The sequence below is a fragment of the Equus asinus genome, chromosome 10 (assembly GCF_041296235.1).
Source record: "Equus asinus isolate D_3611 breed Donkey chromosome 10, EquAss-T2T_v2, whole genome shotgun sequence".
NCBI classification, from domain to species: domain Eukaryota; kingdom Metazoa; phylum Chordata; class Mammalia; order Perissodactyla; family Equidae; genus Equus; species Equus asinus.
Window position 1 is genome coordinate 76,880,990 of NC_091799.1, and position 72,089 is coordinate 76,953,078.

The window sequence follows — 72,089 nt, forward strand, 5'->3', positions numbered from 1 at the left end:
ATTCTTCACAACCACAAAAAATTGAGAAAGGTCTACCTGGACAAGGCAAATATGCAAAACCAGGTCAGAACAGATTACAAAGTACATAGTTTTAACTGCACTTTTCTCTGAACACTGCAGCCTCTTATATCACGGCCAAAAAGATGACAAGAATTGTAATAAATATTCCAGCTTCCCTGCTTTACTTTTGAAAAGATGCATTTTTAAATGTTTGAAAAATAGATGAAACATGTAAAACTCCCTCAATTTCGACTTTTAAGCAGAGAATGGCCATTAGTGAGCTTGTGGTTATGCTGCTTGAATGTTTTCCCCCTCTTGCTAAGAAGCTTCTCGTTCCCACGAGAACCCAGAGGTACCCAAGTCACACAGCGTTCTTCCTGTAATATTTTGCCCTGTACAAACAATAGGATGCCAATTATCCAGCCTTAACATGACACACAATAAGAAACTATGACAATTTTATTTTTGGTGAACTGATCCTATGAAATTAGAAGTTTGGAAAGAACCACATGCATAAAAATCATCCTGTTTATCCTCTCTTTTTAAGATGGTTCTTCTCCACACTGTCATAGGCACCCCAGAAATAATTTGTTTTTTTTAAAAGGAAATGCTATAATCTCCTTTAGAAAATTCTGTTTTCCCTCCACTCACTCTGTCTTCCTATACTCACGTGAATTATTTTTTACATAGACCAAAGCTAGCTTGTATGATGTAAGGGCTTAAACATAGTTGTTTTACCATGTCTTAAGACAGTTACCCTCTTTTCAGTCCTCAAAGAGGGAAGAACATTAGCATCTTTTCACCTTGTTCTATTGTAGATACACATACCGTGTTATAAAATATATGGTAGTTAGGGGGAATGGCAGGTAGTTGATAGAAGTGTTTGCTGCACTGCCTGGTGCATATGTAGAGCAATTCAATCTGTGTTTTAATTTTATGGTTTCTTTTCATTTGTTTTGAGTCGGTAATTGTGACTCACCTGATGTTTCCACTATATATATATACACACATATATATGTATACACAAATATATATGGGATATGTATATGAACATATATGTATGTGTTCTAATAATGCTTCTATCTATTCCCTTCAAATTGATTCAGGCTAAAAATTTGTGAGCTGTGAAGCTATCAGTGACAACAAAGATTATGTCAAAGGGCTTGGGAGCCAATTGAATAGGCTCTCATTAATAGGAGCATCAAAATGGGTTATAAATCAAATGGATTAGACACATCAAATGCTTTTAAATCCATTAATTCATAGTGATACTTAAAATATAGATGGTCACTGTTGAAGGATGTTAGCAAACCAACTTCGTATTTTGAAAACTTGTAAATAAATGAAAGCAATCACTCATTTATCCTCTCTTTTCTATATGAACTATACCTCAGGGTAGCCAAATAGTGGTGACAGGAATCTTCTCTTTATAGAAGTATTCCAATTAGCAAATGATGAAGAGATGACAAAATTAGACTGTCACCATTTTGCAGCCCCTAATGAGATCTAGGCAATAGCCACTGACGGCTGCTAACATGGTAAAGCAAAAGATAACTCAACATTATATACCTCCTGATGGAAGTACATATCACCACCTATGAAATAGCGCTGCCAAAGAAATTGAACCTGAATCTCATGAAACATCCAGATCTGACTGCCAATACACAGCCCTACAGAGGACAGAGGGACCTACTAAATATACCGTGGGAAAATGAACAGCAAAATCCGAACTGTAGAAACTACAGGACAAAGAAGTTGGCTTTATAAAGAAAATCTGTAAAGAAAAGAAAAAGAGATGAAAAGAAAACCCATAGTTTGAACCTATTGTTTAAAGACATTTAAGAGATATATTAACAAAGCAAAATATATAGACTTTATTTAAATTCCATTTAAAACAAATTACTTTTTAAAAAGGCCCACAAAACAATTATAAGACAAAGAAATCTGGATACAACTGGCTATTAATTTTAGTTATTGAATTTTTCAGTTCTAGAATATGCAATTCTTTTTCTAAGGAAACAGATTCTAGTTCTCTGATTAAGTTTCCATTTTGTCATATATTTTTGTGAACCTGTTAATCAGGGTCATTTCTAAAAACTGTTTCTGGTAATTCCAATATCTGACACTTCTGTGAGCATTTTTTATTTTTTCTCTTCTTTAGTTTTGGTAATGTTTCTTGGTTTACATAGTAATTCTGATTGTCCAACATTGTGAATGAAAACTTGCTGCTTCCCTTCCTTTAACGAGGAGACACTCTATCCTCCAGCTAAATACGGACAGATCACGTCATATGGATCAGCTTACCTCTAGTTTGCCCCCTGTTAGGAGCTATCCCTCTAGGGTTCTAATTGAGAGCCTGGGGAGTTTTTCAGGGGCTAGTGAGGCCCTGGACTCCATTATTTTTTTTGTCTCCAAAGCATTGTAAGAATACTGAAAGCTTCACTCAGCTTTTCAGCTGCTTTTCACTTGGGTTCTTGGCTTCTTGCCCTGCTCATCTAAAGATGTGGCAACTGCCTAAAGGGGAAAATCAATGAGAGTTGGGCTCATTTTCCTGTGACTCGCCTTACTCAACGTCTTATCTTCTCAAGTCCTGGCTATCTTAGTGGATCTGACCTCCAGCTTTTCTCTTTCCAGTCCTGTGGGATGACAATCTCTGCTGTCTTCCCTGCGTCTCAGCAAGGGCCCTCCACCTAGTTTCTCAGCCTCTCCCTTTAGAATCTGAAGAACTGCCACATGCTGCAAAAGAGCAGGATGAAGAATGTCGGGTTTCCTTCAATGAGCTTCCTTCCTCTGAGCTCTTGACCTGTCAAGTCCTGCCTGCCTCAAGAGCTTTCTGATAACGTCAAGCCTCAGAAATATATTTCATCCATGATACATATCCTCAGAGATATATCTCATCCATCTTTTCTAGTCCTTGGAGAGTTGCATTGCACTCTTCTGCTACTGGCTACTCTGTCGTAGCCACAAGCAAAGTTTCTCACTGACTGGATGTTTGACGGTACTAGGGAACTATTCTTGATCGTTTGAAGTCTACAATGGTATTGTGATTATGTATGTTTAAAAAAATGGCCCAGGGCCAGCCCTGTGGCCGAGTGGTTAAGTTCGCACGCTCTGCTTCTGTGGCCCAGGGTTTCACTGGTTTGGATCCTGGGCGCGGACATGGCACCGCTCATCAGGTCACATTGAGGCCGTGTTCCACATGTCTCAACTAGAAGGATCCACAACTAAAATATACCACTATGTACTGGAGGGAATTGGGAGAGAAAAAGCAGGAAAATAAAAAAGATTGGTAACACTTGTTAGCTCAGGTGCCAATCTTTAAAAATAAATAAATAAAAATTAAAAAGTGTCCCTATCTTTTAAAGAAAAAAATTGAAATACTTAAATAATGTTTTCTTCAAAATAATGAGGAGGAGAGGGAGAAGGTAAGGGATATGGATGAAACAAGATTTGCCTTGAGTTCAGAATTGTTGAGGCTGTGCAGTGGGCAAATGGGAATGAGTTATAGTATTCTTTCTACTTTTGTTTATGCTTAAAATTTCCTATGATACAAAGTATAGTAAATAAATAAGAAGTGGCCTTTGTACACTTGGTTTCCTTTCAACAAATGTGAGATGATCCTTTGAAAAATAGACTAAGTGAAGCAACTTCTGTAAAAACCAGTCACCTATCGAAAACAAAGAAATATACCTTCTTAATATAGAGGCACAATCACTTATAGACTGACTCTGTTGCCCGTTAGCTGAACTCACAGGAAATTTATCACAAAAAGAATCATATGTTGAAAACATGAAGAACAGCGTGCACTACGGCTTAGGCGAGAGCACGCATGGCTGAATTCAGGGGGCAGCCTGGGCCGAGGAGAAAAAGCACTGGGATGAGTTTTAGTTCTAGTTTACTGAGGTCCTTATAGACACCACAATGAGTCAGGAAAGAAGAAAGAAAGGAGTGCACTTCCTACCCCAAATTAGCTGAAAAGTTGGTCACAGTTCGAGATTATACTTAATTTATGAAATTAAGATTAGAAAACTTATGACATTGCTTTCATTTCTTATCAGTGAACCCTCTACTTTTCAGTACTTTCCTATGGGATTTCAAAGATTAAAAAATGCCAAGAGGAGATATGGAACTCAATGCATATCATGTTGTTTCTCCTCCTCCAAGTCTCTATCACATGGCATCCAAATAAATTTGGATTAAAACAAGCATCAAGGGACTTCCATGAGGGCAGAAGGAGCTGGTTGAGGTATTGTTGTCCTCATTGCTTGCTTCCTTCAGTCTCCACTCATCCATTTTGCAGTAGGAGCAAGCATGAGGCCCCCAGAGCACTGAGCTAGGGAATTGTCCTGGTTCACTGTATGCTAAGGATGGATATACCTGTCTTCCTATCTAACAGGAAAACATGATTTGGGCAGAAATGGTTTTGTTTTGTTTTGTTTTTTGCTGAGGAAGTTTCTCCCTGAGCTAACATCTATTGCCAATCTTCCTCTTTGTGCTGCGGAAGAGTCACCCTGAGCTAACATCTGTGCCCGTCTTCCTCTTCTTGTCTGAGAGCCACCGTGACAGCATGGCCACTGACAGAAGAGCAGTATAGGTCCACGCCCGGGAATGGAACCTGGACTGCCAAAGCAGAGTGTGCCGAACTTAACCACTAGGCCACCAGGGCTGGCCCTAGGCAGAAATGTTTTGAGGTTGTATAGATTCTTTTGGCCAGAAAGAGATTACACAAGCTTGGGAAACTATTGAGGCTATTTACAGGTTACTGTTTTTCACTTGCCTCTGTTTTGTTTTTTGTTCTATTTAATTTTATTATTTTTGTATAAGAGTGCACAAAAAATACTACATTGAACAAAACAGTAGATTGTAGGGTAAGGGCAAAGCCAGCTATTTTTGTAGTCACATTTAAGATGGGGATTATCATAATTCAAAACGGAAATGAGTCTAAGTGGATTTAGCTAGTATTCTAAGCTTCAAAATGAAAAGAAGTTACATTAGCTAATTGAAAATACATAATGTGTTGCTGTTTGAATTTCTCAAGGCAGCTCTCCTTCCAGTAAGTGGCAGCAGATAATTGTAGTAAAATATGTTTCTATCTTCCCATATGTGGGTATAGAATACATATGCATACATACATCTAATACGTAGCAGTTTGAACATTCTTCTATATTCTAGTCACGTGCACTAAAGGTCCACCTACTGCTAAGGAAGGATATGTACTAGTAATTTTTAGGACTTAGAAGATCATGTTTTTGGCGCATCTTTGGAGATAACTGAAGGTATCCAGAAGGCAGCAGTCTGTGGTACTTCAATGTCAAGGCCCTGGATTCTGCCGTAAACTCTGCCACTAACCAGTGGTATGATCTTACTCAAGCGGATGACTCACTGTGTTTCAATTTTCTTATCTGCAAAACAAGCTAGTTAGATTAAATCTCTTCTAAAGGTTTTTTTGGCTTAAAATTGTATGATTTTACAGTGGGTCATCAATGAATTTTTTTCTTTTCCTGAGGAAGATTTGTCCTGAGCTAACATCTGTGCTAATCTTCCTCTATTTCGTTTGTGGCTTGACACCACAGCATGGCCGCCAACAAGTGGTGTAAGTCCATGCCTGGGAACTGAACCCAGGCAGCTGAAGCCGGCCCAATGTCATCAGTGATTTTAATGGAAGAACTGTATGTTTTCCTATAACTATAAGATAGTCCCACAGAACAGTGTAGATTTTGGCAGAAGAATTAAGGTAAATTGAACTCTATTACCAGTTATTGTTAGTGTTCAGTAATAACAATGGGAAACATCTTATCTTTACTGTATGATTACCGTGTACTAGGCACTGGGCTACATGCTTTATACATTCATTTTATTTATACCCTCATAGGGTGGACACTATTATTAATATTCCCATTTTACGGATACGAATACTGAGGAAAGAGAGGACATGTAATTTATCTATACTCACTATAGATAGCCAGTATGGGGTAGAGCTGGGATTTGAACCAGAGGAGATTGTCCCCAAATCCCATGCTCATTGACCATGACCCTTCCCTGCCACCCTACAGTATTTTGCTATATGTGGCATTTTATTATTTTCTCATGCATTTTCAACAAAATCTTTCACCCATGGTTCAATCTAAAATATCAAATAAAAGGGTATTCTATATTTTCAATGTGCCTTAAGATTTATAAAATGTCATTGTACTCCTTGTCTTGCCATATAGTCAAAGAAATCCTGGAAGTGAGAATGGGTATTATTAACATTATTTTTTATGTGATAACACAGAGTTAGAGAGAACAGGCATTTATCAAGCTTTCATGAGCAGATTTTAGAGCTGGGGCTCCACCTTTAGGATTCTATTTGCTCATTGCTTTTTCTATTCCTCTACTTTTATTATAAACACAATGTTTCCTACAAGGAAGATGAAAAATACATAAACATAAAATCCATAGAAGAATCATATAATTGCATTTCTCAAATATTAGTACATTGGAGCTGTGGGGTTGTTCCCAATCAAGTTGAAAGAAATGACCTTCTCTCTTGATTTCAGGAGTTCAAATGACCTGCATCGATTATCTTCAGGGACATTGAAGTGTGCTCCGCAGACAGTGATAACGTAACGTGTTTTGTTTTTTCATTATCTATTTATACATAATGGAAGACTCATAAACCAAGAAGGATGTTGAATCATCTTCCAGTTGTCAGTTCAAACAGGTTTGTCACGGGCGGCAGCTCTACGATACTTAAATGACAAACGAGTGGAGTTGCCAGTTGTTGGACTGAACTGACAGATGAGCCAAAGATCCCCATCTGGGAACCCTTGTTGAAGCAGCCCTGTCTCCTATAGACTGGGGATAGTAAAAGCTCTCTTTGTGGTCAGTCGACTAGAATATTCTAGAGTAAGTAGCTTATTCACACAGCCTCTTCCCACTTGCTTTCCTCTTGCACTACGGTCATCATTTATTTAGTAATTTACTGAAGGCTCACGATATGCAAGTCACTACGCTGGCGCAAGGGCTTCAAAGACATAAAAAGATCAATCTTTTACCTAGAGGATCGTTGACTCACCAGGGAAGGCATTCAGCCAAGATAGAAGTCATGAGAGTTCAGAAGAGATTTCTTCAAAATTACAAAATCGATAGCATAACTAATGTGCTTAAATGGATGGAGAGGGTATGTAAATACTTTGGGGAGACCTTGGGTCTGAATTATAAAAACATACAAAGCATTTTCAACAAAATTAAGACAGCTATTCTGCTCAATTTTGCTGTGAACCTACAACTGCTCTAAAAAATAAAGTCTGTTAAAAAATTTTAATAATTAAGACAATTATAATCTCCACAGAAAAAGAAAATATGCAAGAAAAGAAAGGTAATCATAGTACTATATGGCACAGCTGTGATTAGCATTTCTATGTCCACGAAAATGTAGAAAGTGATACTTGTCTATCCAAAATTACAAAATAAACATATTGGGAAGATAGAGAGACAGGTAGCGTGTGTCTGTGTAAAAGGGAAAATTGCAATCCTATTAAACACATGTTGAACCTTATATAATGAGATTTGAAAGCGTCTTTAGCAGGAACTCGCCTTCTAGTTGTGTTCCACTGCTGACTTTATTTGCATTCGCTATTGATGTGGTGCTATTAACTAGCATTGTAATATGTTTTATTTAAATGTGAATATATACTGGAGGGCATTAGTAAAACATTGGTCTCCCACCAATCAATTCTTTTAAGGTTTTCGAGTAGGTTAATATTGTTGAAATATATGAAAAGAAATAATATTTTGATAAGACTGACTAGCCGAAATAACAAATAGCTAGCCAAATACAAAGTGTTAATAGTACTCTTATTTTCCAAGATCCTTTTGAATTCAAAGGGTAATTTCCCATATTAAAAAAAAGGTTTGGGCCTGTGCACAAATAATGATCATACTAAGAACGATGAGAAACATGTCATATAAGCGGTTCTCACAGAGTGTGCTGAAAAACCAGAAGATAAAACCTTTCCAGGGTTACAATTGGGAAGATTAAATCAAATAGATGGGATTTGCATCAATTTGGCACCCCTACAGTGACTACAGAAAGCTTCATATCATCTGTCATACCTCTGTGAAAGTGCCTGCTTTTAGTAATCTTTCTTCTCTTTCTAGCTGCTTTAAATAGAGTTTATTTTTGATGTTTTACTATTTCACTGTAATGTATCTAGATATGGAGTCCTTTTATTTTGCTGCTTAAGATTTACTGTCCTTCCTGAATCTACCATCCAAGTTGTTCACCAATTCTAAAAAATTTAGTCATCATCATTTCAAATATAGTTTCTCTACTGCTGCTATGTGGAACTCCAATAGCTGTATTTAAAACTTTTCATTCTTATTATCCACACTTTTGGTTTCAACATTTTACATTGTCTCTCTTGGTTTCATTCTAGAAATTTTCTTTCAGTTCACTAATTGTATTGCTTCACTACTGCTACATAACAAACTGCCCCAAAGCTCAGTGACTTCAAACAATAAGCATGTATTGTTGCTCATGAACCGGGTCAGCAGAGTAATCCTTCTGGTCTTGATTGGGTTCACTTCTGTGTCTATAGGCGGATGTGTGTTGGCTATGTGGCTTTGCTGATTTGGGATGGTTTCAGCCAAAATGTCTTGGGCCTTAGCTAGGATGACTCAACTCTGTTCCAGGTAGCCTTTCATCCCCCAGCTATCTAGCTTATGAATATTCTTATGGGAGTGACAGGGTTACAATAGAACAAGCCCAAGCACAGACAGCTTATTGAGGCTGAGGCTAAAACTGACACACTATCAGCTTTCATTGTTACTTTTGAAAATCCTAGGCACTTTTGCCTTTGTGGACCTTGCTCCATAAAAAAGTATTAAAAATTATATTTTTAATTATCTTGGCATAAAGATGAATATAATCCAGACTGGATTCGTTACTGTATGTTCATTATTATACTTATCTTTATTCTGCTTTTAAAAGAAATTGATTACAACATTTTTGTGGGCTCCTAAAATTGTCGTGGGCCCTAGGCTTTGTCACCACTGTGCCTAATGGATAAGTTGGCCCTGAACACCGTGACGTCTACCAAATTCTATTGACCAAAGCAAATGAAAAAGCAAACCCAGACTGGGGAAATAGCCTCCATCATTTGACGGGAAGGTCTGCACGGTCACATTGCAAAGGGTGTGATCATAGGAAGGCATGAAAAATTGAGTCCATTTTGTAAACTATTTACCACATCAAGAGTCTCTTCCTGTCAATTTTATCTATTTAGTTCATCTGCTGTTTTTGTTTCCCGCTAGATTCTTCTCAAGCCTTTATTTCCTTCTTTGGTTTCTCCAAACATTTAAAACATACTTATTTTGCATTTTGAGTCTAGTGATTCTAATACTTCAAGTGCTTCCAAATCTAATCATGCTATTTTTCTTTCTGCTAGCTCTTGCTCTTGGGGACATGTTGTTGCATGATTTGGCAACTTTGGTTTGATGGTATGTTCTCTTTGCCTTTGCTTTTGCCAGATGCCCAGGATATTACACTCAGAACCATGTGAAGTTTATGTCTTGGTTTGGAATTTTGGGTCACACATTGACCAAGTAGGTAGTGTGCATCCAACTGCCAATCTGCAAGGACGCAGCTCCGCCTGAGGGAGATGCTTTCCTTCGCCTGGAGCTGAGCTGCGGACAGTTCAGTTTATTTGCCATCTCCCTTTTTTCAGAAACAGGTAATTTTTCTTTGGCTTACCCAAAGGGCCCAAGGTCTTTGTCTTTTGTTTTTTCTGAATGATCCTATAAAACAAAGCACTAAGTTTTTGTTATTGACAAATGCCCCTAGGAAAACCTATCTCGCGTGAGCTTGTTCACCACTATAATTCCAATATTTTTCTTGTTATTGTTCATAGTGTAGTCTTTTAGTTTCCTGTGAGCTTGGCTTTTCATTAAAAAACAAGTTTATTAGGTTGTATGTATCATTTTTGGGTATTCTATAGTTGGATGGCTTGAAAATATATAGTCTACCACAATGCTACAAATGAAAGTCAGCTTTACCTACTTTGAAACACACAAACAAATAAAAATCAGTGAGCAAATAAATTCCACAGCTGCAAGATGGACTTGAAGAATAGGAAATGTGCTGGAGACCCGAACTAGCCCTTGCCAGGAACTCAACTTAAAACTCTCCTTGGGGCCAGCTCCGTAGCCAAGTGGTTAAGTTCACGTGCTCTGCTGCGGGGGCCCAGGGTTCGGATCCTGGGCGCGGACATGGCACCGCTTGTCAGGCCACGTTGAGATGGCGTCCCACATCCCACAACTAGAAGGACCTGCAACTAAGATGTACAATTATGCACCGGCAGGGTTTGGGAAATAAAGCAGAAAAAAAAAAGTTATAAAAAAAAAACTCTCCTTGACTCCTTTGCACATTTTGATATCTCTCTTCTCCTGCTCTGTTTTAATTTGTCCACACATATTGGGATAGTCAGCATCCCCATTTCTTCCCTATACCTGCCTCTGTTCTAGCTAGGTCTGCTTCCCCTGTGCATGGTATTTGTGGAAACATTATGCCCATCAAATCTTATTTGACCATCTTATTCTTCCAGGATTTTCTTTTACCCATCTAGATAAGAAATTAAAAATAAAAATTGATAAGAAAATTTCTGTTTATCACTTGTGGTTGAAGATGGATTAATGTGTACCTAGAGAAAAAAGATGTGGGTTTCGGTCCTTTTTCTGACGTTTAATTATGTGTAACTCCAAGGTTATCATTTGTATTCTCTAAGTTTTAGTTTTCCTATTTACACTGTAAAATCTTTCCCATCTGTTACAAAGGTCATGTTAAATAATGTATATAAAACTACTTTGTGAATTCTGATGTGCCAAGTAAAAAGAAGATAATATTACTATTTACTACCACCCGTTTCAATTCAATAGAGATAAAGATATAAAAACAATGACAAAAACAACACAAGCTAACAGGACTTACTTTCAAGATATTCACTTTGCAGTGGAGAAGATAAAATTTAAACCCACAGATGGTCAGTAATGGGGTAGATGTATACTAGAGGTAGAGAAGGATGTCTGGTGCTGGCACAGAGTGGGGAATAGTCACGTTGCCCCAGGTGGGAGGTGAGGGAAGCTTTCACTATGTAGTAACACAAGAGCAAAGCCCTTTCAGGGAAGGAGGGATTTCCTAAGCAGACATGATCTGAGAAAGGCACAATAGATTTAACAAAGATTTTATGGAAAAACAATGTCTTAAAACTAGTGTCAAAGAATAATACAAAGACCTCCAGAGGAAAACCAATAACAAACCAAGTCGAAACCACTAACTTGCCAGGAAAGAGAACACGTGACAGTGAAGAAATGCAATTCACTGAGTCATTTGTGTGGGAGAAAATCGGGGTGTTTATATGCTAGAGAGGAGGAGTTTGTAATGAGACTAAGCATAGAAAACCGCGTTCTGAGAGGGCAACATGAGTCCATAGGTCTGTGCGTATTTGGTTAAAATTGTCCCATTTTTCATTTCTCAGCAAAGTATCTTCAATTAGGTTCAGTAAAGATCTGGTGTCCAGGTCACTCAAAGTTCAGGGCAACTTCAGCGGTTTAGAGTCAGCTGTGATAAAACACAACAGTTAGTTCTGATATCTCCTGGGTGAGCGCTGCTGGAAGTGGAAAATTTTTATTCACATTGACTTGAGACAGATATTCCACATAAAGGGGTGTAAACCATCCCCCTGGGCTCTGCCTTACAGCTCAGAATGGAGTCTGTCCACCAGAGCGTGGGCATTCCTTGGGTACTTGATGGAGGTACGGATTCTTACAGCCTACTCCAGTTCCACTGAATCAGAATCTGCATTTTAGTAGGAGCTTCAGCTTTTTCATGCACATATAAAAGAAAAAAAAATTTTAAAACAAAATTTTACAATAGTGGTTCTCCAACTCTGGTGTGTAAGAGAATCAGCTGGAGGGATGGAGTCCCAGATTCATTGCGATGGATAGGGCCTGGACCGTTGTATTTTTACCAAGTTCCCCAGGAGATTCTAATACCGACCAAAGCTACAGAACCACTGTTTTAGAACGTACTTCTCCTATTCAGTATCCATAAACTCAAAATCTCCTTATATTCTCCTTAAAGCTCCGGTTGTATTACAGAACCAAACCACATGTGCTGTTTTAAGTGGAATTCACTCATCACAATTACAGTCACTGGGATTTGTGACACCTAGACTTTTGGTCACCTGGAAACACGTCTAGCATACGTAAGATTATTTTTTTCCCACAAGAAAACTATAAGAAAAAAAATACTGCATCGGTGAGAACATTCCAATGCGGATAACATACCAAGAAACAAAGAAATTCCCAACCCTTTGGAAATGGTGGGAACAGCTACGATCACAGTTTACCGGAGCAGAGAAAAGACTGAAGTTCAGCTCATGTTTAGGAAATTTCTCCATGTGTTACATATCAAGTCATTGTATTTCTTTGTGTTTAGCAAATTAGGAGCTTCCTCTTTCAGTTAATAAGAGCTGACTTTTGTTCTCAAAGTTTCTTTTACAGAAAGGTAAATTTTGGTGTGTCATACTTAAAATCCTAACCAAAAAATGACAAGCTTTCTTCCCACCACTTCTCTCTAGGGCACCCTGATGTCGGCATCAGGAAGAATGAGGTCATGTGCTTTTAATAAAACCAAATGCTATCAAATATAGGAAATTATTTGGTTATTTCCTTTACTGGATACAAAACCTTATATTTATTAGTCATTTAATTATGAGTTCAGAAATGAATTTGTGATGTGGAAGAACAATATTCATTAATAATTAGGGAAATGAGCAATGCACAAAATTTTCTAATAGGGCCAACCCTTCTATTTCCTGCATGGTAAACATTTGTGAAGGAAATATGCTTTAATGAGATAAGAGGTTTCAGTAGAGGCGTATTTGTAACTTCTCCATGAATAGATTCAACATGAGACTGGCAACTGTTTTAAGAAATATGTCTAATCCTAGCTCATAATTATAATATGCTGCTTAGAACATGAAATCCTCAGCTTGCTTTTCAAAGCATTACCTAATGGGACCCTCTATAACCAAGACCCTCACTTTACACTTGAGGAAAAGATGAAGCCAGAAAAACTCAGCTGTTTGCGGACTTGAGAGTGAAAAATAGCTTCCTTAACTTTTAATGCAAAGATCTTTCCAATAACCCTTTTAGCATTTGATTTGTATCTAAATAATACTTTTGTAAAAAGAAACTGGGGTATTGTGAAGAAGACTAAAAAGTTTTAAACATGTGCATGCTTTTGGGTTCAGTAATTCCAGATCAAGGCCTTTATCCTCAGGAAACATGCAGCCATATGTACAAAGAAGCATGCTTAAGAGTATTTATTGCAATGCTGTGAAATGCGAAAAAATTTAATCTATAACTCTGACTTCAGCTTAAGAAAAGTAGATCATGTTAACTGGTGAAAAATTTAGAAGGAAGCTGAGCTCATTGTCTATATAAGTTCACCTACAAAAATTTCAATAAAGTCTAAATTAGTCATTAATAATTTAGGATCAGAATACTCATTCTGGAGAACTTGAAAAGGTAAGGCTTACATCTGAGGAAAAGTTGCCTAGCCTGGAGATAGCATGGGAAAACAGATTCCACCTTAAATCTCAACTCCCTGGTCATTTCATGAAATGCTGGCTTTTTCAGGCTATGGAAATAGTGTCTTCAAGAAAACGAGTCTAAATCTCAGAAGATAAGAGGTCCCATTAAGTATCTGGTTTGTGTGATTAGTAAAATATTCAGAGCAACTTTAATATTCAAACGTAGGGTATCAAACCATGGTATAATTATTCAGTGGAATAGTATTAGCCACTAAAATTCTTTTAGAAGAATGTTTAAAAACACGAGAAGAGAGTCACAATGAAATGTTGGGTTTGAAAGAAAGGATGTTAAAAATAGTATGTTCAGCATAAGCTAGAATTTATGCCGATATATTTATATACATACAAAGATGGAGAAAAAGATATACACTAAAATGCTACAATGATCATCTCTGGGTGGTGGGATTAGAGACTTTTTTGTTTATTGGGAGGTAGAATAGCACATTCCTTGCCTGTTGCTAGTACAACAAATTACCACAAATTTAGAGCTTAAAATAACATATATTTATCATCTCACAGTTCTGTAGGTCAGAAGTCCTGTAGGCCCAGCTGATTTCTCTGCTCTGGGTCCCATAAGGCCAAAATCAATGTGTTGGCCAGCCAGGGCTCTTACCTGAAGTCTCTGGAGGAAACCGTACTGCTAGGCTCTTTCAGGCTGTTGAAAGAATTCAGCTCCATGTGGTTGGTTAGAGGACTGAAGCTGCCACTTCCTTGCTGGCTGTTGCCAGTGGTTGCTCTCAGCCTCTAGAGACTTTCAGCATTTTCTAGCTCATGGCCTCTTCATCTTGAAAGTCAGCAACTGTGGGTGGAAGTCTGTCTCATGCTTTACATCTCTCCTACCTTTTTATTCCATGGCATCCCTCTTACTGAACCCAGCTGCAGAAATTTCTTTGAATTTAAGGCCTTGAGGGATTGGATTGAACCTGGTTGGGCAATCCAGGAATTTCTAAAATTCCACTGATTAGCAACCTTAGTTTCATCTTCAAAGTCCCTTCTTCCATTTAACACAGGATCCGTGGATTAAGGTGTAGACATCTTTGGGGAGTGATTCTCTGAACTTCAACAAATGGTATAATGGCTAATGACATGGACGTTGGAGACAGATGACGTGCACGTCTTGCTTGTACTCCAGAAGCTGCCACTCAAGGTAAGTAGACTTTGGAAAAGTTAATCCATTCAAGTTAGACTTTGGAAAAATTAATCCATTCATGTTCCAATTTTCTTGTGTATAAAATAGGGCTAATAGTTTTACCTATTTCATTGGATATTCATGAAGGTTAAATGAGATTCTACGTTAAAAGCATGTGGTACAAGTCTCAGTAAAGGTTAACCATGATATTATCATTGTCACTCTTGATACATTTCTGTCTTTTCTACAATGAACCTATATTAGTAATAGTAAGAAAAACAATACAAATTGTTTTAGAAGCAAGAAAGCTTAATCCCATTCATATGGTATGGCTGTTAGCAAATATATATTTTCCAATTTTGAAACAATTTTTTTATTATAGTATTTTCTCACTGAATATTTAATTTCAAATATGTACATTGTGATGCATATATATTTATTTACTGTATCCTCCAAGTGCAATAGTGCTCTCAATCTTATTCCTTGGTGTTTCTTCAGTGTTCAAAAAGTTTCTGGCACTTGGTAGATACTTTACAAATATATGTTAAAGAAATGAATTTTTAATACCCACATACAAGAGCCTACTTGAACTTTAGGTCACCTAGCAACTTTTCTTTAATGTACATTCCTCACAAGGAAAAAAGCAAAACAGTTAACATTTATTTACTTTTAGGCTAAAGTTACTGAAAATTTAAATTTTCACTTGTCTAAAATGTTCTTCCATATTAGTATATTGAAAATGTATTGTTCTTATAAAACCTCCCAGTTGATGTGAAGACAGGTAAATGTACACAGTAATAATGTAATCATGTTGCTACCTTTTAGCCCACAAAGCCTAGATCTGATTTCAATTGTGAAAAACTATTATATATCCAAGCCAGTGAGATTTATTTTCTTTCATTGATAAGTAACCTTGGCTCTTAATATGTGTGATGGGACCAGAGAGTTATGTTTTCAATGTGTGACACAAATCTGTCGAAAACCTATTCATGAGCTCATCTTCTGCCTAAAACTTCCCTATCTGCTTTCTTAACCCCGAAATTCTACAGTTGTATTTCTCTTAGTAAGAGTATTTGCATTTTAATAGTGGATTGTTTAGTGTGAAGGAGGCTTGTAAAGACATGCTAGAGGGAGAAAAAGGAGAATGATGAAGGATGCTGTGTGAAGGAAGAGCAAGGGCTACCCTTAAGTGGCAAAGAAAGTTGAGAATAGGATCGAAAGATTGAGGGCCCTGAAAGACTCAATTCACCTTCATGCCTCTGGAGCAGCTCTTTTCTTAAGATATCTATGAGTTAAAATCTGGAAATCTTAGTCCATACACAATCCCACTCTGACAACTGAGCCCAGAGCCCAATGTTGGACAGGTAATACTTCAGTTTTGGTGGAATTGATGGGCCGTGGGGAAATTCACATGCCCTCTGTTAAGATTACATATAAATGTTCTCTCAGGTTGGTTAACAGTAGGGAGTGACCCTGGAATAGCTGGAGATTCCATTCCATGTGGTGGGTGATTATGGGAAATGTGTGACTAATGCCCATCTAGTGAGCCAAATCACATTTAGGCAGCTAATAGTTTGGCACGTTAATGTCTCTACTCTGTGTGTGTCTGATAACATGAGATGAGGATGTTGTATTATAGCTTTTGATTCAATCTTTACGAGGCCATTAGATCAAAAGAATCGTGAAAATAAAATAGTAAATGAATACATTGTTATGGTTCAGTGTAACAGACATGAAAAACCATAATTACATTACAAAAAGGAAAATTCTAAAAGAGCTTTGTAAAAATAAAACTTGATATATGGAAGAAGAAACTCTTTTGTTTATAAAGAATAATATGAGGCCGAACTCTTTCAGTGTTTTCAGACTTCTGATATTCCATTAGCAAATTGTGAAATAAATTTAGTGGGTTTCATCCAGAATTTTAAAAAATAAACTGGAATAGAATGGAAAACAGACTGCATTACATATAGGAAGGATAAGTGTTGAAGCTTTAAACTATTTTTTTCTTTTTTGTGATGTCAAAGGTATATCTTACTGCAGGCCAGGATCACAAACGTTTCAAATTTCTCCAGAAGACCAGGGATCCTTAACCTGATGCCACAGAATACAGAGTCTCAAACTTGAGTGGGAAAAAAATGGCATCTTTATTTTCACTAAAATTGAATAAAATTTAGCACTGCCTTCAATTATGACTACAGGCAACAAGTCACATTAGTATTAGCAGTACCTGTGACTTTGTCACCAATAAATATGGTATTTTTATATCATATTATGATCGTTGCAGATATCTCAAAATATTGTTCAGCCTCAACAGTACTCCAAAATTACAGTAATTATTCTAATTGCCCCTAGACCCTGTTATTTACTATGATTATTAAGAAGCATATATATTACTCTTTCATAATTTTTAACCTTTTGGTAACTATTCTAATGCATTAGATTCCTTTGTTATGTTGTTTGCTTTATTTTTATAAATATAAAAATAATATTTTAAGAACGTGACCATAGGTTTAAGACTGCCCAAGGACTTAGGGCTTCAAAAAAGAGAAAAGCAAAAAAGAAATCCTGAAGTGGGCTAAGAAATGCTGAAGGCAGTAGCTGTAACTTTTTCTTTGTGCCTCCAGAATTTAGTCTACTGCCCAGAACACAGTTTGTTCTAAAAAATCATTGTTGGATGACTTCCTCCTAGGAAAGCAACAAGTCTGAAGCAATACACTATGACTTAATGGAAAGAGTCACCAGGGAGATAATATTTGAATGGATTCCTGTAAAATGAATAGGAGGAGGATATACAAAGAGTCATGTGCACACTGATTGGTAGAGAACATGACTATTGTAAAAAAATAATCAATTCTCTATGGATGAAGGCTATATATGGCAGGCAGAACATAATATGTTTATATGAATTTATAAGATTTGTGAGTTTATGGGGTAACAGGATAATATTTTCATGGATTTAGTTAGGGAAGGAGTTCTCAAACAAGACACAAAAAGTAATACTATAAAGAAAAAGTTTGGGAAATTTCATTATATTAAATTTGATGACTTATTTCCATCAAAAGTATCATAAAAAGGGCAAAAGCCAAGCCATAATGTGAGGGACACTATTTTCAACACATATACATATAACTAAAGGGTTAGTAACCAGAATATATAAAGAATTCCTACAAATCAATAAGAAAAAGAAAGTCAACCATTATGAAAAAAATAGATAATCCATTTTCCTGAAGATAAAATGAGAATGAATCTTGAATAGGAACTTCACATAACACAACCCAGATGACCAAGAAACAAATGAAAATATGCTGAACCTCATTAGTCATTGGGGGAATAAAATGAGATACGAATTTATACAACAAAGTTGGGAAAAATTAAAAAGTCTGACAATACCAAGCATTGGCAAAGATGAGGAGCATCGGGAACTCTCATCCACTGCTGGTGAAAGTGTAAACTAGTACAACTACTTTGGAAAATAATTTGGCATTTCCTATTAAAATTTCTGGGGGATAGGAGACTTGCAATGTTCTATTATTTGATCCGGACAATGGCAGGCAAAAACAGAGAATATCAGTAAAAATTACTAAGGCAGAATTCATTTACAATGTGTAAAGCTGTAGAGAGTGTAATTCCTCTTTTTATGACGTGAAAAGGCCAGATGATCTACAAAATCATAACCTTTCTGGACTCCAATTAGGAGCTAAGATTGTAGGGCAATCAACTAGCCTGAAGTCTAAGGAAAGACAGACATCTCCAAGGAGAAAAAGAATGCAAGCAATTGCTTACCAAAGCATAGCATAGGAGAAAGAGACTTCAGACACCATACAAACACATTAGAATAATTGAACTAAAATTTTTATGAATTGTCGAAAGCTGAATGTGAGCAAATGTGAGAGAATAGAACCCCTGGGCCTGCAGACTCAAGGGAATTCTCCATGGATGCTCCCTGAAGGATCACAAGATTTGACATGGGGATGGGGAGTGCAGAAAAAGCCTCCCTGTGGTGCAGGCCTAGATGTGTGAAGCAGCAGCTACTATGGGAAATGCATGAAGCCCCACACATATCCTTCTCTTCTATATCCTCTATGGACCAAAAGCCTTAAACCACTATGGGGAGATCAGCAAACACTGTCTGTCTCAGGACACAGTGAAAGGCTATTGCTACTAAGGGAAGAAAATAGGAAAAAAATGAAAGAAACCCAGAAACTCCTTCTTGTGGGGATGGGAAAAGAATGCATCATAGGCCTAAACCATTAGAAATTACCTACTACAAGAAAAAGGGCAGAATCACTAAGGCCCATACCCAAGACTCAGACACAGTGTCTGTCTAAGACTAGCTGAACTAGGACAACAGAGAGTAACACTCTCTTCCTTCTTACTCTTGAATATCACCTTTGCAAACACTGAGTAGCAAACAACAGCAGTCTACTTCTAGAGGAGAGTCAAGAGCATGGAGAAGGAACTTCTCTGAGGTACACACTCAAAGGAAAAGCCTAGAGCTGACAGTGAAAGGATAACATTGAGAAAATTGGAAACCAGCCCTCACCTACAGGTAATGCTAAAGGAATCTGAAACTTGTAGTGCACTGAGAGTAATTATAGAAACAACAAAACCAAGATGCAGCTCATCTTCTGTCCAGATTGAATCTACTCCCAAAGCTAAAAGCCAAGCAAAGGGAAGTATGCCCATTTATATGCATAAACACTATCTACTTCAGACTCTACTGTCCTATACAAAATATCCAGCTTTCAATCCCAAACTGCAAAACACAAAGAGGCAAGAGAAATACAGCACATTGAGAAGCAGCAAAGCAATCAACCTAACCAAACTTAGATATGACCCAGATTTTGGAACCATAGATGGCGAATTTAAAACAGTCATAATTTATACAAAAAGGATCTAGTGTAAAATTCATGTAAAAATGAAAAACATGGTAATAAAGATGAGGAATGCCTTCAATGGACTCATCAGTAGAATGAACACTACTGACGAAAGAATCAAACTTATAGATAAGTAATCAGAAATTACTCAAACTGCTACACGAAGAGAAAAAAAAGTGAAGAAAACAGAATATAGCATCCGAGAACTGTAGGACGATATAAAATAGTCTAACATACGTTTAATTGACATCCTAGGCGGAGAAGATGAAACTTGAACAGAAGGAATATTTGAAAGCATAAATTTTCCAAAAATAAAGCATCAAACAATGGATCCAAGAAGATAAGATGGCACCAAACAGGCTAAATCCCTAAGTAATTAGTGAAAAACTACAACTAGACATATTATATTCAAACTGCTGACAACCAAAGATAAAAAGAAAATCTCGAAGCCAGCCAGAGAAAAAGGTCATATTACATACAGAGGAACAAAGGTAAGAATTGAGGCAGATTTCTCATTGGAAATTATGCCAGGCAGAAAACAATGTACTGACATGTTTGAAGTGCTGAAAGAAAAGAGAGAGATTGTCAACCCCGGATTCTAAACAAAGCAAAATTATTTTTCAAAAATTAAGTAGAGAAAAGTATATTTCCAAACAAACAGAAACACAGAGGATTCATTATCCACAGATCTGAACTATAAGAGATATAAAATAATGTTCTTCAGGCAGGAGACATATGACATCTAATGGAAACTTGAATTTCTACAAAGAAAGGAAGAGCATTATAAACAATATAAATAAAAGAAATAAAAACTATTTTATTTTATTATTTCCAATTGTCCTAAAAGATAATTGATCCTCTAAAACAAAACTAGTGGGAATGTATTGTACGTTTCTAGCACATGTCGGAGTACAATGGATGACAACAGTGGCAAAATGAACAGAGGGAGGAATTTGGAGTCCACTGCTGTAATGTTTTTGTATTACATGTGAAGCAGTATACAAGTATTTGAAGGTAGATTGTGGTTAATAAAAGGTGTGTAATGTAAACCCTGGACATCTTCAAAAACTTTTAGAGAGATACAAATTCCTACAGTAGAATCCAGAAGTGGGTCTGGCGCCAGACTGTGTTGTGTATATCAATACCGATCATCTTGTAACCACATTTTAGCAGGCCCATCCTGGCTGGGGACACAATTTTAATGTTTTTTTTTCACCAGAGTTTACCTCCACTCTCTGTGGCCCTGGACCTTAGCGCAATTTAATAAATATTTATTTTACAAATATTTTAAAGACTGTGTATATATCTTTTGTAATTCTTCTATATGTATATCTCATAAAAAAAGAAAAACTAAATATGTGAAATGATTTGACAAATTTCAATGATAGGTAAATGAATTTTCATTATGCTATCCTCTAATTTTCTATGTTTGGAATGCTTTGTTAACTTTTTTCTAAAGGAAAAAAGAGCTTGAGGTGTCATGGAAACTGTGTTTAGTTTATAAGTAATGGAGCATTGAGTCCAAGAGAAGGCATGACAGGGGTACCTCAAGGTTCTGAGAGAATCTTTTACATAAAAGTGATGAGACCAGGTCTGTCTTTCAGAAAGTCAACTTTGTTAACAGTGTGACCAGAGAAACCAACTCCAAGTCAAACCTTGACTGAATTTGTGCCAGGCATTCAATCACCTGTTTAGAAAGTCACACTGGTTTCTCCCAGCGGGGCTGCGTTTACGGCCCAAATTAATAGGCTTAGGAGATAGCCAGAACTGCATTAGAATTTCAGTTATGCCACCTTCTAAGTGTGTAGCTTTGGGGCACCTACTCTAAGCTGTAGTTTTCTCATCTTTAAACTAGCAATACTGCATCTCAACTCATGCGTTGCTGCAAAGATCATATGAGATAATGGACATAAAACTATGGCCATGTCTAATACATAGAAGACATGCATCAAATGTTAGTTCCCTTTGTTATTCTTTTGTAAAGAACCAAAGAACCATGCAGGGTCTGGTGTGCTGGGATGACCCCTCCATTTGATAGACTCTAAAGGTTTTTCTGGAGTAACCAAACAAGAGCAGAACTCTACTTTCTCCTCTGCCTCTTGCTTGTTATGAATTTGAATTTATCTCCTTGTGTCAGACAGTTTTTGTTGCTTAACAAGCTGCTCTAAAACTTAATGGCTTGAAACAACAACCGTTGGTTTAGCTCACAATTCTCTGTGGCAGCAATGTGGGCTGGGTTTAGCTGAGCAGTTCTTTATCTGTGATGACTCATGTTTCTGTACTCAGATGGCAGTTGATGGCCTTATAGTCTAGCAGCTGTCTCTGTTGGCTAGGATGACAGCTAGGCTGATGAGGGTAACAGGGCCATGTGTCTCTCTTCATCCATCAGGCCATTCCAGGCTTGTCCACATGATGGCAGTTTCAGGGTTTCCAGGATCAGCAATAGAGGGTGGAGCCCAATGTACAGCATTTTTTGATGCCCCTGTTTGGGGCAGGCTTGTTAAAGTCTCATTGGCCAAAGGAGGTTGTCTGGCCAACTTGGACTCAAGGGGTGAGAAACAGATTCCAACTTTTGATGGGAGATGCTCCAATGTCACATAACGAGGGTGAACGTAGGAATGGAAGATTCGCGGTCGTTTTTACAATCTACCACACGTTTGAAAAGATAAACTGAAGAAAGCGATAATCCTTTTGTGTCTACAACTTCATATGCAGATCCATTTTAGTCCTCTGACAGAGTCTAGCAATAGTCTTATGATAGGATTTTCTCCTAGATGATTAAAAAAGATGCTCCATAAGGTGAGACTAGTGACTGCTATGTATCTTGGGGGTAATATCCTTCAGTGCTAGTTTAGTATAGGGGAATCTTTCTGCTTTTATGGTTCAGTGCTTGGAAATGGAAGTTCTAGAATAGGAGTGTTTCAATTTGACTAAAAATATTTTTCTTGGAGCTCTGCTTGTCTAAATACTTAAACTATTAATTTATTTAAAAACCAAAGATGTTTGAGATTTTGTGCTACATGGGGAATAAAATTAGTACTTTACAAAACTTAACACATATTCCTTAAGAAAAGAGAGAATGGGTTTAACCTTGGAGAAATGGTAGATGTTAAAATCTCTCTAAAACGAAAATACATAAGATTGCTCTAATGACCTGGAAATAATTAGCCTATTAGATATTGGGAAGAAGAATACGATATTTGAAAAATTAGTGTTTTAAATGAGTAAAACCAATGTATATTTCATACTCCGAGCCATGAGTGCATTGGATTCTATCCTTCCTTCAGTAATTTATAAAAACTAATTGAGTTGTTCCAGTATTAGGGAAGAGGGATTGAGTCTCCTAAAATTAGAAATTATTTGCCTAAATAACATTTTTATGGTCAAGAGGACCAGAAAGAGAAATGGGACATTTTAAGCAAATTTGTCTCCAAAGCATCATTTCTTTAGTAAGATTACATAACTCAATTTATTTTATGACAATCACTGATTCAAATAGTAGACTTGGTTTTAATTTTATATAAATTAAAGAATTTAACTTTTCCCCAATGTATTTTGAATGACTTTATTCACAGACCAAATCTTTTCTCACAGTGTCTGAAAGTTTTATTCTGTCTACATCCAAGGTTGTACATGATTTTCCGTGGATCCTATTTTCCTTTTTAGCTACTTTTTTTTTTTTAATGATTTTACTTTTTCCTTTTTCTCCCCAAAGCCCCTCCGGTACATAGTTGTGTATTCTTCGTTGTGGGTCCTTCTAGTTGTGGCATGTGGGACGCTGCCTCAGCGTGGTTTGATGAGCAGTGCCATGTCTGTGCCCAGGATTTGAACCAAGGAAACACGGGTCTGCCTGCAGCGGAGCGCACGAACTTAACCACTCGGCCACGGGGCCAGCCCCTCCTTTTTAGCTACTTTTTATTTCAATGGAAAAGAACTGTAGATAAGTTTGAGTAGCTGCAGAAATTCAGTTGTTTAGATAACAACAACGGAAATTGTACGTAGCCTCAGTTGTGTTACTCATTTTTCCTTTCTTTTTTATCTTACTCTGAGTTTTGGTCTTAAATAATATTTGGATAGAGGCTGGCCCTGTGGCCTAGTGGTTAAGTTTGGTGTGCTCTGCTTCGGTGGCCCGGGTTTGGTTTCCAGGCGCAGACCTACACCACTCATTGGCAGCCATGCTGTGGTGATAACCCACATACAAAGTAGAGGAAGATTGGCAGCAGATGTTAGCTGAGGGCAAATCTTTCTTAGAAAAAAAAATTTTTTTGATAAAATTCTGTAGACTTCAGTCTTTGTACATTGAATACTGCCTTAAGTAAGTACCATGTGCCATACATTGTGCTATGAGATGGACCTACGCAGTTGAAAAAATTAATCTTTCACAGCTACTTAATGTAAAGAGATACATAATGCCTAGACTTAGGAAATCAAACCTGAGCTACATGTACATTATCAAATCTGGTACCCAAAGGTGCTACCCAAACCTGGCTTGATATCAGAATAACTTGAGAAACTTTCAGCACTACTTATATTCCTGAGTTCCATATCCAGAGGTTATGATTCAATAACTCAGCAGCAGGGCTTGAGGATTTAATCACTTTTTTTCAAAGCTCCCAAGATGATTCTGATGCAACTGGCCTAGTGCTGGTTCCAGGAAAGGCAATTGGGGACCACACATCTTGTTGAAATGTCTTAGAATAAATATGATAGAAATAACCTTGATGTGTATATTATTGTTGTGAATGTCCTCCTTTACTCAAAAAATGCATTGTTTATACCTCAGTTTCTAAAATTCAAATTGTTCTAATCAATCTCAGTGAATGCTGATGGTTTGTAGGCCAGTAACATGCAGTAGTTGCACAATGCTTGAGAAAAAAAATCTAGATAATTAATTGTTGGATTTTATTGCTTCACGACTTAAAGGAATCCACCTCCCCCTTGCTCTATAATTATTGGTGTCAAAAGCTGGAAAAGAAATTCCAAGAAAATGAAAATATCAGGCAAGATTCAAAGACAAGACTCATGTTCCAGTAATTCAATGAATGGGTTATGAAATCTGAAAGATCAGGTCTTGAAATCTATGAGAAGAACAGCTGGTTGAAAATACCAAGGAACAAATAGAATTCATTGCATTATTTTCTCTGGTGGCCACTTATGGACCAGCTGAAGCATGTCACTTGTACAGAGTGAATGCAGGCAAAAGCCAAAGGATAGCAGGAGAGCAACCCAGTAATAAGTATTCACACACATGGAGTTTGACTTTGAGAACTTGAAATCCAATGATGATAACAAAAGCAATCATTCCTATATTGCTTGGTATTTACAGTTGACAAATACTTGACAAATGTGTTAACTCAGCTAATATTCATAAAAAGATCTCCAACCTCTTCCTTTGATAAATTTGTGATGGAGGCTCATAGAAGTTAGGAGATTTTTCTGAGCTCACACAAGTGACATGAGTTGGGATTTAAATAACAAAAATGGCTTCTAAAAAATATTTTTTCATCCTTTATTTTTTTCCTAGAATGCATCTTCCACATAATATTTAAAATTTCACTTTAATAAATAGGTCCTGTCCAGATTCACCAATACGTTATCTTGAGCCTTGGGCAAGGCTATAAACTCTCCTTACAAAATAATCTTTGTCATGGTCCTCCATCACCTGCTCACACTCAAATCTACTTGTTCAGCCTCTGGTTTCTGCTTTGTGCCCCAAACCCTGCACGATTTCATGCGGCATTTCATGAAATGCCATTTCATGTGGAATGCTTCTTTAGTTCTCAACTATTGACTTCCTTCTCTTTTCACAGCTCCTTTATTTTCATACTGCTTAGTCTGAAAAGCTGGCTGGCTCCCACCTCAGTGACTGGTCTTGGCCCAAGGACGCAAGCTCTCCTGCACAAAAACAGGGGACACTTTCAAATTATACACCAAATGCAGCTTTGCCTAAAGCTTATTAAAAATAATCCTAAAATGCCATATCATGGATTCTGTTTTACTTATAGCGACCATTTCATGTGAATGTTCTTGAGTAATATTCTTCTAGGTAGAGAAAGGAGAAGACCCTAATCTATTTACACCAGTCCGTCAGCTCAGCCAGATCAGTAAAGTTAGAATTGATGGCTTGTTTGCGTTGCTTGTTTTGATGTTTATGATGGCTGAAATGATTAGGCGGGCTAGATTCACAGGTTCAGGAGAAACCTACAAACTGGATAACAAGTATCTGAATAATTGAATCAGGAAACCTAGAGACTTAATACTGAATTTTAATGCTGAAAGAGATCTCAGGGGTAATTTAGGTAAATTTCTTCACTACATGGGTGAGGAAATTGACTTACAAGGTCACAAACCCACATATTAAGCTCAGGTCAATGATTCTGTGACAAAGATATTCTTTAGTGTCCTAAATATTCATAGCTTTTCCCAAGTACTGTATCATAATTGACACCAACTGTTCACAGCTCTTTATATGATGACTGTGATAAAAACTTTTCTTTTGTTTCTAAGCCAAGGCTATGGGTGGGCTCAAATCACAGAAGCGGGGTTGAAATTCTGGAGTAGGGGAACCAGGACTGGGCTGAAAAGAAAGAATTCTCAGGATATGATCAAGAGAATGATTTGTCCACCAAGGCTTGGTATCAAGGAAAAGACTTTAAAAGCTGACAGTGGGCTGGTAATTAAGCGTCTAATCACACCCAGAACAAAGCAGAGATGGATTTTAAAATTTTGGACCTTCACCTAAAGCAAAGGCATTTAGAGACAGCGCTACACAGTGGTTAAGAGTTTCGGTTTTGAAGCCAGAAACCCTGAGTTTGAATTGCAGTTCTGTCGCTTAATAGCTATATAGAAAATTGGTTTTTCTGTGACTCCTTTTTTTCTAATTCCAAACAGAAGATAATAATAGTACTGAATTTAAACATTTGTTATGAGGACTGAATAAGTGGAGGACTTGTAACAGTGCCGGGAAGATTGTAAAAATTATATAAATGATTGCTAATAAATACTGTGCCGACGTGTATGTACAATGATGTTTACTGCAGCATATTTATAGAATTAAAGAATTGGAAACAATAAAAATATTCTTTATGAGGGGTTGATTAAAGAGATTACATTATGGCCATACAAAGGAATATTATGTTGCTGTTCAAGAATATCAGGTGACTCCGAAGTTCCCACCTATGATATATGCTTAAGTAAATATTTTTACATATACAACAGGATGATATGATTTTATGGAAATATTCAAAAATATATGTTATGTGTGTAAGTCCCAAAGGTCTTGGTGTATTTACACGAATTTGCGAGTGTTTCCCGTGAGGACTGGCACTGTGGCAGGAGTGGGCAGTGGCAGGGAAGAGCCAGTGAGAAGAATTTGCTATTTTCCTTTATTCAATTCTGCAATATTTGGATTACTTTTCAATCCACAAAAAGATATTTTTACATGATAGTATAAATCTAGTAAAATCTGGGGTGAAAAGAACGTAGTAGTAAATAAGGTAAAGTTACGAGGAGTTAGAGGCAAGATGCTGATGGCTGCAGGAGCTCTTAGGTAACAAAGAAGGACTTTAAAATTAACTGTTACCCATAATATGTCCAAACTGATCTTGGAGGCCCACCCACTCATCTGTATGGAACAAGTGGACTTGTGTTTCTTTCAGGTCACAAGAATACGTGAGTGGCATCAAATAACCTATGAGAGTAACACTTCTCTTTGCTTACATACCAGGAGATACGTTATGTAAAGGGGAAGAAGTCTGCCTGTCATCTATGTAATGCATATATAAAATGGCTTCTTGACACACTCTGAAATAATGACACAGCTAGACCCATTTACTAAGCCCCGGATATACTTCTCCAGGGCACTATCACACAATCAAAGGCTGAAATTAAGGGGACTTATTGATGAGTTCATTACTGCTGTGCCCTCTTTCAAATTAGTGGAGCATAACATACGAGGAACTGAAAAGCTTTAATTGCGAGACATGAGTGTGATGCAGTAAGAACCTGCAATTTGCATAGGGAAAAGAATCGGGTAGCACACTGATGGAGTGGTTGCAGGGCTTTGAAAATTGGAACATAATTGACTCCCCAAACATTACAGACTAAGTAAACAATTCATTTGTTTATAATTATTTATGAACAGTCTAACCTCAGCCGTCCTCTTTGGTAATGTTTTCTGCGTCAGTTTGAAGCACATCTTGTGACGGATTAAAGAAGTATGTCTGATAATATAAACCAGAAGCATGGTTTTATAGAATCATCTCTGCCCTGAATTTACCTTTTCTCCTAAATATTAGTGATATAAAAAAAGATTAAGGAGAAAATGTGATGAGGCAGAGAAAGTAAAGTAAAACTTTAGTCCTACGCTTCCATATTGACTCATCTATCGATTATATTTATTTAACTTTATTTAACAAGCACATATAATGCTTACATATCTTTATAGTTATCAATTTTGGGAAACTATGGTTTTCAAAATGTAGTTGCTTAGACAAGTCATAAACAAATGGCCCACCCATTCTGAAGGTTATCAAGTTAATTGACCTGCTGATTATAAAGGATTCCATAATCTTGGCTCTAAGGATGTAGATGACAGTTAAAATTCTTCACACCTTGCCTGATAGTAACCTTGATCATGTCTCTCCCACCCAGCTTATGGATGTCTGTGTAGACTCTCCTTCTTTATCCTTATGATGTTACTCTTCCATTATTAATTTCATGAAAAATGATATATAAAGTTTATAAGAAATTATAAAGCTAAGGGACGTCAAAACAATTTGAATGTGGAAGAGGCATATATACAGTAATGTGTTTAAACATAGTTAGTATGATATATAAATTTTTCATTGTCTATATCAACCTATATTTACTTTACATGAGTTAGAAAATCTCAGTAACAGGTCAATTTATCCATATATGGCAGATTCAGACTCAATGTTTATTGCTTGCAGTTCATTTAAAAAGTAAACATAACGAAAATATTTTACTACTATTAACAGAGTATAAATGTCTTCTTGGTGTATAGCTCATCATCGTATTTTATTTTTGAGCTTCCTGGTTTCATTCTGTAGAGCTGAGATGAGAGTCTAATGTGTAATGAACTTGGGTCTGAGTGAGAGCTCCAGTCTTCCCCTTTACCATCCCACATATTTACATTTTTATGAACATAATCATTGACAAGCATTTTTGAGGAAGGATTATTTAGGGCGCAGTAATATTAGTCTCCTCCTCCTCCTTCTTAAGCATGTTTTACCATATCAAATTGGCACAAAAACGTGAGGGAGGTTTATAGAAGCGCTTAGGAACTATTAATGTGCTGTATCAGCCTCTTTAAATAGATAACAATCAAGCAGAGAGAATACCACGTGGTCAGACAGAACAGGGGAATTTTGAATGCTTGTGTGTGTAGAAAAACGGCTTCTCCATTTCATACTCAATATTGGCTATACTATTGTTTCATATTCTCTGAAAGTGCAATGAATTTTAAATCTTAAGACACAGAATCAATATTTTGCTTTTTAATTACAGTTTAAAGTTTAACAATACTAAACTAATTCTATTGTTTAAGAAGCAGCCTTTTCAGGCTCCTATAAAAATTCTAAAATATTCTTCCTCACAAAAAGAAAAAAGAGAGAGATAATGGTCAACATTTATTCTTCCTTCAAATAACCTATATGAAATGCACTGAGAACCAAGTGATTGGTTTTCTCTTTACAGTGGGCTAGACTCCTTCTACATGATCTCAGCAATATCTTGATTGATAATATATTCAGTCTCTGTGACATGGTGGCTTGTGGCATAAAAGTACTGAAAGAAGCAGGAATCTTCAGGTTGCCAGTTCTGCCGTAGACAACGTAAAATTTCTCACCAAGATGCCTCAACTTTGAAATTTTGTAAGTTGAGAGAAAGTATCGCTTTCTTGGTTGCCTAATGGGCTTATTTGTGAGAATCAAATTGAATAAGCTCTTAGAAGACTATAAGGCATCACAGAAAACTGAGCCCGACAATTACAGCTTTGACCGCTTGTCCCTTTCATGTGGAAGCCCACTGGATATCCCCACAAGCATATCTGACCAGTACCTGAAAGTTAATCAGCCCAATACTTTTTTTACCCTCAAAAAAAAAAAAGGGATTTCATTCTTTCCCTTAATAGTGATAAATAAATGAACAGCAATAGGATATACTGGAGTATATGAGGAAGCCATTTGGTATAAAACTAATTCAGCTTGACCTTGTTTTTTTTCTCCAAAAGGGCCTGACATGGGCTGTTGCGCAGGTATTGTACATCTGCTTTAAACATTTGCTATGTCCTAAAGACAAGAATGATGCCCTTAAAGATAGGGATGTAACTTCCCTCCATATCAGCACTTCTTTAAGGATAAGCATCCCCTCCTGGAAACTAAGGATTAATTGCTGATCTGCTGTGCTCAGCTTGTGACTACTGACCTATTGTGCCAGTTAAGCATCTCGTGACAGTAGTAAAAGACATCTTTCTGTCATATGGGATGTATGCTCTTCATTCCAAAAAGGTATATAACCACTGTACACCCCACTCCTTTGATGCCATTCCTTCCTTGGGGAAGGAAGGCCCCGGGCTATAGTCCTCAGACCTAGCGTCTAATAAACTCACCCCAATTTTGATTTAAAGATCACTATGGATTATTTGCATTGACAATGACATCACCAATTCTTCTAAACACTCACACCAGACACTTAGGCAGAATCTTTACATTTTCACCTCTCTCTGATCCTCCACATGCCAAGCAGTTTTCTATCATTATCTCTATATTACTAGTATCTTTGGATCTTGTACCTTCCTCTCCATCTCCACCACCTCTAGCCAAGGTATCACAACTCTCCCCTAGCCTGGGAGCCTTCTCCTAACCTAGTCACTCACCTCCAATTTCTTACCTTCTATTTATAACCTAAATGCTTCTCAACCAGGGAGATTTTCCTGACCTATTCGATCAAGATGTGCTATTTCCTTGCCTCTATGCTCTATAATACTTAGCTTTCATTTTCCCTGTTTTTTTTTCCCCCCATACGGTATGATGTTATAGGGAATGCTTGGGAAAACTCAGGAAAAACCCTGAATAAAGGTATTAAATTGTGGTCATCATTCTGTGTAAAGTAGGCAGCCACAGAGGGATGATGAAAAATGTATGCAAATACCCTTTTTGAGAATTCATGCTTTCTTAATTTATTTAAAGAGAAGTTGTTCCCTTTGTTCAAAGTCTGATGGAATTTCTCTGGGAAAGGACTGGGAATTTCCCTGGGCAATTTCTTCTGAGATTAGCCTTAGGGGATACTGTTCTCAGATTTCATTTTTAGCCACTTATGGCCCAGGCAAGCTTCCATAACTAAGTTAGAACCCTCTCCCTTTTGCTACGAGGGAAGATGGACCAAGTCCTACATCTCTTCCATAGGTGCCCAGGCACCATCATCACCATGCCTCTACCCTCCTTCATGATCTTTGACCCACAGCCACAGAAGTAAGCAATGTCACACTGGGACCTGGACCTTTCTGAAAAGTGACGTGATCACCTTCAGACTGAGAGCTGAAAGCAGTGTGAGTAATAGGGTAGTTCTAAGGAGTAAATGGGATGTGGAACTCTTTGACTAGTTTCTGTCTCTTGGTGTCCTGAGATGATTTTTATCTTATTGTGTTTATAATGTAATGACATAACCAACAGAAGAGCATTCTTAAATTTGGAAGGCCCTTAGTTTTAGATACATAGATACATAGATAGACATAAATTATGTATACTATATTATATATATATATACATATTATATATTGCACATATAATTATAATTACTATTTAATATTATCATATATATGCAACTGTAATGTATATATTATACATACAATTGTAATATATGCATATATAATGATAAGCTCAAACTCTGAAGATGTATTTTTTTGGTTTCAAATCCAGGTCTTGTTGGGCTGTTAATCTTTAGCAAATTCTTTAATCTCCATGTGACTCAGTTTTCTCTTCTGTAAAATGGAGAATAGTGAGGATTGAATGAATTCATACACATGAAATGCTTGAACAGTGCAGTTGACTCATAGTCATTTATTGACTATTGTATAGTCAATAAATCTATAATACGAAGTACAAGAAGAAGGAGGAGGAGGAGGAGGAAAAGGAAAGAGGGAAGAGAAGGAGAAATGATCTTCTTTATGGGAGGACCATGGAGCCACCGAAAAGACAGATCATGTCTTATACATGTTTATATCCCTTGTAGGATTTAGCTGATAACAGGTACTGAGTAAGTGTTTGAGCCAATGGGTAAATAAGTAAGTGAATACAGAGAAGTACCAAGTTGTAGTCAGCCATAGCTGACTGATGCTTTGCTTACGTTGGCTAAGCACTGCAGTGGATTCATGAGTTACTTTTGGTGTTGTGAAAACTTAACCACAGATGTAAAATGTGACCTCCCAGACTTTGAGGCACATAGAGCATTTGGCAATCATGACGGAAGATCTGGAGTGAGAAGCACCATTCCTGTCATAGTGATGTATTTCCACTAGTTTCCTGCAAACTGTGCATATTTCTGACTTAAATCAGTGTCAAATCCCATCGTCTGACAGACCCAGACCTCCCTCCTGCTCCCTAAATCTAGAAGCCTTATCCCTTCTGGGGTTCTCTGAGGAATGTGTGGAGAAGATACCAGATTTGAATTTGGAGTGACTGTAGTGGACATTTTCATGGTCTGTCAACACAGAAGTTAATCTGATAAACTATATATTCTTACGTATTAGGGAACAATGTGCCAGCCCTTGGAAAAGCTTTGGCATTTTAGAGGATCAATGAGTACTAGAGGTTTTCTAATATTTCATTCATCCATTCATTCGTCCCACTATGTGCCAGTGGTGAAAATTCAAAGGTGAATAAAAGTTGCCCTTGGCTTCAAGGAACCGACAGAAACAGATGACCAATTGTTACATTTTAGAATAGGGTATATATTGTTGTTGAGTTATTTCTCGGCAACCCTTAAATCACACCTTGTGAATAACTACTGACCACACATACAGCTATCCTGGAATACTATTCTGGAACCAAAGACAGATCTGGAAGGTGAAATGTGAAGAAATCATTATCTGTCCAGGGATTCATCCCACAATGTCACAAACAGGTTTTCCCAAATCTTTTTATTTTTAGGCTATAAAAATAGAGCTATTCATACTGATTTTGCTCAGCTCTTATCTAGATCTACAAGGCACCAATTTCATATGCTTATGATTACTCAGAGTCAGAAGGAAGCAGATCAGCTCATGTGTGGCCTGAAGAAATATCTGAAAACTGTACTTTTAAAGTGAAACACTCATCATATTAAATACTGTTATTTTGCTCATTACAAAATTAATATTCTCATTGTAGGAAATGTAGATAACAGTAAAAGATAAAGAAAATGGTAACCTATCATCCATAAAAACAAATTGCTAATATTTTGACCCATTTTGGTCTAGTATTTTGTACAATTCTGAGAATGAATTTATATGTGAATATTAATACATGAATAGACAGCCATTTTGGTATGTTTTCTACTTTTGGTTTAATGTTTATGGTATTATAAGATATTTCTGGGGGCCGACCTGGTGGCACAGCAGTTAAGTTTGCACATTCCGCTTCAGCGGCCCAGGGTTCACTGGTTCGGATCCCAAGTGTGGACATGGCATTGCTTGGCAAGCCATGCTGTGGTAGGCATCCCACACATAAAGTAGAGGAAGATGGGCATGGATGTTAACTCGGGGCTAGTCTTCCTCAGCAAAAAGAGGAGGATTGGCAGCAGATGTTAGCTCAGGTCTAATCTTCCTCAAAAAAAAAAAAAAAATTAAATAAAGAAATAAAATATACTGGTTTCTCTACAAGACTTTTTAATAGTTGCCTAATATTCCATCAATCCTTCACATAACTTATTTCATTATACTCTTATTTGTTGTACATTTCAGGTTATTCCATTTCTTTTGCAGTTATATGCAACACTGTGAAGAACATCTTGGAACTGAAATTACTGGATCTTTATGATTTTTCCAGTTTAATAAATCTTTGCTGACTCAAAGGTTATGAAAATTCTCTGTTTCCCTCTGCAAGGTTTGTTGTTTTACTGTTCACATTTAGACCCATAATCCACATGGAAGTGATTTTTTGTGTATGGTGTGAGTTAGTAGCCATAGTTTATTTTTGGCTATGTGCCTATCCAGCGGATACAGCAACGTTTATTTACAAGACCATTGTAAATGGTCTCACTACAATTCACTATTAACTTTTCCAAAAATTTTTATTAATTTTTCATAAATATATATTTTCATTTGTTTTTAGATTCTACTTTTCCATTGGTCATTTTGTCCAAACTTGGGCCAAAATAATGGTGTCTTATTTACTGTATTATTTATTACTTATTTACTATGGCTTTATCACAGCTCTGACATCTGCTTAATAAGACCTTTAGCTTTGTTCTTCCAAAATGCCTGGGCTATTCTTAGCCCTTTGCTCTTCCATGTGAATTTTGGAATCAGCTCATCAATTTAAAAAGGAGCAATAACTGTGATATTTATTAGGATAGCATTGAAAGTATTGATTAATTTGGGGAGAACTGTCATCTTCTCAGTATTGAGTCTTCTAAGCCATGAAACGATATATCCCTTATCTATTTTGCTCTTTCATTTCTCTCTTTGGCATTTTATAGTTTTACATGTAGAGATTTTGTACATTTTAATTTAAATATATTCCTATATATTTGATATTTTAATATATTTGCTAATAGCATTATCTCTTAAACTTAGTTTTATACATAATTGTGTCTAATACATAGAAATACGGTGGATTTGGGTTTCTTGATTGATCATGTAGCTAGCAATCTTTCTCAATGTACTATTTTTAAAGTTTTTATTTTGAAAAAAACTTACAGAAAAGTTGCAAGAATAGTACAAAGTACTCCTAAATATCCACCGACCTTCATATTTTGCCACATTTGTTTTATCATTTTATTCTGTATATAAAATAACAATACCTACTATTATTTAGCATCTATTATTATTGTTGTTGCTGAATTACTTAAGAATTAACTGCAAACATTAGGAACATATACTCTAATTATTGCTGTATTACCTATTAAAAAGAACGATATTTTCTTACATAAAAAGAGTAAAACTATAAAGGGCTCTAAATTTAATTTTCATACAATACTATTATCTAACCTGCAGTGTATTATCCAGTTTCACCAATTATCCCTATAATGTCCCTTTTAACAATTTTATTTCTCCTGATCATGGATCCCATCAAGGCTCACACACTGCATCTGGGTATAGCATCTCCTTAGCTTCCTCTGACCTGGAACGGTCCCTCAGTCTTTCTTCGTCTGTCACGACAACGGAATTTTTGAGGAGTACAGGCTGGTTATTTTATGAACTACCCCTCAATTTTTGTTTGACTACTTCCTACAATTACATTCAGATTATTCATTTTGGGTAGAAAATCACATAAATGGTGTAATCTTTTCAGCACATCACAGTGGGAGAAATATGATGCCAGTTTGTACCAGTATTGATTATGTGAATTACATGTTACTCTATGATATTTTGGATGTATTGGATTAAAAATATACTGCTAACATAACTTTACCTGTTCTTCTTTTGTTTTGATTTTAGCATGATTTCTAGATCATTGAAATTATACGCCTGACTTGCATTATATGTCTATTGGACATGGCTGCCTTACAGCATCCACTAAAAATATAAAACAAAGAGGCATACAGAATAAACAACTAGTAAAACAAAACAAAACAAAAATTGCATCTACAAGAAGACAGGAAGAGAGGAAAAAGAAACGACAAAGGTACAGGAAAATAGAAAAATAGCAAGATGATAGATTCAAACTTAACTGTACTGTACTTTAAATTACATCAAATGTAAATGCTCCAAATACTGCAATGAATAGTCAGAGAATGCCAGACTGGCGAAAAAAAGCATGACCCATCTTTATGTCGTCTACAAGGGATCCAATTTAAAGACAAAGACACAGATATGTACAGAGGTAAAATGAAAAAGGAAATGCTTTGTAAATATTGATAGAAAACCTGGAGTGGCAACGTTAATATCAAATAGTTGAAGACATCAAGACAAGGAAGACTATCAGGTATAAAGAGGGGTGATCTGTAATGATAAAGAGTCAATTCATCAGGGAGATACAATGTTTCTAAAGGTGCACGTATGTAATAATAAAGCTTCAAAACACACCAAACAAAAACTGACAGAATGGAAAGGAGAAGACGACAAATCCACAGTTGCAGGGGTGGAGATTTCAATACTCTTATCTCAGTAATTGATAGAGCAAGTAATCAGAAACTCAGAGAGCATACAGAAGACTTGAGCAGAATTATTCACCAACTTGTCCTAATGACGTTTTTAGAATATTCTAGCCAACAACAGCAAAATCCTCATGCTTTTCAAATGCACATGGAAAAATATCACAACTGACCGCATTCTGGCCTAGAAAGCAAGTCTAAAGTAATTTTAGAGGATTAAAGTCACTACATTTTAAATACTGTGTAATTCTGTGTAATACTGTGTATGTTCTTTGATCAAAATTGAATTAAATTAGAAATTAATAGTGGAATGCTATCTTGAAAACCCTCAAATATTTGGAAATTAAACAAAACACTTCTAAATAAAGTATGAGTCAAAGAAGAAATCACAAGAGAAATTAATAAATATTTTGACCTTACTCAAAATGCAAATATGCAAAACAAAATGTATAGAATGTGACTAAAACAGTGATTAGAAGTAAACAAATACCTTCAAATGCTTATATTAGAAAAGAGAAAAAGTCTGAAACTAATTACCAAATCCAATCTCAAGGATCTATAGAAAGAAGGGCCAATGAAACCCAAAATAAACTAAAAGAAGGAAAGAAAAAACATGCGTGAAAATCAATAAACAAAATTCATTAAAATCAAGGCAATCAAGAGATTAAACAATTAATACATTTCTAACTAGATTAACCAAGAAAAAAAAAAGACAGGAAAACACAAATTATCAATATCAGAAATAAAAAAAGGGAAATAATTATAGATCCTACAGAAATTAAAAGGATAACATGGGAATTTAGGAGCAACTTTGTGGTAGGCAGAATTCTAAGATGGCACCAAAGATTCCCATCCCCAATATACCTGCACTGTTTAATCCTCTCCCCTTGAGTGTGGATAGGACCTATGAATATGATGGGATAGTCACTCTCATGATTACTTGACATTATATAATACTCTGTCTTATCAGACTGGTGCAAGAGATTCACCTGCTGGCCTTGAAGAAGTAAACTTTCCTGTTCCCAGAGGGCCTGTGAGAGAGCCTCATGGTAAGAAGTGATGGGTAGCTTCCAAGAGCCGAGAGAACCCCACACATGACAGGAAGCTAGAAGATGGGGAATTCAAGAGCTGAATTCTTCCAATAATCACATGACCCAAACTGCAGAAAGGAATGAAGCTCTGCAAATCCCTACATTGCAGCCCGGTGAGACCTTGAGCAGAGGACCCAGTTAAGCTCTACCTGCTTGCCTGCCCACAGAATCTGTGAGGTAATAGATGTGTGTTGTTTTAAGCTACAAAGATTTTGGTCATTTGTGTTGCAGCAATAGAAAATGAATACAAAGTTTATGCTAATCAATTTGATGACTTGGATAAAACGGAGAAATTTATTGACTCAAATTACGCAACCTGGCATAAAAAGAAAAGAACTTCTGATAGGTCTTTGTCTTTTTAAAAAACTTGAATCCATAAATTGAAAATTCCACAAGATACAGTACTCTAGGTCCATGTAGCTTTATTGGTAAAATCTACCAAATACTTAAGGAAGAAGCAATATTAATCCTATATAAAGTCTTTTTAAGTGTATAGGAAGAGGGACTGCTTCCTAACTTATTTTATAAGACCAGACTACTCCAATACCAAAACCAGAGAAAGACATTGCAAGAAAAGAAAACTATAGACCAACATTCCTCATGAACACAGACACAAAAATCATTTAAAAAATAGTAAATCAAGTTCAACAATATACAAAAAGCATAATATATCATGACCAAGTGACGTTCACTTTAGGAATGCAAGATTGATTTAACATTTGACCAAATAAAGTGTGTTTCAGGAATATAAATTCCATTTAATCTTGAAAAATAATCAATGTTTTTTACCATAACAACAGATTAAAAAACTTCCATGTGATATCAATAGCTACAGAAAAACTTTCTCATGATTTTCAACATTCATTCATAGCAAAAATTCTGAAAATTAGGAATAGAAGGGAATTTCCCTAACTTAGTAAAAGATGTCTATAAGAAACTTACAGCTAACATCAAACAATTTTAATGTTAAAATGTTGAATTCTTTCTCTTTAAGATAGGGAGCAAGGCAAAGATGTTCTCTCATCACTTTTTTTTGTTTGCTTTTGGTGAGGAAGATTGCCCCTGGGATAACATCTGTTAGCTAATCTTCCTCTATTTTGTATGTGGGATGCTGCCACAGCATGGCCTGATGAGTGATGTGTAGGTCTGCGCGTGTGCCTGGGATCACGAACCTTGGGCTGCCAAAGCACAGAGTGTGAACTTAACCACTATGCCATTGGGCCACTCCCCTCTTATCACTTTTATTTAATGTTGTACTACAGGGCCTAGCCAGTGCAATTACAGAAGAAAAACAAAATATGAATTGGAAAGTAAGTAGTAAAACTATCTTCACACATGGCATAGTCATATATGTAGAAAATCTCAAGTAATCTTCAAAAAGTTAATAGATCTAATAAGTGAATTTAGCAAAATTTCAAAATACAACTTCAATGCACAAAAATCAATTATATTTCTATATTATAGCAACAAACAACTGGATAGTGAAATTGCTTTACTTATCTACATGTGAAGACTTGGGGAATGTCAACAGAGAGAGTATATGGACAGCTTCACCTCCATTCATTGTATATTTTGCTGGCTGTATCACTTTCTTGTATACACAATTGCCTATGACTGCACTTTGTTTTCCTATTTATCATAAATATTTAATGGAAAGTTAGGAGAAGCTGCACCGTGGGATGCTAGCTAAAGGTCATATTAGATCTTTTTATTTTGAAGAAGAGGATTATCCCTGAGCTCACTACTGCCAGTCCTCCTCTTTTTGCTGAGGAAGGCTGCCCCTGTGCTAACATCCATGCCCATCTTCCTCTGCTTTATATGTGGGACGCCTGCCACAGCATGGCTTTTGCCAAGTGGTGCCATGTCCACACCTGGGATCCGAACCGGCAAACCCTGGGCCGTCGAGAAGCAGAACGTGTGCACTTAAGCACTGAACCACCGGGCCAGCCCGTCATATTGAGTCTTAATTCTGACCTTTTTAAAATAAAATAGTTATTTTAAAAATAATCTTAGTAAGCACATTTTTTTAACATATACAATTTTAAGATAAACTTTGCCTAGTGTCACTTACTTGATTAATTGATATAAGCTAGTCTTTGTAATTTAGGAACTGGTAGAGGTGGCTGAGGATTAAGGGTTTTACTCTCTAAGAGCTGGGATTGGGAAAATAAAAGAATATTAAACTAACTTCTTAGAGACGTAGCTACTTTGAATTGCAAACAATTTATAATTATATAAAATTAGTAATTTCTCCTCTGTGTTGTTAATATTGGGATTAGTGGCTATTTTAAACAGATGGAGCAATTACCAAATTGCTCTAGATGAAAAAGAAAATGATAATTTATTTCTCCATTTAAATATAAATTCCCCAAAGTAATCATTCTCAGATTAAATCTCCTACGCCTTTATCACGTTTGCCACCAGATGATAAGCGTGGTTGAGTTTGCCTTCCTGAGGGGAAAAGAGAGACTTGTATAACGTAAGCACACATGTACTAACCAAACAAGGTTTAGATGTAGAAATTAACTGTATGTATGAATTTGTTCCGTGACTAAAATTGTAACTGTGTTGAAAGCACGATCTGCTACAGAAACAACCAGCTCTTCTGCTTGAACTCAGGCATTCGTATCTTTTGTCCTTTGACTTGAACAAGATATCAAATTATCTTCCAAGAATATTAAGATGATAAAACATTGCCTCAGAGTAGAACATTTCCTTTCGTAGAATGTGGCTGTTGAGATAAGCATTCTTCATTATATAGCTTCTAATTTATTAGAAAAATAATGAATGACATTCATGGAAATGAGATTTTCCATAAAAAACATGATTTTCTAACGCTAGTTTAAGAGCTTGATGCAAACTACAATTAATTATATAGTTGACAAAGAGCAGAAGTCAAAGACCTTGAAGATTGTGATAAAAAAACAAACCCAAACAGGGGCTGGTCAGTGGCGTAGTGGTTAAATTCACGTGCTACACTTCGGTGGCCCAGGTGCGGACCTATGCACCACTTATCAAGCCATGCTATGGCAGGCATCCCACAAAGAAAGTAGAGGGAGATGGGCACAGATGTTAGCTCGGGGCCAGTCTTCCTCAGCAAAAAGAGGAGGATTGGAGGCAGATGTTAGCTCAGGGCTAATCTTCCTCAAAAAAACCCCCCAAACAATCCAAATAAAACAAAAAAATCTCTGTAATCTCTATATATCATCACCACTACCAATGCTTTAGGCTATTGCCAATTTATGAGTTGAGGAAATGCACTAGCGCATACTGATTTTTGCTGTATGTGTACACATAAAAATTGTTGGATTGCCAAGGTGCGTCACTTTCCGAGGAATAATGCAAAACTATGAGGAGGAAGTCAGTTTTATTCTCAGAATGAAGGGATGAATAACCACCAGGGTTAACCAGAAAGCATAGATTGAAGAACTCAGTGCTAACTAAGCTGAGAGAGACATTGAATGAAATCTGATGGCTTAACAGGGCAGCTGAAGGAAAGTCAGGAAAAAGAAGCTTGGGATCATGAGACTGTAAGGGAGCAGATGCAGTGATGAGGAGGTCAAAGCGAAAACGAAGCAGGCACAGAGCCTAAGGACCAAGGAGTATGTAGGTAATTATTAAAAGATGATTAGGGGGCTGGCCGGGTGGTGTAGTGGTTAAGGTCACATGGTCTGCTCTGGCGGCCCGGGGTTTGTGGTTTCAGATCCCCGGCAGGGACCTAGCACTGCTCATCAAGGCACACTGTGGTGGCATCCCACATAAAAAAGGTAGAGGAAGATTGGCACAAATATTAGCTCAGCACTAATCTTCCTCAAGCAAAAAGAAAAAAGATCAGACATCAGGCAAGAGTTGAATCTTTACGGATAACATTGCTGGAGTTGGCTCTAGGGCAACTTGTGGCGATAAGTCTTTTGTTCTATGTCTGGTAACTATTTTGAGTCTGATTTTTCACTTTCATGCCTTGGTCAGACATGGTGGAATATCAGTTTCTCTCTATGAATAAAATCTTTAATGTCTTGGGTGAGAACTTTAACATCAGGGCCATTTAAGAGTCCCAGATTGTGCTAGCAAGTGAGTAACCTCTGATCTAGGATGCTAGAGAGGACGTCGATTGGATATCAAGACTGGCTTTACACACTGACACACACACACAGGTGTGCACACATGAATATACTAGCACACATGTACATATCATGATTTAGGTTATTTACTGTCTTGGGAAGATGAATGATGGTTGAGGAGATGAGTTGGTAAGAGGATAGATATGGATCTTTGGTGTCAACAACAGGCAAGAGATGGGTGAACAAAAACTGACAAGGAATCGGAATAAAATAATGTCATATTAAGATTCTACTAGGAAGGAAAAAATTAGGATAGGATATAATTAGGAATCAGAGTATTTAAAGATGTTTGTTTACCTAGAACACTGAAGTGATTAGGTAAGAAACGAGAGGAAGAAAATCCTATATTGTTGAAGTTGGTTGATAATTTTTAATGTTGAGGAGTTCTGAGGAAAGCACGTCTAATTCAATCTGAGTTTACAACCTGATGTGAACAATGTATCTAATAAAATATTTACCTGGGGTACGTATTGCTGAAGACAAATCTGTTATTTAACATAGTTTCTGTGTTTAGATTAATTGGTTCATTAAGGCTTAAGAGAGAAGTATCACTTGCACTCAGAGCTTACTCATGCTCTGGGAACACTACCAAGCAAGCGGGAAAAAGTCATTTTAGGAAGTCTTTAAGAAGTAATAAATAGTAAGAGCTGCTTCACTTTTGGAAACCGGGACAGAAATACAGGATACCCATGTGCAACAGGATTTTAATTCAACATCGTTAATATTTTTCACACCCAATGCTTTTTTCTCCTATCATAACTATCTAGACTTTTGCTGTATCTTCAAGGATGTTTTCCTTTTAGGGTTGGCCCCATTCTAATATAGAATGAATTTTCTAAAAACATTTCCTGCTTAACATCCTTCAATTGTTCCTCAAAGCCTTTCTCTAAACTAGTGTGGCATATAAGGGTTCTCACGATACATCCCTTGATTAACTCCATAATCCAGTCGTCATGAACTGAGCAAAGTCTCTCCAGTGCTTTCATTACACATTTTGAGTATCTCTTTCATCCTTCTGGAGCACTTTCCTCATATGCACTTTTTTTTCTCTCTGTCTCCCCAAATTCAGCTCCTGTGGCACGCTTCAGTGAAGCCTTCCTTGACCTCTCCTTTTGCCCTCATTTTGAGTGAATCATAGCACTCATTTTGTGTTATCATTGTCTTCATTATCTGGTTCCCTGACTTGAAAAAAGGTTCCTTAAGGATAAGAACTCTGTCTTATTCATCTTTGTGTTTCCATGACTGGGCACAGTAACTGGCACTACAGGCCACCCAATAAAAGTTTATTGAATAAACAAATAGATTGTGACCTGGCAAGAACCATATTTTGACCAAAAGGCAGGGCCTTCTGGAGCCTACACATGTTTTGAGTTAGAATAATGCTTAACAATCACCCTCCCTATCTCCTTATTCAAATTAAGCTTATACTAGGAGGTGGGGGAAGGGCTAGTAATTGAAGATCCCACTTCTTGCTTCTGCCTTTAAAAGTCGTTCAACCAGAGCCTGCAACACAATCTCTTTGCTCCAAGCTACTTTAAAAGGCATTTGAGTGTTTTTTTAATAGGGAGGTGATAGGTGTTAATGAGTCATCCCAGTTCTTTCCTTCCAGTCACATTGGTAACTAGTAATAACTTACCTCCATGACGTGGAACTCCCCTCCGACAAGTACTTGGGTGAAGACTCTATCTACAGGATGTCTGGTCAGATTAGGTATTGATCTCGGGACTTTAGAATTGAAATTTTCTAAGGAACTGTTGAAACTGTATAAATCTCATGCTTATAATAATGGCTTTATTAGTAGTTAGTTTTGTTAATTTATGTTCTTTAGTCCAGGCCAATAGATGTTAAAGAGAAACCAGAAAAGTGTGAAAAAAAGTCACAGTGAAAGAAAATTCTGTTATGAGGAATCTTAATTATTCTATCTTATTTACCATTTTGAGGATACTGAACTTGGGGACCAATCTGACTTTACCATTACTGTGACCCTTTTGTTATCTCATTTTTCAATCTGTTTGCTTTCTCATTTGTCTTGAAATCCATTTTACATAATGCCCATGGACTATTACCCCACATGTTTCAGAATAAATTTGTAGCTAATAGAAAAAGTTGAAAAAGATGAAATAATGTACTTGTTTTTATCAGATTAATTATAAAAATGATTCACTGAAAAAGGGAGTATTTCTTAGTAGAAGAAACAGACCAGTAAGCATAACCAACTAATGTTTATGTTTTTTTAAGTCCAGTTGAGGGGAAGCAACTATTTTCTTACAGTCCAGCAGTCTGTATTAGTAAGTCAAGGGCTTCAGTCATGAAGTGATGAGACTCAGCTCTGTTACATTCTGTTAAAATAGGCACCATTCCCTGAGTCAATTTCATCCTCTCTTCCGCCTCACATAGACCATTCAAGTGATGGTGCTAACTGGTACTTTCACTCAGTTTTTTGTTGTTTTTACAGGGACATCAGTGACTGAATTTTGATTTTATAGTATCTCATGAAAAGGCCAAGCAAAAGATAAAGTTGTTATTCTGTAAAGATAATTTTCTAAGAGAACTGTTATTTGTAAGGTCCCTTAAGTCTTATTCTGAGGCCAAGTTCTGACGGTAAGACTTGGGAAAGACAAGTGTCTATTTTGATTATTTTCTGACAACCTGTAGAAATAAAGTCTGAAAATAAGATTTGAGGCTTAAAATTAGAATTTATTACTAAAAATAAGTGTTAGATGGAACTAGAGATTATATTGAAATAATAAGATGACCACAGCACTACAATTATGAATTCCAAAGTGGATTCAGTTGTCCATGAAGTGTATCAAGGTAGCAAAAATAAACAGCACATTGTGTAGCCCTTTTTGCATTCAATAAATTTTGATTTCATTCCCTTTTGTCTGAAGTTGTATGTTTCATCTTTACCCATAAACTTCCTACCTCAGACCTGTTTTTCTTCTATCTAACCCAATTTAATAAAAGAACTGATGGAAATTTTCACTTTCCCTAAAGATCTGTGTTTACGGCTTATGGCAAGTGATTTTTTTTCCTGACCCAAAGGTGTATGCCTTTGAAAATCAAATTTGAATATGTGGATTTCATCCTGCGTTGTTCAAATATTTTTTATCACTCCTATGAGACTCCTAGAAGTCGAGCCCGAGATGGGTAAATACATTTTTCCAAATTTCCCTTGTCTTATGTAGTTGGAATAATAAGTGAAGTGATAACATGAATTTCATCTTCTAACAAATAATAAACACATATGAGGGTTAGGAGTGTTGATACAAATAATCCATAACCAACCTATAAACCAAAATTTGGGTGAGTTTATTATGAGCCATGGTGAGGATTATAACCCGGGAAGGCCTTAGAAGGTGTTCCAGAGAAGCATGGGTTTCAGTGCAGTCTTATATCTTTTTAGAACAAAAAAAGATACATTAAACACCTCCAGGATACATTTTCAAGGAGGTATTCAGTTGCAGATTAGCAGGTCAACATGACCATGATGCCAGGAAAGGGACTAATCCAGCATTACCAATAGGATGTTACCAATAGGGTATTACCAATGGGGCATTACCAATAGGGCGTAGGAGGGAAAGTATGCATCCTTTATCTCAAGAGAGATTCCTTGCTTTAGTGGATAAGCAGATGTACAATGTATGTTTGATAGGCCATAGTCAGGCTTTCTAGTTCAAGCCAAATCAGTTTTGAACCAGAATAGTTACCCCATATACCTCAATATGTGAAAATCTCTTGTCAGGAGATGAGATATCTTAATAAAGATTTTAGATATGCATATCTTTTATGTATTACTAATTTAAGGAATTACACTTTTAATACAAGAAAACACTCAGAACTCTACAATCTACTGAACGTAAGTTAATCAATTTTAACTATTCAGATAATGCTTTGGTCTCTTCCCAGTCTTCTTGTATTGCCAAGGATATTATTTGTCATTGTACTGTAAATACAGGTATGGGAAAACACCAGTTACAGTAGATTTCCAGCAGAAAGAATTCCAGAGAAACTTTGATTGTACTTTTACAAACACACAATACATACACATGCATATATTTAGGTAAGCAGACTAGAAAAAGCAAACAAAGTTTATACTGGTCTCCTTATCTGTAAAGATGTCTTACTAGCAGGTATTAAGTAATTTACCTCATAACAAACCCATCACCAAATAAGTCTAATTACCTTAAACAAATAGTCGTTGTCATAAACAGTCCATCGTCCATCCACAAAATTAAGATTTCTTAAGCCATTTAGTCCCTAAAACATTAACATCCTTATTTTCTAATCCTCTAGCAATATGTTCTCCTGGCTTTTGCTTTAGTAACTTTTTGGAATAGCACTCATGGGCAAGAGATTTGATTTAACAAGAAGAAAAGAGATTTGATTCATGTTTTTAAGGAGGCTACGATAGCATCTTTTCCCTAAAAGAAGAGCGCATAAGCAGTTTCCTGAACAAAATGGGGAATCAGATGAGTTTTCTCCGTGAAAAAGCAGCAGTTGTTCGCTTATCTTGTGAGAACTATGGTCTCGTCAGTAGCGTCCGCAGAGAAAAATCCAGTCTTCTCCCTCACATGGTCATAAAATACATAGGCCACTAGCAGCAATCTTTGTTGTTAATCTTTTTTTTCATGCATCAACAGATTTATATAAAAAAATTGCTTTAACTTTCAATGATTGGTATCAGTTCAATTTTTTCTAAAATTGAAAATAAATTGCCTTTTTTTTGAGCAATGTGACGGTAGAAATGAGCATTTTAATCAAATTGTCAGGATGTTGTTTTTGCCTCCGTCTGACGGGCTAAGCCAACTGAGTCTAGCTATGCCTAGTTATATTTCCTAAAGCAGAACTAATTTTGCTATCTTGGAAAGTAAGTCAGAGTTCTTAAAATCATTTTAAGTTAAAGCAACAGGACCCATATCTTTTCTCCAAAGTATTACTTTTGATGCCTGGAAAGATTGCAGTCTTCCTGTGCCATTAAAACACTTTCATAAAATGTGAAAATACGAATCATGTGTACTTATTGAGAGAGAGCATGGCTACTTATTGAAGGATTGTTAGGAAGAAACCAAAGTCTTGGTTAAGTAGTTGATGAAATTTGTTTCAGTAAAAACTCTATGTCTCCTATTAATATTGAAGTAATAGAATACACTACTCAGTTTGATGTTTCTTGATGCATTAGGAAGAATTACTTGTCCTACCTTAGCATCATTGCTTACAGTAGCAGTGTGGCTCCCTAGACCTCTGTCCTTCATTAACTCCTTTTCTGTGTAGTCATTTCCAACATTGGGTCTTCGTTTCTACTTATTGTCTCCCTCTCCTGCCTGTGCTCTCGGTTTACTGCACTTGACTGAGCTTTGCATTGGCTCCTGCTCTTAAGTTTTGGTTTCCTTTGTTCTCTAGTCTTTGTCTATAACAAGAACTGCAGCCGAAGCCCAGCTGCCCAGCCACACACTCCATTACTCCACCTTGTTTTTGCCAGTTTTCTGTCTCAAAAAGATATTCTTGGTAGCTGGAATTATGACAATAATTCCAGGCAATCTTTCTATAATATTTACCTGACCTTCAAGACCTGAATCCTCTATCTGGGTACCTTGTCTAACCAATTTGACACCTAGGTGCCAGATAATGCTTGAATTGTGGCTAGAACTCTGTGGTAAGCAAGGAGAAGATGCCCCATCTTGGTGAAGGACTTACCCTGAGGGAAGATGCAGCACAGCCCAGAAAGAGAAACCAGCATGACATATGTGTGGCAGGATAGTAGGTGAAGTAGTAATGGGTATGCATTCTGTTCCAAAAACTCCCTCCACACACGCCTGTCATACACTTGGGCTTGGAGACGTGATACTGGAAATGTGGAAATGCCACAGGGGTAGAATCATAGAGGCTTACAGAAGAGAAACTTCAAATATCTTGGCTTTTAACCACAAAAGCATTGATCCAGGTGTAAGGAAGGAAATATTAGAAGAATATTTGATCAAGCAGTGTCAATCATCCACATATTCCTGCCTGCTCTCTGCCTCTCTCTATCCGCCTACATGAAAATCTATGAGCTTGGAATGGGGAGAAAAAGAACCTGATGTAGGGTGAGTGGTGCCCTTCTCTCCTTGGGCCTGAGTTTTCTGGTGGGGGCTGGAGGCCAAGTATCAACCTTTAAAGTAGTGGCCTAAGAGTAGAGGAGATACATGTAGTACTCTGAGTATAGTTCTGGAAGAGACATAGCATCTGTTCTGTGGCACAACCACATAGAGGCTGTAGGTGGAACAAGTATAGAGAAGGCCCAGTGACAGCCTCAGGGCTCCCACAGAAGCTGGCAGAGGGAGATACCTACCATTTCATATTCATTTTGTTTCTTCAAAAGTATAGCTTTGGTAGTTGGAGTCCTGAAAACCAGAGAAAGATTTCCTATAATAATTATCTCAAAATCTGAATCCTGACACTGAAATGTTGTCTCCCTAACTAGAAACGTGGATGCCCCATGTTGCTTGGACTATGACTGGGTCTCCCAAGCCTTTCAAACACTGTGACAGGCCTGTTCTCTCCAGTCTTGGATAGTAGTGCCAGCAAATGTTGCGAATGAATGTGCCAGCAGATACCACCTGGAGGAGTGGCTTCCCTCTAGAACTGTGCCGTCCAATATTTTAGCCACTAGCATATCCCATATGTGGCTAGACTTAATTGTGATATGCTTTATGTGTAAAATATACACCAAATTTCAAGGACTTAGTACCTTTTCTAATGTGTCTCCTAGAAAATTTAAAATTACAACTGTGGCATTTATTATATTCCTATTGAAAATCGCTATATCTAGACATGTGGTCAAAGTTCATGACAGAATTATTTTACATCTCAGCACGTTCACACTAGCAAGTAATATATAGACACTATAAAGTGAACAGTCCTCCTATCAATGCTTCATTCTTATAGAAGTCTTAGAGTTTTAGGCTCTAATTGAGAGATAAGGGGTGTCAGAGAGGAAATTCTAGTTTTTGACTGAGTTTAAACCTGAAATGACCGAAAAATCTCTTAAGTTACTGGGTTGACCTGGAAAGTTCTAGATAAACCTTTTTATGCCTAGGTGAAATGGATTTATAAGATAGAAAAGGAAAATAAGGAAGGCTACATTTTTGCTGATCTGAGTTTATGACTCATGACAAATATAATCTATAAGTAGTATTTGAATGAATAGTGCAAAATCTAGGCCATTAGATGGAGCAGAGTCAGAATCTGATGGGTTAAATGTGAGAATAGACAGTGATACAGACATAAAGTTTCATAAACCAGGTAACGTGATGTGAAGGAAATGAGATTTGACACTCCAGGGTCAAGTGCATGTCCAGGATTCAGGGCCCCACAAGCAGAGTGGTGCTAGTCAATTTCATTTGAGGCATCAGCTAACACTGTCATATTAGGGCAGTAGCTGGCCACAGCCATTACATTCATATTTGAAAGCCTTGTATTGGGGCCTACCAAAAAGAAAATTAAAATCCATTATAGTATAAACTCTACAAATCTACACAGCTCTGAGAAACGCAAAGTGAGGAGTGAGTGGTGGAGATTGAGGCTGGTGGTGATGAGGGTGCCTCTGATTTACACTGGCAAGATTTCAGATCAAGAAAATGACAAAAGCATCCCAAGGCTGTCACGCTACAGAGTCACAAAAGTTGGCTTAATCTCTACAACCTCGATTAAATACCTAATCAAATAAATCAGTGAGAACCAAGCCAGACACGAAGTCCTGTTAAATCTCATTTAGGCGACTCAGTCATGGCTACTGAGACGTGGAGAGCATAATTTGAATATCATGTATGCAGGCCCAGTGCTATTAAGGTGAATGTGCAAGTGTCCCAGAGGAAGAGAGACTGAAGACCTTGTTAGAAGTTGGTTTTAGAGAAACTAAATGGGTCTATCAGTAGGATCCACATGTCCTGGTGGTGTAAGGTTAGCAGTATCTCAAGCCTCAGTCTCACGCCTTAAATAAGATGTATGAGAGCTTCCAAACTCTTTAAAGAATGGGCAGGTTGGAACTAAGTTGAATTGAGCCATCTGGTGAAAGCCAGTGTTACTTTAGTTTCAGAATGTTTCCAATAGTGGGATTTATTTACTGGTAGAGTTTAAAATGGTTAAGGTTTCAGGATTCCTAGGAAGGGTAAGTTTATATGCTTTTAGGTTTCTCTGTAACATTTTTATTCCCCATCTAGACATAGTTCTGCATCTGAATCAGTATTATTCACACTAGTTCGGGCCAGAGCTATATACTGAACCATGTAATAGGTGATATCTCATTAACACGTCTTAAAAACATTCTGCTCTGAAGAATTGAAATGGATGTTTTCCTGGAAATAAATGCATGCTTATAGTAAATCCATTAGAGTAATGGATAATTTGACCACAGGTATTGTATGCTGTAAATACTAATACTCTGTTTTGGTTATTAGATGAAAAAAGAGGGTAAAATATTGAGATGAGAAAATCACACATTAATCACTGGGGAATTTGGTCAAAAATTGGTTCTTTGGGACTTCTTCAAGCTGGAAAATCAGAGAAGAGGCAGAAGTATGTCTATCAGAAAAGAGTTAAGCCTGGTTACATTTAATGGCCAAGAGGCAAATAAAATCGTGTTTCTGTCATTTGAAATTACACCCGGAAGACTCCTTTGTGGTGATATTATCCAACTCTTGTCTTGCAGGCCTACACAGTGAGGGCTGAGCTCAACGTCCTAGTGGTCCAATTAGAACCAGGCTGCCCTGTTTAGCCCGATGCTCTTCCTACTGTACTACAGATTTTGCTTGATCGTCTTCTTTGTTTTTGAGAGATTAGTTTTCAAATGATAAACATATGAGTACAACTTACAGAAAGCTTAGACCATTCTAGGCAATGAAAGTGTTACGTGTATTCTTATCTCCATTGTGTTGGCCAGGAAAAGGGCACCGAGTTGTTCAACTACCTGCCCAAGGTCACACGATAGGAAGGCGTGCACAGCATGGGTTTCAACGCATTGGCGTCAACCTGGCTCATCCGATGTTATGTAAATATGCAAAGTGTAATTGAATCCAGCAAGAAGAGGGGTGTGAAATGATGCATAGCTTTAAGCATATGTTTTGTGTTTTTTTGATGAAAAATGCTGTGTCCTCGTATTTCACAGGGGAAAGAGAATCATGCAATAAAAAAACAAAATGAAAATAACCCATCCTGTTATGACTTACAGCCCTGGAATTGTTAGCCTTTTATTAGGAATCTCTTACCACATTGTTTAGAGTCTTTCGCTTTGTTTGAATCACATTGAGAGTGGTAAAAACATCCCCCATCTTTTGGGCAGGGAAGTACTGATGAGTTCTTTCAAAGTACAAACTGTACTGAATCTAAGAGAAGCTGTGACTTTTATACTTCAGAACTACCTAGATTTAAAGTGTAGCCAAGCAAATCTTTAAAATATGGTTTGAGATAGTATGAAGAAGGGCTTACGCAGAAGGAAGAAAATATCACAAAGAAATAAACAAACATGATTTCTAGCCTAATTACATAACATGCTATATTATAAAGTGTACTTCCTTTTTGACTTTCTTAATGTCATAGTAATTTGTAATGTTAACAGTAATGTTCTTCATTCTCAAATCCTTCTTGAGGAAACGACATGTGGAACAATTTTGTAGGTAAACGGGAAATATGAGAAATGATTTTCAAAAGTTCAAAGTTGTATGTGTCATTAGAGACAGGAAATGTGCTCAGAATATCCAGGTAATGTAAGAAACCTGGGGGGCCAAAGCATCTGGATCCCTTAATTCTTCATGATGACTTAAAAGCTGAAAGACAGCAGTGTCATGTTGAGCACAGGGCCATCACCATTACACAGACAGAAGCCCTTTTCGGCTGTTCTTAAATTAGAATTATAAGCTGCTTAGTTTTGTGGTTACAGTCACAGTTCTGTTTTTGTTTGTTTGGATTATTAATTGTCATTGTTTTGCCCATTTGTTTATTTTGTAATTCTTATTTATACACTTCCAGTGTTCTCTTCAAAATTTAGAATCAGGCAAGATTCCAATATAGCTAAAAGGAAAAGCAAAAGAGCGTATTTTCACAATTTCGCAAATCACTGAAGCATCATCACCTGGGCCCCTGCAGACTCCGAGAGCCGATTTTCTCTCTATTCATTATATCAGCTTGACGCCTGAGCGGCAATGAATTGCTCGAAATCTACGATAAGAATGCAAGAACAGCAATAAGGATTCTGAAGGCCTCGGGTAGATAACGGCGGTGAGCAGGGGTGGATAAATTTGTGGTCATCCAAAAGGAAGAAGAAACAAGGCATCATGGGCACCCTATCAGTAAGGCATAGTTAAGGAAATAGGGAGCTAGGTATTTCAAAATGGGGGGGACTTTGTGTAAAAACCTTGTAACAATGTTCTGGAAGGGCTAGAGGAATAAAAGAGAGGAAAGGAGGGAAACTAGAGGAGCAAAAAGGAAGAAGGGATGATACCCTGAGATGCAGGAACAACGAACCCCCTAGACTGGAGCTCATGAGGCCATCCCTGTGGTTGCACTGCTGGAAATGCTGCAACCACAGAAGATGCTGCCCCTGCCCGGGCTCCAGGAGTCTACGTTTACCAGGCGCCATAGCTGCTACAGCAGTCTCTAACAACTGCCACTCTTGTCAGTGTCAGAAACTCTAAGCTTCTTTCTTCCCCTCACCTTCTCTCCTCCGGCCAGTGCCTCCCATTAGCAGGACCCAAATGGTAGGCCAGGCGAAAGAGGAGTCTGGGAAATGTAGTTTCAGCCTTCCAGCCGCAACAGTAGAGCACAGCGTGGAAGGATAGGTGAGTGGCTGTTCCGGTGCTTGCCATAAACTGCAAAATCTTAAGCATGCAAGGGGTTCTGAGAAAAACTAGTGTAGGCATCACTTTTAAATTTTGTTTACATGTTTGACTGAGGGCATTTCGATCTGTGGTCGATTGCAGGGTTCTGCACACTTTTTTGTAAAGGTCCAAGTAGTACATAATTCAGGCTTATGGACCATACAGTCTCTGTAGAAACTACTATCTCTGTTACTGTGGCGGGAAAGCAGCAAATAGACAACATGAAAATGAATGAGCATAGCTGTGTCCAATAAAACTTTATTTACAAAGACAAGTGGCTCTCCTGCAGGTCATAGTTTGTGGATGCTTGGCTTAGTGAGTACCAGACCTGGCACCTAAAGAAACTGTACCATGATTTGAAAAATACGAACCTACTGTGAGCAGAATTTAAAAATTGTATTAATTTTTACTTAGTCTGCAAATCTTCTTCTGAAGAATACATGTATTATATACATGAAAAATAAAATCTAAGTCCTGTTTTATGTTGTCAATGATTTCAAAATATGTAGAAGGTATAATTCTTTTATTTTACTGGCAAATAGACAGCTGAGTGAAAGAATTCAGAGTATCTGGGGCCAGTAACAATTTTGTCTCAGAATCCCTTTATAAAGGCAGCTCAGAACCCGTTATAGAAAAAGGAGACCAATGAAGAGAATCCAAAATATGTCTGTTGGGAGGAGAGAAGATACAGCTTAACATTGTGCCAGGTCGAGGAGGCCATCAATGACTGTGTGAGAAGTCCAAAAGTGTTAAGAAGGTAATTAGCATTTAAGTTGTAAATTAGGGTTATAGAAATTTGGCCCAGATCTGTCTGAAACTATGAAAAGATCTTAGGGCATGCTTGTAACATTCCTGACAATAGTTTATTTTTGCAACATAACCTGGAATGTCCAGACGGATACATTAAATGACTAAACTAATGTCTATGTGGACATTATCTTAAATTTGTCCTATATAATAAATATTGTTAATGTAAGCAAAAGCTGACATAATATTCAACTCTTCACTCTTAATAAAGTGTCCACTAGGGACCTCTTTAATTCTTACCATACCTGGCAAAATATGGGTTTAGAAGTAGAAGAGCTTTTGTTTAAAGAAATTTGTTTCCAAGTCAATGTTGGGTATGTTCCACTATTTGTTTCTTTTGTCTTTTTTAAAGATTGGCACCTGAGTTAACATCTGTTGCCAATCTTCTTTTCTTTTTTTTTTCCTTCTTCTTCTCTCCAAAGCCCCCTTTACGTAGTTGTATATTATAGTTGTGAGCGCCTCTGGTTGTGCTATGTGGGATGCTGCCTCAGCATGGCCTGATGAGCGGTGCCACGTCCGCACCAGGATCCAAACCAGAGAAAATCTGGGCCACCAAAGTAGAGTGCAAACTTAACCACTTGGCCACTGTGCCAGCCCCCAGTTCCACTATTTCTTAATCCTTTGGCTTTGAAGCATGTAAGCACACCTAATCATTACTCAAATTCTGAGTATTGCTGGGGGTAGGGTAATTATGATACAGACTAAATGCTTTGGAAGAAAGAATAAGACTTCATAATCTTGCCAGCTTAAACACATTTATTTTAGCAAAACCAGTATGTGAGATAACGCTTAATGCATACATTTTTCAGCATTTTCATTCGACATTCTAATTTGAATAGTTAATAAAGCGTTAGTAGAACTAACATATGATTCAGCAGTCACACTTCTGGGTGTATATCTGAAAGAATTGAAATCAGGATCTTTGAGCGATCTGCACTCACATGTTCATTGCAGCGTTATTCACAATAGTCATGACATGGAAACTACTTAAATGTCCATCGATGGATGAATGGATAAAGAATATATGGTGCATACATACAATGGAATATTATTCAGCCTTAAAAAGGAAATCCTGCTATATATGACAACATGGATGAACTGGGAGGACATTATGCTAAGTGAAATAAACCAGTCACAGTAGAACAAATACTGCATGATTCCACTTAAGTGAGGTTCTGAAAATAGTCAAGCTCATAGAAACAGAACAGAATGGTGGTTGCCAGAGGCTAGAGAGAGCGGGACATGGGCAATTGCTGTTCAGTGGGTATAAAGTTTCAGTTATGCAAGATGAATACATTCCAGAGATCTGCTGTACAACTTTGTGCTTATAGTTAACCATACTGCAGTGTGCACTTAAAAATTTATTAAGGGGGTTAATCTCATGTGAAGTGTTCTTACCACAATTGAAAGAAGAATTAAATAGTGTCTGTTCATGGGTCACTAAATTCTTTATCTTGGTCTAAAGACTTTTGTTTTGCATAATAATTTTCTTAAACAATTTGACTGGCCAGTCCCCTAGTCATTCCTTAAGAGCGCAGAATAACGTGGCAATTCTTGCTTATATAACCAGAATCTGTTATACATATAGGAAAAGTTTAAGAGATGTCTCTGATGACATGAAATTCCTCATTAAATGTATGTCAGGATATGCCAGGTTACACTGCAGTACTTGAACAATCGCCAGGGAGCTTCTGAGAGTTCCTGAACCTCAAAATCCGTGTCTAAAAGGAATAAAATGTTTCCTTCTTACCCAAGTATATGGACTCTCTTCTGATAACTATTTTCTGTTTCAGGATTTTTCTTTCCAGAATGATAAATAGTGGGAATGCCCATGTGCTCAGAGAAACTGTCCCTTGCAGCTCTCACCATCCATCCCAGTGAAGGTGTCATTTTAGAACACGTTGTTAGTAGTGTGTACATTTTCAAAATTCTCAGTTTTTGTGACTTACTGACATATTATTGCCAGTCTAACCATGTCTTTTTTTTAAAATAGGCTTCACAGTTTTCTAATTGTTTTCTACCTTCCAAAGACGAGAAGGTAACATCTGCATTTCTTTCCTGATATTCTCTCCATCTCAATTCGTCTCATTTAAACAACTACTCAAAGAAAGAACACACAGTTCCGCAAGCGCAGGCATTCTGAATTGATACAAAGCCCAGGAACATATCCGACCCCATCTTCCCAACTCCCACAGCCTTTCTTCTACCCAACTAACAAATAAACAAAAAATCCATAATAGTTAGAAAGCTAAAATGCCTAAAAGGCAAAAATTTTGGTTCAACTATCTGCCATGATTTACTTTAGCAAACAAGACACTTTGTATGCTGAAAATTTTGCATCCAAGTTGATGGTAATTTTGCAGTTTATGAAAAATACAAAGGAAGAGTTCTTTCTTTGAGCTTGTGTTGTTGAAGGGTCCACACCCAAGAGCTTCTCCAGGATAAAGGAACAAGGCTTTCTCCAGGGTCTATTCAAATCTTACCATTTGGATGTAAAAAACTGGTTACAATACTTAAATGACAAAGTTTTTAGTTTTTAATTTAAATATCAAGATATTTAAAATCTCAGGCTAAAATTTCAGTAGATCATCCCAATACACATACATACCTTGGAACTCAGAATTATCCTATTTTAATTGTTCTTTCTGAAAGCAAAGCGCTGCCAAGAGTTGTAAAAATTAGTTAGACGAATTCATGCTTCCAATGGCAATTAAATTCTCCCATGCCTTTCTAGGAAGGAATACATTGGACTAAGATTTTAAAAGCCAAGTTATGCCATCTATGAACGCCCATGATACAAACCAGAAAGGAAGAACTTTATGACCTACTAGAGCTGAGTTAGTTTCTCCGTGGTAATTTTTAGAAAGCATTCCATTTGCACATGTTTTTGTATACTAAAAAGAACATTCCTTTTGCGATACCCACTTGAAGTGCTTAGAAAATACTCGGCACACAATGTCATCTTAGAAAACTATGCCAGGAAATTATAATACTAAAATACTAAAAAATTATAGTACCAAACAAAAAACTCTCTTCCTCATGTGCAGTTAATTAGCCAAGGCTAGACAATGTTTGTAGCTGTAATTCTTATCTGTTGCCATCTTTTATCCGTATAGGCAGACACACATACACATATATATACACATATATACACCCATCCTTTTCTTTCTTTTTTTTTTTTGGTGAGGAAGATTGTCCCTGAGCTAACATCTGTTGCCAATCTTCCTCTTTTTTTTCTCTCTCCAAAGTCCCACTGCATAGTTGTATATCCTAGTTGTACATCCTTCTAGTTCTTCTATGTGGGATGCCACCTCAGCATGGCTTGATGAGTGGTGTGTAGGTCTGCACCCAGGATCCAAACTGGTGAACCCCAGGCAGCCAAAGTGGAGTGTGTGAACTTAACCACTAAGCCACTGGGCCAGCCCCACACATATTTTATAATATGCAATTTTTATTATGCAAAGTAAAGAAAATATGGCACTGCTTTTTTCAGGCTGCTAGCAAAATTCAAGTGATTTCAAACTGGGCAAGGGGAATAGGTATAATTTATTGCTATAATATTGAGTGTTTGTCCCTTCCTCATTCCATAGAAATGATTAATTGAAGGAGAGACTTTAAACAAGGGAAAACTGCTTGAGGCTGTAGACCAGTAACAGAGGAATGACAGAATGAATGTCTTACAATAATTTGAATTTCATTGTAAGATTCAGTGAGCCCCAGCGTAGTAGTTCATGTTTAATTCATATGGTAAAAGATAAATCACAGGTGGATGAAAAGCTTTCTATTCTTTATGCATTGAAGCCTACCAAAATAAAAATAATACATTTTTTAATAATACGTTTTTAATAACAATACAATGGAGTGGTTCTAGTTTATTAAATGGAGAGTATTCACATTGCAAGTTCATGGTCTCTAGACTAGGATATAATTCCTTTAAAACCAAGTATGATCAAAGGGTAGAAAATCAGCTCCTGGAAAGGGAGACAAAAAATATGCTTCCTGGAGGTTGACAGAGCTGTGATCTAGAGAAAGTATATGGTTAGTCTGGTGTTTCTCCAGTGTAAACCACATGCCAACATGGGAAATTCTCTGTATTTTTCATGGTTGATATCACACTGAGGTGGCCAAGGCAGTGGCTTTGTCTAGTTCATGGTTCTCCTTCATAATTTTACAAAAACTCAATGGGCAGAAAAAAACAAAGCTAAGCAATTAAACCTAAGATTGCTGTAAATATTTTACCTGACAAGTTATTGAGAGATGTGATCTGTGCCCATATTAAGGGGCTGAGTTTAGTGTAAAGTCTGCTAAAATCTCTGATGATTTTGTATTGCTAAACACTGGTCCCCAAACCAAAGCTTATAAAAGTCCTGGTAACATATTCATTTTTATTGCTTTTTGCTCCTGAGCAATGCGAATATGAAACCATGTTCATCAAATATGATTAAAAGTTACTTTTTGTTCTGTCCTGGGAAGGATCAAGATTTTTGTGATTATTTCCATGGAAAACTATTGTATGTAGGTCTTCTTTGATCTTTTTCTATACGGACTCTTTTCTATAAACTTATTATAAAATTTACCTTGAAGCATTTTCTTCAGATTGCCAATTCTGCCAGTAATATTAATAAAAATAAGTAAGTGGAATATGTGAGCTTTGGCATTCATTACACTAAGGAATATTTGTAACAAAATCAGGGACAATTGATTAAGTTAGATATCTCTGAACCTTGGTCAATCTAGAAAATATAGTTAGTAACACCTGCCTTGCACAAATATTATGAAGAAACAAAATAATGTGTGTAATATGCCAGCTCACAATGGATATTCAGTAAATGACCACCCTTATGCAAGGTTCATATTTTTCCATTATAAATTTGTTCCATTTCAAATATCAACAAGATGACTCATCAAATTAATTTGCTTAGCAATGTCCATAACAGGAAGCTTTAATTGAGCTTTCATGCAAATCCAACTAACTTTTTGTGTTGTCTGAGCATTCAACAGACCAGTTGTTTATAGACCTTGATAGATATTGCATTTGCTTAAAAAAGAAAAGCTATTTTACTTTAAAGAGATGATGTTGTAGGCATCTTTCCCTTAAAAGGATGGGTGGAGGCGGGGATGGGCAAGTCCCGAAAGGATGAGACTCAATGTCTTGGTGGAAAATATGCCCTTGTTTTTGTTCAATGTTCATTTCATTATCTTATTTTAGGCCCCATCTTCTGCCTCTCAAGGAAATTTGGTCAAATTACCCTTGTCCTCTCCTGCATTTTCTCTCTTCCCCCAGTACTGTTTCTTTCTCATTTGCTTGCATCTTTTCTGTCTTAAAAACAGTCCACAAATAAACCTTGATATCTGCTCATATCTCTTCTATCTTAAAATCAAACCCTAAATAATACATGTTGACTTCTGCTGTCCCCTCAATGTACGCATGTGCACACACACTTACACACACACAACTAAATTGATGGGATTCCCTAGACACCAATGCACAAGGCTGAAGTTTAGCCTTTAGCAAGTATTAGAAGGTTCTGGAGGGCTTTGATGTTGGGCCCCAACCCAGAGTTTCTGATTCACAAGTTCTCAGGTGATGTGGGTATTGCTAATCAAGGAGTTACCATGGAATAAGCCACTAGAAGACCTCATTGGAAATGAGAAAGATGACATTCATCAGAGCTCCTTTCAGGGTGAGAACTGTGTGTATGTCAGATAAGATTTCTCTTGCATTTCCTTTTCTCTAATGTAAATTATAATTGGCAGTGTGCTGGTAATTTGACTGTCCAAAAATAAAACGGTCTGATTTGAAGCATTTGCTGATTTCCATGGTGTGAATACTCCCACTATGGCTTATTTCAAATTACAAATGTGACATCAGTGAACTAGAAATTGGAAAGACATACACACATTTGTGTTTGTTGGATGCAAGTTGGAGCCAGACCCAGCACTCCTGGTTAATGTAAATGCAGACATCTCTTGTTGACAGGAAAGGGTGATGGACAAAGGTGAAACGCAAATGATCTCACTTGGCCTGTGGGATTTCCCTTCCTTATCTACCATCTAGCTTTATTCTCCTCCTCCCTGCCTTGATCTTTGTTTGGGGGAACCGTAATGTGACTTTTTGTCTAATGCCAGAAATTATGTACGTAGGTACAGATTGTTACCGCGGGGGAAGTAATTATTACCTTTGATTGAATAAACCCAGAAATTACATGGCTAATGACACTCTCATTACCAATGTACTTAAATACTTCCAATTTATAAACATTCCAGATCTATTTGTTTTTTTTCCCACCTAAATTTTGGTCTACAAGTCCTCAAGAAATAGGAAGATCAAGAAAGCTAACGTCAATGGGAATTGGCTGTGGTGACCATCCTTTCTCAACTACGTGTACACAGTTCAGGCTGGCCTATTCAGTGATCTCTTCTCCGATCAGGGAAATAAAAGGCAGACCTGTGGTGAAGGATGGGGAACTTGATAAATGCTTTTGGGCCTGCCAGCTGTCCTGTCATTCAAACAGCAAGGGTGCTTTGTGATTATTTCATAAGATCACACAACAAGCCCAAAGAGCCCTGCAATCATGGAAGAGCATGTGAAATCCTACTCACAAATTCCGGATTTCCAGTACTCATCAAGACGCCCTCATTTTTTCTTGAAGTGAAAAACAGATCCAAAACTTTAAACAACTTTAAATTATTTTTAAATGCAGTTTATCAGAGGGGAAAAAGTATAAGAACAATTTGGTATGGAAAGATGGCAATCATTTTAATTCAAAGAACTTCGATTCTGTTTCTCATTTATTTTATACAAAATAGAAGATGACAGTAAGTGGCTAACCATGAACGTCTGTTTGGAAAAGCAGAAGCCAGGTACTGGTTTGGAATTTCCCCTTGATTCTACCTGACAATGAGTGATCTTTATGGAAAGTGTTGAAGGTGGTGGGCCGTTGCTTCAAAGTTGAGAAACAGTTGCCAGCGGTTTACTTAGATCAGTTAAAGGTCTGGGCAAGACTGACTCTCAATCTTAAAAAACAATGTGGCCTAGCCCCAGTCATATTCCGATGAAGATAAGGCTACCTGTGACTAATAAAGCCCTCATGCTCTGTAACTTCCTCAAGGTATGCTGTATGAACATATTTTTTCCCCCAGTACTTATTTGAGGTCAAAATCTTAGCAAACGCAATCAGGATTTATGAGTTCATCATAGTACAGAAGGAACTAGAGAAAAACTATGCTTCGGTACGCCATTCCTTAAGAAGATGGAGTCCCAGGGAAGAAAATTTTGTTGTGGAAAAGAAGAAGAATAGGCAAGCTAATCCCGGAAGACTCCGGTAAAAAATAAGTGGGAACTGACTTTAAGGAAGTGATAAGGAGATCATGTGTCGTGGTCAGAGTCCGCTGGATTTCCCCATCTTGTTGCAGCCACAACTCCTTCCTTTCTCCATGTATACTGTCCCCAAATTATTCAACATTTGCTAACTTCATTTTCTTTGTGTAACTCTCCCTTGAGGATCTTTTTCTCTCTGTGGTGTGAATGACTGATAGAAAGGTAATGTGTAAGCCGCTTTCAGGAAAATGCCCACTTCCAAAGGAAATCTTTCAGAGATTCCGTGAAGACAAATGACTACATTTATAGTCATGGAATTGCCAGATCAATGGTGGGTAGATAGAGGACTTTCTTTTGGGCAAGAGTTTTACAAAGCTCTTCAGTGATGCCACGTATTTCTAGGGTTGGCCTTGATTTGGACTTACAGACATTAATATAAATGCTCTAGTTAAATTCAACAATTTAATGAAAGGAAAGCCCCCAAAATCCAACTGAAAATTCATTTTTATTTCGTTTGTAAATTTTAATTTAGTGTTTAAGTTTTCGACTGATTTTTTACTACATGGACTTCAAACGTATTTCCTCCAAACAATGTAAATAGATTTAAAAATGCATCTCAGATCTCAGATAACCTCCTCCTTCTTTTCCGTGCAAAGTGCCGTTGCTGACACGATTGTGGCATTTTAATTCCTCTCTCAGGCGCTGCCCTTTGGGGCTTTTCCTCTTTTTAGTCTCTCTTCACCTGTCCTCGTCCCTTATCATGGGATTTCATTGCCAGCAGCATTTCCCTGTTCCCAAAAACAGAAATAATTACAGCTAATCATCTCCATTTCAAAGAATCTATTTATAGTGCTGGCACCACAGTGTGGAGAGCAGCTGAGTCACAGGGTCATTGGGACAAGTCTTCTTTGGACATTTCGCCAACTTCCCTCTGTTGGTTTCCTTACTGGCCGCTCAGATTGTGCTCTTGCTTCCCAAACAACATTATAGGTAAATTTGGTTCTCCTTCTGCTGCTTTCCAGGTGTCTTGGCCTTTTCCTTCATTTCTCTTTTTCCATCTTTGAAAGTTAAATTCTTGGACTTTATCTGTTGAGAGGTATCTACTTATCAAGCAAGTTCTGCAGTGGTCTGCTTCTGTTTTTTTTTAACCTTTATAAGAAGACATGCTCATAAAGTACTTATTTGCTTAGACTATGTGTCTCTCTAGATGTCTTTGACTACAAAATAATTTTAGCTTTTAAGAGACCTAGACTATGGTTAGCTGCGTGAGATCATTCTTTTGATCCTAATAAAATACTTATATCTTTTCCAGCCTAGTGTTGTTCCAGTAACAGGATGATATTACAAAGCCCGACAGATCCTCTTTAGCCCCGCCACCCCCATACCACATTCAGAGCCTCATTCTTCACTTCCTTATGTCGCATAACTGAATCACTCTTATCTCAGTCAAACCATGATTAAAATCTTGAGGAATCTTTGCTTTTTCTGTCTCTTTTGCTCATCCCATTCAATCCATTGCCAAGTCCAGCTAAATATCTCTCTACATAGGGACACTTTGCTTGTATCCGTGCTCTTACCTATAGTCCCACTGTCATCATCATAATTTAGACTCTCATCTTGTCTTGGGGAAAATGTTGTGAACTCATCTCCCTGCCTTCTCCCATCTTTCCTCCCTTCAACATATCCTTTACTATACTACCATCACAGTAACTGTCCAATGTCACTATGTCAATGTAATTCTCCCATTATTTGCCTTGCATTAAAAATAATAACTTCTCAGCCTGAAAATTAAAGCACAGTTTAGCCTGTGCTTAACTTTCTGATCTCTTACTGTTGACCTACACAAGTGAAATAAACCCATGGTTTTTCCCAGAACGTGCCATGGTGGCATTGCTCACATGGTTATTTTTTCTATGATCTCCTGATACTTCCCTCAAGGCCTATATCAGATCACACTTCATTTGTGATGTCTCTGTGGTCACCACCTCTACCCTCTGAACCCCCATCTCTCTCTAAAAGATCCTGTGGAGAGGCTGTACAGTATTGGTTCAAACAGATCTATATTCAAACCTTAACTCTGCCTATTAGTAATTCATGACTTTGAACAGATTAGGTACCTTCTTTGAGCTCTGCTTTCTTTTAATCTGTAAAATGGAGATAATTTTTTTTCACATGAAGATTAAATGAAATCATTTATATATAGTACATACATGGGCCTGGCATATATTGGTTCTGCACACATTACTCTTTTAGTAACTCTTCTTTGGTATTAATTGCCTTCTTGCTTGCATTCTAATCATTTGAGATCTTGATCCATTCTTTATTTATTTATGCATATGTTAAGAGCATTACTCATTTTTGGATCTATCAAAACGGCAACAAAATTCCTAAATCAGGAGATTATGCAGAGTGCTGAAACTGATTCTTTTAGAATGAATTAGATCCCCAAGTGAATTTAACATCTGTGAGCAGATAGCAATGCATGGCCTGGCCGCTCGATGTCTCCCAGGGCCACCAGGATTCTGTTAACCATTATTCAAAGCAGTTACCTGAACTGATACTCTCGATGAGTTTATTTGATCAAATATATAAGGAGAGCCTGAGAACACAAAAGTATAAGGCAACAATTAGAGAGCTAGAAAAAACGAGAAATGTGTATGGAATTAGACCATTGTCCCTGCACCTTGCCCTAAGCACACACATTCAGGGTGAGTTGTAATAGGGAAAATAACGCTGATGTAATTTAACTTTTTAAGAATGGAAGTTCAAACTGAATTATTCACATTTCTAAATAAAAATGAAATTATTTACATGATAGACACAATCTAAGTGCGTCATGATCAGAGATTTCTCTGTTACTATTAGAACTGGAAAGAAAGACAGAGGTAGAGAGCACTACTTTAAGAGACCAAAAGTAAGTTAATGAGCTCATGATACAAATATGCTCCGGAATGTATTTAGTGGGTGGCAAATATTCTATCCAAAACATGTATATTTCACATATTTTTGAAATTGGAAAGTTTGAAATTTCATTACATAGAAAAGAACTTTCTACAGAGTTATCTCCAGGCTTTAGAAGGAAAGAATGGATCTCCTTCATGGATTTTCTTCACTAGTTGAAACTACTGAATATTTGGGGCTATTTTGTTTTCTAAACGTTATGTGAAAATTAAATCCTAGAATAAACTTTTAGCATTCAGAGAGTCAAATAATTGTGATATTTACATGAAAGAGATTGAATAAAGCAGGATCTTTGACGGTTTCTTTCAAATCCTTTGAAGTAATAGAGAAAACCACGTCCAAATGAATTATACAATGAAATTAACTTTGCCCTAAGAGTGAGAGAGAGGTTTGTTTTTATTTGAGGGATGATTGGGTGCACCCATAACAATTAGTTTACTGGTTGTTTGTAAAGAGTGGGTCCCTAATCACATCAAAGTATAAAAGGAAATAAACGTCACATTGAGTATGTGGTCCTTCTAAAAACAAAGAACTTCCTATAGTATGAATTCTAAAGGCTTATGCATTTCTATCATTTGGGTTGATATGAGGTTTGCCTTTTTGAGGTTTCCAACTTTAATTTCCACTTTTGCATCTCAGATATTCTCTTTAAGTGCAGCTAACATTTGGTCAACTAAAGACAGACCACTAAATAAGGAATCTAGAATAGCTCTTCCAGCAAGTCGCATTTCTTGTGGAAAGGGATCGTGAGCAAAGAGAAATAAATGTGCTAAGAAGTGGTAAAACTGCCATTGTGATTTAGGTTTCTGGAAGATGTGGTTTCTGTGTTTCATTTAAGTAGTCACAGAATAATCACATTCCTTTGTTTTTAATCTCTTCATCACTAATAACCCTATAGCTCTTTTTACAAATTATTTCCCTGGAGAAAATATGGCCATTTTTTTCCATTTATGAATTGAATTTCTTTTCCATTCTTGAGAATTCAAATACATCTTCATCCATCTTGTGTTGTATTCCTCTTTGGACTTTTTCTTATTACATCTTGTTGTATTCTGAGCTCCGCTCCCTAAACAACTTTAGGCAGGGCTCAATGTAGACAAGGGAAAGAGTGTGCTCTTGGAGATGCTGAGATCTTTTGGCTTCGGTCTTTTCCCTTCTCAAAATGGGACTATAACTCTTTTCTGTCCATCTCAGAAAGGTTATAGTGAAAACCATAGGCGTGAACATGTGTTGAAAAGCTGAAGACACAATACAAACATTAAAGCACTTTTCTTTAGATCCATGCATTTTAGCATTCGTGATTTGAACATTCGTCTTTCTCTTTCAAAATTATTTTTATCACTAAACATTTCCCTCTTTTTCTTATTGGCAGAAAAACGTGAATCTTTGGCCAATCTAAGGCTTTACACTTATTTTCATATTGAATGTGAATAGCAAGAAAAGAATACATTCTATGCAGAAATTTAAAAAAATATCCAACAACTTTGTAATAATTTCATTCATGGCCTGAGGGCCAAAATGGATATTTTGTTTTACAGGCATGCACTTTAATTCTTCCTGCCCAACTCAACCCATGATGCCTAGAATACAAGTCTTGATTGAGGTCAGGTGTAGGGTGGGAGGGGAGCTAGAGGAATCTGGATCTGGGGCCTTTAATGTGTCCGAGGGTTGGGTTTTGGAAACACACAATAGGATATTTCTTTAGCTTCCATCTGGTTTTCTCAACCCCAGCATCTCAACCTTTCCTCAACCCATGCAACAATGAATATTTCATATTGAATAATTCTTTGTTATGAGGTGCTGTCCCGTGCATTGTGGGATATTTGTCAGCATTCGTGGACTCTACTCGCTATTTTCCACTGGCATCTTCTGTCACTCCAGCAGAGATTATCAAAGATGTCTCCAGACATTGCCAGAGGTCCCCTGGAGGGCAAAAGCTCCCAGATTGAGAACTTCGCTTTAGGATAGCTTTGCTGCAATGAAAAATTACACATACTCTTTGCTTCCCAGCTGAATTTGTGATTGGTAAACAGACTACAAGACAATTAAAGCTAATTGCTAGTTATTAATCATTAAAGATATTGATGAGTTGTCCTTTGAGGAAGATCACAGTATCCCAGTACAGCATTTTTACTAACGTTTACTATACACAGATGAGACTTGTAAAAATACACTGACACTATGACAGGAATTTTCATTCCCAAATTCATTCCTGTTCTGATTTCTCATAAGTGGTTGTGAACTCAAACAAGAGTAAAGGTAAAGGTTTTGATAGTCAGATCTCTAGCCAGGAGTTTCACCTTTAATGTTCTGATTGAAATGTGGTCTGCCTCCTTCTTGAAGTATTTGCTTGACTCTTCTGGATTTCAGCGTACTTTTTCTTACCATCATTGCTCTCTTGGCTTTGCACATCAATTCTATATTGCCTTGTATTATTCTCCAATAGTACGAAAAATATTAGTATTGGCTTCCCAGTGAGATTACAAGCTCTCTGTCAGCAACTTACTTCTGTTTTATCATTCATGACATCAAATATAGTGTCACATTCATTAAAACACAACATTGTCTTTGGAGACAAACAGATGTGGTCTCTGCTCAGGGTTCTATCACTCAAGGGCTGGGTCAACTTGCACAACTCCTCAATCTCTCTGTGTAGAGTAACCACTACCTGCCTCATATTTGAATTATACAACTAACTTCCATGCAGTCAGAACAAACCCCTGCTTAGAATTTAGCTTTCTATCTAATTTTCTATTTTTCCTAGAGAGAAAGAATACAGTGGTCACACTAACCTGGTCATCTGGTCCATGATTGCTGTGACACTGATTGTGGATTAATACTGAAGAACCCTAATTTTGTGCATTCATCTTTTGTGAGACTGGTTCATTTAAGAGAGTGTTAAAGAGATGAACCCATTATACTGACAAAATCAGATTTCTGAACTATAAAGCTAAGGACTTTGGAATGTGGAAAATGACAGAGCAAATATCACATTACAAGGCTGCTTAGAGGCCCTTTCTGGAAACCACCGACCTCCCTTCAGGGCCTCTTCAAATTTCAAGTCATTTGGAAAACTGGATCTTGAAAGATTACAAAAATGAGTATAATGGAGTATTTACCCTATAGGAGTTCACCTTCAAGTAGTTTTTTAGGTTACATACTTGATAATTTTAATTTGTTTTTTTAATACCCAGAAGTGATTTAAAATAGTGTAATAAATGCTTATAGGCTTGTTAATTTAAATAACCCAAGAGAGTTGAAGTAGCATTGTGTATATAGAATGATTTCACACAGCTTAATTTCAAAGCTTTAGACTTCAGTAAACAAGTCAAAAAGTTTCTCTTCATGTCATTCTTTGCTTTATGGTCTGTTTTATCTAGAGAGCAAATTTGAGAGGGTTTTGTGAGCTGCAGTTATGAAAATCTATTGCTCTGTATTTCAAAAGATATTTAATATTTAATAAAATTTTAAAATAATTCAAATAACCATCTGAATCTAATATATTAGTAAAGATATTTTTAAGGAGGAACATTAGCAGAATTACATATTGATAATGGAAATCCTTATTTGACTTTTGGTTTTCTTTGCTATTTTAATAAAAGTCATCCCTTATTTTGGAGCCACAATTTAGCCAAACTTAGTTCAATAAGGAAGTTTTCCCAGCCTCCTCAAGGCCATGTAGGCGTAAAGGCTGTTGTGACATTTCCAATAATAGCAGGGTATACTTGTATTAGTAATAACACCAATGAAAACAGAAATTACTTGAGCACTTTACTGTGTGTCAGGTCCTGCTCTAAACTCTCGTAAATCATCTCACCAAATTTTCAAAATACTGTATAAGGTACATATTGTCTGATCGTGCAAACAAAGAAACTAAAGAAAAGAATGTTGAGAAACTTGCGTGACACACAGTAGCAACCTAAAAGAGAGTTTTGCTATTCAAGTTCATCTCGCCATCTTTCACCAACATTAGCTCCTTAGACGTTAGGTCACAAGAAGATGTACCAACGTAGTACATCTAGCCATAGCTTGTAGGAGGTAATGCAGCTTAAAAAATGACATTGGACATTTCTGACATTTGTCTAAGCTTGCTTTTATAACATGTTCCTTATTTTTTTCCTCATCCAATTAATATCATCTTTACTTTAGAAGAAAACATCTGAAATAACGTGGCCTAGGGGACTTTGAAGCCAGGATTTCCAAACTACATTCTCGTGTTCTCCTGGGACTCCATGGAAGTGGCTCACTGACTGCTGTGATAAAGGGAGGTGAGGGGGACAAGTCAGGGCAGCAGGTCTCTGCTGACCACTGTTCCTTTAGACGCCTTCGCTTCTCTTCGTTTTCAATAGGGGAATACTGTCTGTATATTTCATTTTGGGAAAAAGAAAACAGTTACCTATTTTTAAAAAAATTTTCAAAATCACTCATCTAATTGACCTCTGTTTTTAACAGAGGAAACTGAGGCCAGGGGAGTTTAAGCAATTGGTCCCAAATCTTGCCTCTTGTCAGAGGGAGAAACCAGGTCTTCCAACTCCTAGACCCACCTGGTTTCCACCACCCTCTATCGCTGGCCTCTAGGACTACAGTGCACGGGTGGTATGTTTGCCCCATCAGACCCTGGGCTGTCACTCTGTGGGCCCACTCTGGGGTCACTTCTGATTCACCTAACCTCCATCTCTACTACCACGGCAGATGCTCCTGGAATTTGTTCTTAGACCTAACCTCTACTTGTAAACGCTTGATGTATTCTCTGCCCTAAATTCTTTGAAGGTCTCCTTGAGTTTCAACACTGTACCTACATGATGTTTGAAGGCAAGAGCAGCTCAAATATTTTATGATAACACTTGAACTTGGAAATACAACTAGACAACCTGCTTCATTCAGTAGATATTTAGTGATGCCTTCCATGTGCTACAATAGTCTGATAGCTGAGGATACACTAGTAAACAAAACAGATGGAAATCCCTGATGTCATTGAACTCATGGACAAGAAGGGTCAAAGGGATAAGTCAAGAAGTGAAGAGGGAATGGGAAGTATTGGGACAGTGTGGTGTTGTTTTATGTAGGGTGATCAGGACATCAAGAAGACAATATTTGGGTCAAGACTTGAGGGAGGTGAGAGAGCAAGGCACACATATTTGTGGGGGGAGAATGGCCTGGGAGAAAGAACAGCTGGTACAGCAGCATTGAAGTAGTAGAGTGTTTACTGTGTCTGAGGAACAACCAAGAAACCAGTGTGCATAGAGTGAAGTCAGTGGAGTGAGTGAAGAGGAGAATAATAGAAGATGATGGCAGAGAGGCAAGGAGGTGAGGGTGGTGGCCGTTGTGTCAGATCTCAACTTTGCAAAGACTTTGACTTTTATCTGCTTGCTTATGAAGGAAAGTAACCACGCTTACTTGCAATAGATTTATTTGTCTCAGATGGGGGTGATGGAATGGCATACTTGTTTTTCATTTTGTGACATATCCACAGGTGAATTACTGAAAGTATTATGATTAAAATTTAGGAGATGCTATAATTTCTTAGCTTTTATATGTATGTAGCTAATTGTGTTTTCTAAAGTCTAAAAACGTTGTATAGGTATAAAATTAATAAAAAGCCTACCAGGTAGTTTTGTCAAACAATCCTTATTACGTTACTTATATTAATGAAAGATGTAATTAGAATCTTTCATATTTCATATTGTAAACTGCCTTCTCTTGTTATGATTTTTGTCTCTAAAACATTGGGTTCTTTCTCAAAATTCTGGGTCTTTGTCCGTTTTCCATCTTGGCCTTTTCATTGATCTTTGTGATTTCCAACTAATTACAGAAGAATAAACATCCACTCAGAGTACTAAATTCTCAATGACACAGATAGTACATAATCAGCACCAATATAGTTTCTTCTTTTTCAGAATCCATTTGATAATCCAGAGAAAATTCTGTATCAAGCAAGGATCTCATGGCAGGGTTTGAAATCATCTCTTTCTGAGAGTGATTTGAATGAAGACAAAATAAGTAAAATAAGAATTATACAGCTTTGCTATAGTGGACTATGGTCATCTTCACCCAGGGTGTGTGGACCCTGGCAGCCTTTATCCTAGGCACCAGTGAAGAGAATATACATCAGAGATGCTGAGGAAAAGGAGAAGTGAGAGGCGGCCGGAGGAAGAGGGAAGAAAGCAGTAAATGGCAGCTAGCCAAATCCTTTGCCCTGGCAATTCCAGCACGTAGCACATTCTGCTACACTTTAATAAGAGGTATTTATTATGTACAAGATTTTATAGTTTGGAGAGGAGCTTGCATCTAGAGTTTGAATTGTGTTTTGTTTAACATCATTACATTAATTAACGTAGGTTTAGATTTCAGTTAAAGGGACATCATCCTGAGAAAAGAAAGATTTACAGAGAAAGGGAAGTTGTAGGATAATTCAGGGAAATTCCCAAAGATGTTCCTATGTTACTAGCTGATTGGTAACAATATTTTCCTCTCCAATAAGGAAACAGATATTTTCATATTAGGAACGGTGGTTTGGGGGATTATTAAGAGAGAACACGTGTGTGTGTGTGTGTGTACGAGAGAACTTCTTGAGTTTTAATCCTTTCTTGATTTCACTATTGTTACAAATGACTTTATGATTCATGCTTACAGATGAAAAGATCTGCTAGTCCCAAAGGGTGATTCATTCAGTAAACAAGATCAGTTTGTGCGTCTCCAGCAACCAGTTATGCTCAAAAGCCACCGTCTCATTTTGAGACGGTCTGGCTGGGTCTCCAAGAATGCAGCAGAACTGGACACTGGCTCTGTGTCCTATGGAGGCTGATTCTTAACCTAACTCACATTTTGGATACTTCTGTGACCTCAACTCTTCCAACGGGCTGGTCTTGGACGCTGATAAGTCAGCCTGGATAGATTCTAGCAGAGCATATCTAATAGTCTCCCATGGACTGCCAGATTTTACCACAACCCCCTTGGGTGGATGACTAGACTTCTGTTTATTTAGCTCAAAACAAGGATAAGAACTTGGACTGACTGAGTGCTTACTATGTACTGATGCTTTATACCCATAATTTCATTTAATAAAGGAGATTTACTAATCTCTATTTTATGGGGAAGAAACTCAGGTTTAGATATCTTAGCAGCTTGCCCAAAATCACATGACTATTAAATGGATGGGCCAGGATTTAAACCCAGTTTTGTCTGATTTCAAAGGCCAAACTCGTAGTTAATGGTGCAAGATTACTGTGCACAAGGCAGATGCTTAGTCTACGAAATTTTTCTCAAGATACTTGTTAAATTGTCCAATTCATTGCTAGAGGGGAGCAGTGAGAATACATTTTGTCATCAGTTTAACATCAACAAAGACAAAAACAGTCTCCATGGCATGTCTGTTGATTTGAAATAGAACATGGCATTGAACAGAAGGAATTTTTCCCCTACATTTGTAATCGTGAATAAAAGGAGACTGAAGATTTTGTTCAGTCTGGTCATACATAGGAGGCTTGTAATGAATTAAGAGTGCTTCTACTTTTCTTTTCTCTGTTAACATAAAAGATTTCTTATGTTCTCTGACTATAAAGAAAGTTATATTATATTTTGAAGGACTGAAATGGTAAATTAATGAGACCCACAGCTTTGTTTGTGATAACTAATGGAATATTCTGTACTTAAGTCTGGATTTCAAGTAAAGGTAGGTGGCATGTCACTGAAATTTCATTATATAGTCTGTCCTTTTCCATCCTGTTTCTCAAGGGCACTTACTTTAGACTTGACTTTCTGCAGCTAAGGATGCATAAAGCAACGCAAAATTATGCAAAAATTATTTCAACAGTCAAAGGAATATCTCCCATTCTTTTACCCAACCTCCTGCCTCTGGAACCACAAAGATCTAGGCCCCATTTCCCAGAGATTCTAAATTATTAAGTCTATAATTTAAAAAAATCTCTACTCGTGATTTGGCTAAGCGGCAAGAACCACTGTCTAAGAAAATCAGTTCTGGATTTCTTATCCATGACGCTATAAAATCCTAAGGAAATCTTTTCAATTCCCTAAAAACTCTTTGCAGTTTTCTTCTTCTCTTTGTTTCCAAATCCTGTGTGTTCACTGTGGACCAGTCCCCATACTCCTTTCCCTAGAGCTGAGAAGGGTGAGGATGCATTATAAGCAGTCTTTATTTTCTAGCATTTCTCAGCTCTCAGCCAGTGTTTCAGGAACACTGGAGTGCTGGAGAATCCCTTTTCTCCATATACTAGATAGAGGAAGGATTTTTAAAGCCATTTCTATGGTCATGAGGCCAAGGACTTGTGTGTGTGTGTGTGTGTGTGTATGTGTGTATTAGTTTCCCAGGGACAAGGAAACAAATTACTATAATCTTGGTGGCTTAAAACAATGGAAATCGACTTTCTCATAGCTCTGAAGGCCTGAAGTCTGAAATCAACGTGTCGTCAGGGCCGTAACTCACTACAGAGTCTCTGAGGAAGATCTCATTCCTGCCTTGTCCGGCTTCTGGTAGATGCTGAGCATTTCTTGGCTTATGGTTGTATCACTCCAATCTCACCTCCATGTTCGTGTTGCCTTCTCCTCTGTGTGTATTTAATCCCCCTCTGTGACTCTCGCATAAGAACACTTGTGTTGGCATTTAGGGCTCACCTGGATAATCCAGGACGAATTCCTTATTTCAAGATCCTTCATTTAATCACATCTTTTGCCATAGAAGGTAATATTCATTCTTGTCACATAATAGTCATAAATTCCAGGGATTAGGAAGTAAATGTATTTTGGAGAACCCATTTTTTCAGCCTACCACAGTCACGCTTGGGATCAGATGTCCTTCCTAGAGAGTTTGAATGGCTAAATTTCTGTTCAATTTTCTGTGTAAATAAAATTAATCATATTTTGTAAAAGGTAAAAACCTGGATTGGCCCTAGGATGTTAGTCAATATGGAAAAAACAAGTTAGGTTCCTTTATGCTTTCACTGAATTCATTGTACTTT

At 37.1% G+C, this 72,089-nt stretch overlaps 1 long non-coding RNA gene across 1 annotated transcript; it reads left to right on the plus strand.

The window, feature by feature from the left end:
- Positions 1–14,301: 14,301 nt before the first annotated feature.
- Positions 14,302–35,435, plus strand: LOC123289443 (uncharacterized). Its single transcript, XR_006533435.2, has 3 exons — positions 14,302–14,784; positions 33,628–33,748; positions 35,305–35,435. It is a non-coding gene; the product is annotated as an uncharacterized lncRNA (long non-coding RNA).
- The last annotated feature ends 36,654 nt before the right edge of the window (positions 35,436–72,089 follow it).